Raw genomic sequence first — 60948 nt, forward strand, 5'->3', positions numbered from 1 at the left:
TCCCTACACTGATATTCTACTATTTCCCCCTGAAACTGCCAGGAAGTCAGTACTTATCCATGAAGTTGGAGTATCAATGAGTCTTGGTGTGGTATAAGCACCTGACAATTAGCTTTTTGATTGTAATGTAATTAAGCAAATTGCCAGCTACACAGCTAGAAAAAGAGCCAGGCCATTTCACCCATTAAGTTCCTTTTTTTTAGAGAGCTCTGGTTGACTTTAGATAACCAACCATTTAACCACCTGCTTTTCCCTAATTAACATCCTTTCATTTGAGCTGTAGACTCCTTTCAGCGTTTCTTATAAGGCAAGTCTAGTGGTGATGAATTCCCTCAGCTTTCGTTTACCTGAGAAAGTCTTTTCCTCTCCTTAATTTCTAAAGGAGAACTTTGCTAGGTGTTCTTGGCTGGCCTTTTTCTCTTTCAGTAATTTGAATATATCATCCCTCTTTCTCCTGTCCCATAAAGTTTCTGCTGAGAAATCCGTTGATAACATTATGGAGTTTCTCTTTTAACTTACAAGCTTCTTTTTTTTTCTTGTGATGTTTTGAAGGGTTTCTTTGTCCATGATTTTTGATTTTTGACAGTTTCATTATAATGTGCTTCTAAATAGGATTTATTTTTTTATTTTTCTTATTTATTTATTTATTTATTTATTTATTTATTTATTTATATTGTTTTGGTGATCTATAAGCTTCATGAACTTGGATATCCAAATCTCTCCTTAGATTTAGGAAATTCTCAGCCATTATTTCCTTTAATAAGCTTTCTGGCTTCTTCTCCCTCTCTCCTTCTGGAACTCAAACAATTCATAAATCATTCCTTTTCATGGCTTCCCATTGATAATATACACGTTCTTCATGGTTTTATTCTTTTTTCTCCTCTAGCTGGATAATTTCAAAGTTCCTGTCTTCCATCTCACAGATTCTGTCTTCTGCTTGATCTATTCTTCTGCTGATGATCTCTATTACATTTTTAATTTCATTCATTTCATTCTTTAGTTCCAGAACTTCTGTTTGGTTATTTTATATGATTTCCATGTAAAATCTCTCTTGACACTAAGCTGTGTCACTTTAGGGTAGGGGTGCAGATGAAGGCAAGCTGTTCTTAACTACTCCAATGTGCCCCAACTCATTTTTTATTTATTAATTTTATTTATTTGTTTATTTATGTATATATGTATGAATGTATGTATGTACAAAGTTGGACAATTAAGTTCGCAAACTCATCCTAGAAAAAGTGCTACATACCTCATTGCTGAATATCACTATGGTCACCTTCAAAATACTCCCCTTGGGAAGCTATGCACTGATGCCAGAGCCTAGTCCACCCTTCAAAGCAATTTTGGAACTCTTTCTCTGGAATGGCCATCAGAGCTGTCATCATATTACCCTTGATGTCCTGAATGTCATCAAAATGTCTTCCTTTCTATATTTACTTTATCTTCGGGTGAAGAAAGAAGTCATTGAGGGCCAGATCAGGTGAGTAGGGAGGGTGCTCCAATATAGTTATTTATTAACTGGCTAAAACTCCCTCACAGACAGTGCCGCGTGAGCTGGTTCATTGTAGTGATGCAAGAGCCATGAATTGCTGGCGAAAAGTTCACGTCGTCTAACTTTTTCACGTAGCCTTTCAGCACTTCCAAATACCGTGTTTCCCTGAAAATAAGACCTAGCCAGACAATCAGCTCTAAGGCGTCTTTTGGAGCAAAAATTAATATAAGACCCAGTCTTATTTTACTATAAGACGGGGTATGTTATGATATGATATGATATGATATGATATATGATATAATAGCAAGTCTTAATTTTTGCTCTAAAAGATGCATTAGAGCTGATCGTCCATCTAGGTCTTATTTTTGCGGAAACAGGGTAGTAAACTTGGTTAACTTTGGCCAGTTGGTACAAACTCATAATGCATAATCCCTCTGATAACAAAAAAAGGTTAGCAACATCATTGCAACAAGTTTGTGAACTTAATTATCAGAACACGTATGTATGTATCTATGTATGTATATATGTATGTATGTATGTATGTATGTATTTATTTTTGTTGCAATGGTGTGCTGGAACTCCTCTGGATACCTGTACTTCCACAAAAGTTCTCCTGTCCATCGGTTACTGTCTACGACAGTACTGTCTAATAAGTGTTTTCTGGGGGCTCCTGGACCTCAACCAAGAGAATCTGGAGCCTGTGCACACACTGGATACCACAGGGTCCAAATATAGGTCTGAGGTCTGAATGCCTGTTATCCAACACTCAGGTGGGCAAAACTCTTCCCAGGGTTCCTAGCATTTGTTGCTAGATCCCATATTTTTGAGGATGGAAGCCAAATTTTTGTTGTTGGGAGGGGTTAAAAATATGACAGAGATCTTGTGCTGCCATGATGATAATATCATTCTTTTATAAAAATTTATTTTTAATACTAATTAAAATATTTACAAACAAAATCCAGAAATGAGTTTTTAAAATTATATCCAGTTACCAAATTGGATTCATTCAAGAAATGAAAAAACAGTTCAAATTTAGAAAATTTATTCTTTTCCTATCAAAAGTAAATGAAGAAAAATTATATGATCAGCTTGATTATTGCCTAAAAGTGTTTGAAAAATATCAAACAAAAACTACTGATGAACTCTGGAGAAAAATGAAGGTAGGAATTTCCTGTGGCAGACACTATTACTTAGGTAATAGTTATCCTACACCTACCCCCTTTTTTCCAACAATCACAACTCTAATTTGGTCCAGTTCTTCACCCTTCCATGTGTTCAGAGAATGTAACCACACTCTCTCTAGTTTTGGGGAGTGAATCATGATTAATACATAATATTATATATATATATATATATATATATATATATATATATATATGCCACAGTGGTCTCTTTTCCTTTGCCATGCATGAGTTTGGATATGAACACAATATCCCGGCCAATGGAGAATAAAGAAAAATTTGCTGGAGAGATTTAGGGAAATGTTTTCCTCACTAATTAACAAGGTGCATTGAAGGAAACCTGTTTTTTCTTATTACCAGATATGCCTGTGCATATATATTATACCTGAAATTACAGTAGCCACCTTGCAACCATAAGGCATGACATCATCAACATGCTGAGGATGACAGAGCAGAAAGATGGAAGGCACATGAATACTTGATGATAGAATTGAATCACCAAATTACCTCTAGCACTCTGCCTTTTTATGTATTATGAGAGAGAAATAATGGCTTTTTCTCATTTTATGCCACTTTTAGTTGGATTGTTGTTATTTATGTCCTCTTTCATAACTAATACATTCTCTTAATATAGTTAAGTATGAAATCAAAGCAAAAGTCAAAAAAATTAAAAACACTGCTATTAAATTGGAAAGCAACAAAAAAATACCTACTCTATAATATTATTTAACATTACTTTGCAAGAATTAGCCAATAAAAATAGAAAACTATCATTATTTGCAAAATTCTGAGCTGTAAATCTACCAGGAAAAAATGAGTGTTAATATATTTAGCTGAAAAAACTGTATACAAATAATAAATAATTTGGACAATAATGTAAGACAAAATTCTATCTGCAGTGGCACAAAAATAATAACAACAATCAAAATTCCTAGAAATAAACTCAGTAATGTGCTACCTATAGAAAATTATGAAGTTGTAATAAAGGTCACAATACATTTGATTAAAGGAATATGTACTTGTTCTTAGTTTGGAAGTTCAATCTATAAGTAGTATATAATTCCAATCAAAACAACAACAATAAAAAACTTTAAATGACAAAATTATTCTAAAGTTTAGCTGAAAGAATAAGCATATGAAAATTTCTGAAGAAATCCTGGAAGAGTGATAAAGGATGGCTTACTCTACTCCATATTAAAATAGGTGATAAAACTACAGTAATTACAACAGTATGGTAGAGGTACAGAGAGTCACATATAAGTGATACAGAAAAAAATCCATAACTAGACCAAAATATTTATGGGAAACAAGTACATAATAAAATTGGCATTTAGGGAGAGGTGAATTAATCTATGAATAATTTGTGGTGAAATGATGCATCATTTTGGGAGAAAAAAACTGTATCCCAATATTGGCATATCAAAAAATACATTCTAATGAATAGATCTAATGTAAATAGTGAAAGTAATATTCCCAATTTAAGACCACAGTATTCATTTATAACACCTGAGCCCTCTTACAAACAAGAAGGGAAAAATCATTGTTCCCCAAAAGGTGTGGTCATTCTAAAAGTCACTATGGTAAATAGGGATGAATGCTGATTGGTTCACAGTGAACCAGGAATAGAATCAGACCAAATGCTTAGAGTAGAGCACGGACTTGTACTCAGCTGACAGGGATGGCACCAATTGGGTGAAGCCAAGCAAAGGGGATCTGTCACCCACCAATGAATAAATGTGAGCCAAGATCAATGGAATAAACTGATGTAGGAAAAAATATCATCTTCAAGGGTCAGAAATTTCAAGCTAAGATATTCACCAAAGCTAGTAGAAGTCATGCCCCATGTGTTAAGCACTAAGGCCTTCTTGAAACCACTGAAAACCATTGGACACAAGAAACCAGGAAGACAAACTTACAACTAAGGATCGCAAAGCAGCTGAGGAAAATTAACACTATAAAAAAGCACACAATATACTCAATATAGAAGCACTGAAAACTCAAGGAAATCAGCATAGTAGAGAACTCTAAAGTCTTCAAAATAAGTATTTTTAATATTTCTGAATTAAAGTAGGAAACGGGAACCAAAAAAAAAGCAAGACAGAAGGCTAATAAAAAAATAATAGGTGATAATGAAATGAAAATGAGTGGCTGGTTATTTTAAAAGAACCAATTTTAAAAATCTTAGAAATGGATATTTAAACAGATGTTTAAGCATTAATGAAAAGAAACACATTCAGTGAAAAGCTAATAGCAAATTCACTAATTGATGAGTCAAATTGAGGCAATCTCTCATAAAGTAGTACAAAGAGTTTTGTTTTTTGTTTTTTAATGGGTGTGGTTGAGAAATATGAAACACAAGTGAATAGGGCCAAAAGTTCTAAATATAATTAATAAGATTTCAGGAAAGAAAGAATAGAAAAATTGTGGTAAATAGGCAATATTTAAAGAAAAATGCTGAGTATCCCCGTTATTCAAGAAGCTTAAGTCCTAAATATTGAAAGAGTTGAACCAACAGGAAGGATATACTTTCAAATCCTATAGACCTCTTATGGTAAAACTTTTGAAATAAAGATAGAGGTGTAAACTAATATAAAAACAACTACAGTGTAAAAACAGATTGCTTACAAAGAAGACGAATCATATTAATATTAGTTTTGTCATCACCAACATTAGATGTCAAAAGACAGAGGGTAAATTTATCTTCAAAATGGTGAGAAAAAAGTAACTCAGAATCGTGAATTCTATGTCCATGTAAATGATCATTCAAGAATGAGGAATAAATAGAAGTATCTGAAGACTCTGAGAGATTCAGAAAGTTTATCTTCTATAAACCTCAATGAAAGAACTACAAGAGTACATTCAACAACAAAAATAAACTTAGAAGGAAGTAACATAATGCAAAATAAAAATGTGCAATAAAATCTGTATAATCGATCTCAAAATAGATAACAATAGCAATGAAATAAAAAATAACAGTAAATAACAATAACAATTTTCACAGGTGTAAATAGCAAGTTAACATAGAATTTTTAGAGTTCAATAACATGGGAACTTTGAGGAACTAGCCCAAAAGGAAGGAGAAGCAAACTAAAGACTTTGTCTTGTTCAGAAGAAAAATGATAAACTTTGGACATTGCTGAGAAACATTATTAGAGTAGCCACTGGTAAAAATCAAAATAAACATTTAATTTCCAAACTATTAGAAATGGGAAATGAAGCAAATAAATTTTTAAAAATTCAAAACATCTAACAGAAAACAGGAACACAACATAAAAGAAGAAAAAAAATCACAGAGCACAAAATAAGATGGCAGAAGGCCAAATACATCATTAGACATACCATATTTTAAAATTTTAAATGCATCCTTTAAAAGAAAATATTTTTCGTATGGATTTAAAAACCAAGAGAAACACCCAAAACAAAATAACAACAAAAAAAGTTGAAATTAAATAGATGGAAAATATTAAACTAGGAAATACTAACTAAAATAACATAATTTTAATCATAGTTGGATACCTCTTTGAAATTGAAAAATTAAACAAAATATAAGCATGATATATATAATAAGCATGATCAAACACATAGAACTCTGCACCCAACAGTGAACATACATTCTTTGAAGCAAGCAGAGAACATTTGTAAACACTGACCATGTGCTAAATTTCAGAAGCAATCTCAGAAAATCACAAAAAATTGGTATCCTGCCAACAGTATTCACCAATCACAGTATAATAAAATTTGAAATAAACCTCAAAAAGATACTCTCCAAATCCTATACATTTAGAAATCAGAAAATATAATCCTATATAATTCATGAATTTATAAAGGAAATCAGAAGAGACAATTACAAAAGACTTAGAACAGAATTACAACAAAATTACTACATGTCAAATGCTATGGGATACAGCTAAAGTGGTACCTATAGCCTTGAAGATATTTATTAGAAAGCAAGAAAGATTGAAAATAAACGAGTTAGGTTTTCTAGTAAATAAAGAAAAAAAAATAACATGAATGAGAGAGAGAGAGAGAGAGAGAGAAATATAACAAGGATAAAAGCCAAAAAAGAAAAAGAGAATAAAAAAGCAAAAAAACTGGTTCTTTAAAAAATCAAATGAAATAGGACAAATATATGGTAAAACAGATCAAGGTATAACAAGATAAAACACAAATAAACAATATTAAGAATGGGAAATGGAACATATATATAATAAATACATATATTATATATAATACATATTATATAAATACATAAAGTAGAACATTTATAATCCTAGAAAATGCTGTAAATAAGTATATGTTCGTTTTCATGAAAACATATCAAAAGGCTATTTTCAAGAAAAAATTAAATATTAAAATCAGTTTACAAAGTTTAAAAATCTGAGTAGACCAATAACTGTTTAAAAATGTAAATGATATCAGAGATCCTCTTCCTAATGAAGAGATCTCTTCCTAATGAAGAGACCAGGCCCAGATCATTTATAGACAGTTCTACCAAACCTACAAGGAACAAATAATCCATATTTTATGCAAACTGTTCAAGAGTAGAACAAAAAAAAGAAAGTTACCCAACTAATTTTATAAGGCTTGAAAAACATTGGTCCCAAAACTGGGCAGAGATAATACAAGAAAAGAAAACCATGGGTCAATCTCACTTGTAAACACTGAATCAAAAATTATACTTTTTTTAATAAATGAAATTCAGCATGTAGAAAATTTTTTTTAAAAAGAATTGTAAAGAAGAGGATGTATCCCAAAAATCTAAACTGATTCAACATTTTTTAAAATTATCAATATTAATTTAATTAATTGATTATATTATTGGATTAAATGAGAAAATCAATAATCTTTAAAATTTTAGGGAAAAAATTCAGTTTACCTCAACCATGGCACCCTTTCATGATTAAAAAAGTAAAACCCATGGCATAACAAGAACAGAAAGAACTTCCCCAAATTGGTATCTATTGAAATCTTACAGCAAATATTAAAAGCATTCCCATTAAAGTCAGAAAGAAGATAAAGATATCCATTATCACTGCTACCATTCAGCATTCTATTGGAAGCCCTAGCTAATGTGCTAAGAAATAAGAATAATGCTTAGAAAGAACAAAACGATCACTGTAGTGGCTCTCATTTTTATATGGCTAGCACCCCTTTCTATGTGTTTATTCACAAACTGCCCCCCCCACCCTCCCCATACACGTGGACAAGGTGAGATTAAAGAGGCAGGCCACTCCAGACTGGTTAAGTGGCAGGTTTAATAAGCAAAGGAATTTATTTATGAAGCTTGTGTTCAAGTGGCCATAAGACAAGAAGATCTCCGCACACACCCACCAGAATCTTAAACGTTTCCATAGAGGCCCTAACTGTATTCACACGCACATACCATCCAAGATGGTCTCAACATCACCTTACTCTCTCAAACCTATGAGATCTGACAATTAAGTTCGTGAACTCATCCTAGAAAAAGTGCTACATACCTCATTGCTGAATATCACTATGGTCTCCTTCAAAGTACTCCACTTGGGAAGCTATGTACCGACGCCAGCACCTAGTCCACCTTTTAAAGCAGTTTTGGAACTCTTTTTCTGGAATGGCCATCAGAGCTGTTATCATATTACCCTTGATGTTCTGAATGTCATCAAAATGTCTTCCGTTCAATATTTCCTTTATCTTTGGGTAAGGAAAGAAGTCATTGGGGTCCAGATCAGGTGAGTAGGGAGGGTGTTCCAATACGGTTATTTGTTTACTGGCTAAAAACTCCCTCACAGACAGTGCTGTGTGAGCTGGTGCATTGTTGTAATGCAAGAGCCATGAATTGTTGGAGAAAAGTTGAGGTTGTCTAACTTTTTCATGCAGCATTTTCAGCACTTCCAAATAGTAAACTTGGTTAACTTTTTGTCCAGTTGGTATAAATTCAAAATAAACAATCCCTCTAATATCAAAAAAGGTTAACATCATTTTGACTCTTGATTTGGACTGATGGAACTTTTTTGATTGTGGAGAATTGGCTGACTTCCATTGTGCACTTTGATGCTTTGTTTCAGGGTCGTATTGGTACACACATGTTTCATCACCAATGATAACAAGGCCCAAAACATCATCTTGCCTCTCCAGAAGGTTTTGGCAAACTTTGAGTCTCCTTTGCTTTTGTTCATTGATCAGCAACTTCGGGACCATTTTTGTATACACCTTTCTCAGGCCAAGATTTTCAGTAAAGATTTCCCTTACTGCTTCTCTATCAATGTTTATTTGGTCTACTATGCTTCTCACAGTTAGCCAACGATTTTGACACACAATTTGATGAATTTTTGCAATGTTTTCAACAGTTCTGCTCGTTACTGGACGCCCTGACCTTGCTTCATCAGTGATGCGTTCTCTCCCCTCAGAAAAATGTTTAATTCATTTGTACACTGTCGTTTTCTTCTTGGTATTATCCCCATAAACTCGAACTAACACGTCCCTTATTTCACTTCCACTCTTGCTGAGGTTTACAAGAAATTTAGCGTTTGTTAGTTGCTCTAATTAAAGCTCAGGCATTCTCACAACGGCACACAAAACACACAACAACAATAATGCACTCCACTCAGCAAGACACCGCCACCAGTTGACACAAACACAGCTGTGAGACACTGATATACCAAGGTTATAAAACCTTACCGAGCTGTTTGTACAGTGCTCCCAATCAATGTAAGCGCACGGTGGCAAGTTCGCGAACTTAATGGTCAGATCGCGTAAGTCCTTGGACGTGCTCCTAGCTCAAGAACAGTAGGAAGAGCGTGCATTCCAAGGACAGAGGAGGGGGTGAGGAGCTCAAGTAGAGCTCGAGGGTCAAAAGGTGGTCACATCCTCTCAATGATCTCCAACACTATGGTAACAGATCCCATTCCCAGTGTCCACAAGATTTGGGTCACAACTCAAATTGGGAGAGTCCTAGGACCCTATAGCCTAGCCATTACTACAAGATTGGCCATAGGAAGTAAGCCAGATCAGCTGAGTTCTTCGCCAGAAATTTTGTAATGCTAGCGCTTTCCTTTTCTCACAGACCTAGAAAGTAAATAATTTGGCTGCTAACAAACCACATCTCCTTACAAGTAAAGTCAATCTATTTACAATACAAGAGAATGAAGCCAGGCACAGATAAGCATTAAAAAAAAGAACAGGAGAAGAAGCATCGTAAAAGTACTGATTTCCTCATTCTAGTCCTTTTGAGTTAGGGTTCAAGTGGCTCCTATTTTTTTCTTCCCATTCTACAGGCTTTTATTCCTTCTCCACATCTGTCTTTATCTTTGGAAATTGGGGAATGGGCAGAACCAACTATACAAATCCCAATCTAAGCATGCTTCCACAGAGTTTCCCCAGTTCCTAGAGCGGTATTTCAATTTTGCAAACTTCCCCAATATCTTTCCATTAATACCCGTAATGTCCTGATCAGTGCTCCTTATAGCTTTCTGTATTAAGGCAAAAGAACATGTAAGTATATTTTTAGAGACTTTTCATGAGAATTAAATGACTTTAGAACTGAGAGAAGGACAGACATGTATTAATCATTTACTATGAATGACATGATAAATAATTAATATGTATTTTCTTAATATTCACAACAGTACTGACAGGTAAGAACTGCTATCTCCATTTTACCCATGAGTCAAATGAGATTCAAAGATTAAGTAACTTTCCTAAAGTCATATAATTAGTATTGAAATAAAATTCAAACCCTGGCAAGTTTGATTCTAAAGCCAATAATCTTTCCAATTTACCATGCATCTTAGAGTGAATCTGCTATAACTGTCACAAAAATAGAGTAATTAATTAGTGGTTAACCTTCATTCCCATCACCATTATTACCAAAAAAAGTGCATATTACTCTTAGATTTCAGTCTTCTTTTGCTTAAAAGTTAAAAATTTCTCCCAATAAGTGCAAAATAGAGAGAAGACTGAATTTCTTGGACATTTTAACCTGTATTCTGCCCACCCTGTGCTTGCTGTTGCACTTATCTGCTTAAGGAAGTTTTCTATTTTTACCTTTGATCAAGATAAACTCTAGTCCTTCCTGTGACTCTTTAATACTTTCCTAGATCTTTGTGTTCCTCAAATCCCTGAAATGCAACTATTGCCCAAGGTTCTTTCGGAGATCCAATTTTCTTCTTGATACATATTTTATCATTCAGCAAATATTCTCATGTCTTCAAATGTCATATTGCAACAAGTGTTTACCAAATTTTCATCACTTCCATAGATGCTCTCAAAACTGAAGCCCCACATACACAATTGAGACATATGTAATTAGGCATTACAATAATACTCTAAACTCAACATAACCACATCTGAACAGTTTTCCTACCAAACAAGCCTGTGCTTCTTCTGTGTTCGAGATTAGTTGCCTTTCCACACTCTGGCTCACAAACTAAGAGTCTTCTAGGTCATTTTCTCTTCTTTCACATAGCGAAGTTTTATTCATTTGTTTCCTTGCCTATTTCTCTTGCATCCATGATCTCCATTCCGTTACTAGTTCAGACCTTCTTACTTAGATTGTTTTTTTCAAATTTCCTAAGTTTTCTACATATATCCAGTATGCAATATTTTCATTACCAGTCTGTCCTTCAACTCCTATAATCCATTCAGTCAACAAATATTTATTGAGCACAAACTCTGTATCAAGCACTGTGCTAGGTTCTGGTGGTACATAAATGAATAGGAAATAGGTAAGTAAACCTAAAAGTACAACCACATAAATACAAACTATATATGATGTATCGTGAGAGTTCAGAGGAAGATAAATACTTTGGGGGGTTCAGAGGAGGCTTCCCAGTGGGAGAGATGTCTGAAAGATATAAATGAACCCTCAGTTTTCCTGTGACTCTTGTTTATACTTGTTACACATTTTCTCCTTCAGGTATAATATGTAACCCATATGATGGGCTCTTTTATTTCTGGCTTTCACCCATAGGGTATTTATCTAGATATCCTCAGGAAAGAGGGTAATTTGGGAAATGATTTCATAATTTTCTCAGTTGGGTCTATGTCTGTGACTAGGTGGTTTTCTCCCTTCAGTAAGCTATCCCTAATCGTGCCTCCTGTATCTTTCTCTGAATCAAATAACTGCTGGATATCAATAGTGCTTTAAGAAGCCCTTCAGAGAATGGCATCAAGTAGTGGAAGAATTAATCAAGCATCATGTCATGAATTTAGCTTCTTAGATCTCTACTACCACACGAACATGAGTCTTCTCTGCTTGTTAGGGGATGCTACCCCCATGTAAACCTACCTGCTGCCCTTTGATTTACCTGTATTTCTTTATCCTCTGTATCACAATCTCAACTAAGCATTCCTGCAGAAATAATCAAGTCTTCAATAACCCTTTGCTATGTGTTACAAATTTTTGATTCTGAGTTGTAGAATGTAAATGATTTACACCTCTGCTAGTTCCTGTTGCTCAGGAAAAAGACTGGCTCTAGTCTCTCGTGTCTAGCAGTGGGACCTGGAGGGAAGAAAGGTGAGGGATGAGCTGTGATCCTAAAGATGGAGGGAGGGTAGGAAATGGTGGGGACTTCCACTATGGAATATTGCTATTTTTCTCCCACAGAGTTTCCAAAAGCAACTAGATGTTCTAACTGAGGATTTATTTCTCTTTGATGATCCCCTACATAAACTGATTTCACACAAGGAATAACATTCCTTCTATTGACACAACTTTATATTTCTTGTGAACTAATACTTTGCTTTACTATGCTAATATTTCCCGCCCCATTCTGAGTTATATCATAAAACTGGCTTCTTGCATTGAAATACATCAGTCCAATTTCCTTTCTTCCAATTCCTAGGAAGTATGTAGGAAGAAGAGTCTGCATTGTCTTAGACTATTAACTTTTAAGCACCAGGAGCCCTGTCTGATTTTCCTTCATTTGGCCAGGATTTAGTAGAGTCTGGCGCATAGAGGTTGCTTGGTCAACCTGATGAAGAACGAGTGCAGCAGCCTGCCAAAGCCTCTCCCATAAACGCTGCTGCCCTGCTGCTCGTCTTCATTCTGTTGTATCTCAGGCCCATGGTAAGAAAATCTTTAGAACAAAATCTATATTTGTGTCTCTCCCTTGTCAACCCGCGTTGAAATCATCAAGAGCCTCAGGAGCAAAGAGATATGAAGCAGAAATTGTGTCTTGTTAAAAGGTAACAGGAAACCTAATTTAAAAGCACTATCTATGAGCATGCTTTGCCAATAAATGTTGCTACTGTTTTAGGGACTAATTTTTGTCTCAAAGCAATATCCTCTACTTGAAAAATAAAAGTATCTGGTGATCTGGCCTGAATTTTGAGGCTATCATGAAAAATCCTTAATGCTTTCAGATGCAAATCAGATGGTGAGGGATGAGCATTGATGAGCCAGAATATAGGGTACAGAATATTTTCTCACATTAACATATGTTGTAGCATTTTGAAGACGGAAATGAAAGGTGTTTCTACAAAAGGGTAGTTGTCATGGAATTTGAATCACTGAGACTCTTTAGAAGCAGAAGAAGAGGCAAGGTAATAGGAGCAGAGTGCAGCAGACCTTAATGATCTCTTCAGTGAGAACTGTCACAGCTGTGTTGCGACAGAGGCATGGGGAGTGAGTGAGGGAGCACCAGGCGGTGAGGAGTTCAATCTCATCAAGGGAATATGCTGAGTTTATACAGGGGTTGACCATTAAATTTCACTCTTACATTGGTGGTTAAAGAATCCTTGAATTTCTAACTTGAAAACACCATCGATTTCACAGCTAACCCACATAACATCCCCTTCCCCTATGTTTCAGGCTTCCAGTTTAATCTTGACTTGCAAACCTCCAGTAAGATTAATGAACATTTGGTCCTGTCCAAAACATTCGCTGAAACATTTGGTCCATGCCAAAAGGTCCTTGATATTTGGTCCTATCAAAAAACATCCATGCTTAGCTCTTTCCCTGCCCCTGCGGAATAGCACGGACGCGGAGGCTTGGGTACATTCAAGAATCGGCTCCACCCATAACCCACCGCCGTGGCCGAGGAAGGCATCGCTGCTGGAGATACAATGGACATTAACTGCTTTACAAGAGGTGCTGAAAACCGCCCTCATCCACGATGGCCTAATATGTGGAATTCGTGAAGCTGCCAAAGCCTTAGACAAGCGCTAAGCCCATTTTGTGTGCTAGCATCCAACTGCGATGAGCTTATGCACCTCAAGTTGGTGGAGACCCTCTCTGCCAAACGCCAAATCAACCTAACTAAGGTTGATGGCAACAAGAAACTGGGGGAATGGGTAGGGCTCTGTAAAACCAACAGAGTGGGAAACCCTATAAAGAGGTTGTTTGCAGTTGTGTGGTGGTTATGGACTATGGCAAAGCGTCTCAGGCCAGGGATGTCACGGAGTACTTCAAAAGCAAATAATGAATAAACTTGGCTTTTGTATTTTTTTTTTTTTTTTAGTCCATGCTTAGGAAACATCCCTGAGTTCAAATAGCTCATAACATTTATTTATAGTTTTTGTTTACAGGATTAATACATAAAAATATATGTATACTACCATGGATCAAGGACCTTTTGGTGTGGACCAAATGTCTCCATGGACATTTTGGACAGGACCAAATGTCCTGCAAGTGTCCAGTAACAGGAAACCCAGTTCTTACAGGGAAAAACATTCCACTGTTGAGTAGATCTATCTGGATTATAGAGGCAAAATCATTTTTGAACTTCTAAATTAGATTACTTTTTGGTAGGTCTCTGTGCTACCACAGTGTCCTGTGGACATTTAAAAATAGCTCTTATTGTGTTGCTATTGTTGTTCTCTTTGCTTGACTTTCCTATCAAACTTTAATCCTTCAGGGAATTTAGCATCTAATTCATCTTTGTATCTTCAGATATCTAGCAGAGTATTGACATAGGGTGCCACTTAATATATTTAACATATATTGAATTTAGAAAATTAAATTGACATACACCTACCTATTTTTGTTCTAAATTTAAGAGACAAAAACATCTTCCACATGATACCCCATTGGGGTATGGTTTCCAGAGTCTTCCATAGAAATTGAAACACCATGAATACTATTCTCAAGACAATTCAGAAGCAAAGCAGAGGCATGCATGACATGACAGGACCAAAAGAGAACAATTCATCACCCCTTTCCAATGTACAAAGAATACAGACTCCTTTGAAAACTGGAAGAGGATAGAAAAGGAAGAGCCAGAGCATAACTTCAAAACATTATTTTATTATAGAGAAACAGGAATTAAAATGTTTAAAAGGTTATAATGTGTTATCTCTCCTTTCCTCTCGCGATAGTAAAATGGGCTGTGTTTATGAAGGTGAAGCAAATAAACTGAAGCAATGAAGACTCACTCACCAACGCAGCTGGGCCTACCTAGCCAGGCTGCTCAGTCATAACCCCAACCCAGCAAACTGACTTTTCAGCACAACTAAGTTCCCTAGAATGACTGGACAGGTTGCTCCACCTGAAGAAGAAGCAGCAGTCAGTCAGTGGTGGTGACACCCTCTGAGCCCTCATCATTATTCTCCTAGCAAAAAGGTGGGAGAAAAGCCTTTGACTTGATGCGTTGTCTTCTTCATAGTCCGTCAGCAGCTGAGCTACCAGACACGTTGGCCTCTTTGGGAAACCCTCCGAGACAAGCAGCATTCACTGCTTGTGAACTGACACTCAAAAGGATTGCAAACTCCCTCATCCCCTCCACACAGAAGGTCAAGGAAAACATGCCCCCAGAGGTACTTCTATTTTTCTCAGAGAAATTCTGCCACTGTAAAACTAGTGGACAAGTCCCACAGGCTCTGTAGATATTCTGTGATTTTATCTTTAAACAACAATTTCTCCACCGTTGTTTTAGGAAATATAGATTTTTTTTAAAAATATAATGACCTATCAGTTAGTCCTGATCTGGTTTTAATATATTTGAGGAAATAACTACATGCCAGATGAATTAAATACAGTGATTATATTCATTTTATTCTATAAACAGCTCTTTAATCCACTTAACCTGCTAGAGGATCATCCAGTATTCTAAATGTTAATTTCTCCTAAGAGTCCAAATTCTGCACTGACTTATAATCTTCTTATCTTCTCTAATTCCCTGATAAACAGTAGGATGCAGAACTTGAATTGACACAGTGTCAATGACATCCAGATATTCAGAACATTTCATGAAACAAATTAGAGGTGTTTCTTCATTTCCTTTCAGAAGGACTTCCAAAAGAAGCTAATAATGAAACTACTCAATCCCAACTTATTTATAATATATTTGTTTACTCAGGATATTTTATAACTCATTTTCTTTTAACTTTACATTTCACAGGCTTTTGCTCTATTGAATCCCTTCTTTAAATGGTAGGCAAACTGGGCAGAGCCCCATCTTGCATTGTATTCATTCTTTCTTTAAATATTTTCTGGAGAACTACTCTGGGTTACATACTACGCTATGTGCTGAAAATGCCAATAATAATAATAATAATAATAATAATAATACACAACCACTGACTTCTGAAAGCTCAAAGTCCAGGGGAGATACATACATGAAAGCATAATACGTATTTCAATACAATATGAATTTGCATTTGCAAATGAGGTTCTCCCTACTCCGCCTTTGGGAAAGCTAGCAAGACTACAGAAAAGAACCAGTAGTGGTATTCTCCACCTTTCTTCTCTGTTAGAAATCAATCCCAACTTGTAGATCAAGGCAACTATTGGACACTGTTGATTTGACTGGTATTAGTTTCACAAAACTGAACTCTTCAATTTTATTTCCTTTTAATATTTCATGTTGCTCCTACTTATCTCAGAATTCATCTTTCATCTGTGCCATTGACATACTGAATTCTATATCTCCAGTCTACCCCCATTCATAATCTATCTTATGCATTGATATCAAAATTTCTGAAATACAAAACTGATCACATCCCTTCCTTATACAAAAACTTCCAATAAGCTCTGAATGTTTATAGAATGAAGAAACACAATGTTCATGTGCCAAAACCATACAAGGTACACCTATTCTGTGTTCAGTAACTATCTGTTGAATAAATAAATAAACACCCTCACTGTATCCTGTAAATAGTCTCATAGGTAAATAGAGTAATGGCCTCTAAAGATGTTTATATCCTAATCCCCAGAACCTATGAATATGTTATTAGATAGCAAGGAGAATTAAGGTTGCATGTTTATTTAAAGTTGCTAATCAACTGGCCTTAAGATAGGGGCAGTTATTCTGTATTATCTCAGTTGGCACGATGGATCCTTTTAAGTGGAAGAGAAAGACAAGAAATCAGTGTCAGAGTAATGCAGCATGGAAAACACTCAACCGGTCATTGCTGGTTTTGAAGACGGAAAGAGGCAAAGGAATTCAGATAGTCTGTAGAAACTGGAAAGGGAAGGAAACGTACCCTTAGGGGTTCCCGGGGAACACAGTTCTGCTAATATCTTGATTTTAGCCCACTGAAACTCATTTTGGATTTCTAAATTATAACATAATCAATTTGCATTGTTTTAAGCTACTAAATTTGTGATCATTTTTTACAGCAGCAATCGAAAACTAACACATCTCATCACAGAGCATGAAACCTTTTACTGTCCTGAAGTATTTATATAACTGACTTCCATCTCATATTGAGAGGAAGTTTTATTCATTGGTGTATACTCACAACTAACTTAGACATATATAGTAGTACCTTAATAAACGTTTGTCAAAAGAAATATAGGGAGGTTTTTTCCCCCTAATGTTTTTAGAATTCCTTAGGTATTTGATGTCAACTAAATTTCCACAAATATTGAACATCAATTTCTTGTAAACAATCACTGTTCTCACTTCACCGAGTTTGCCATCATATTTTCTATGTAATTTATTTTTTGAGCTCTATTTTATTTTTCTTTACACATTTGTAGACTTTCATGTTTTCCTTCTTCCAGAAAGTCCTAATTCCCAAGACAGAATATTGCTCATCCTCATTCTCTTAATTTTAAAGCCTCTTCACTTAACTCTACCCATTCCATCTTTGTCCTACATATTCCTAGTCAACTAATTCCAACTCTTTTGAGTTTTGAATCATTCACAGATTATGTGTTGCGGAGATTCCTCTTTCATTGGCATTCCCTTGGGAAAGACTGTCTCTCTCCTGCCCTGGATTTTGATCTTGACCTCTATTAAGAGCACTTATGTAACATGCACTACATGACACAGTCTCTTGATCATGGATCAATTCCCTGCAGTCCCTTAAAAAATATTTTCATTGTCTACATCATAAAGTCAATCCTCTTCTAACAAAAGATTTCCCTTGCTACTCCTCTTCTGTTTTGCCTATTATCAGCCCGGGGCCTTACACCTCCACTATGCCACCCTCTCTGCATTTTTTAAATATTTTCTTTTTGGCTTTCAAAAACGTTTTCTTTTCCGAGAGCATTCCTTTTCCACAGTAGCTCAGTTAGAGTTGTCAGAATTTGAAGTTTGCCCCTGCCTACTATTTTGTTGTAATTTTTTTTCAATCTGCTGATTATGTTAAAGATAAAAACACAAATGACAGCTAGACAGAGGGTAAAACTTACCTTATTTCCTTCTTGGGGACTGAAATGTGAGCTTCCTCCAAGTTTTCACTGATTTTCTACAGTGCCATGAAAAATTCCACCACCAATGAAATGATGTATCTATTGATGGGAGCCATGTATCACTGTTATATAGGTAAACTGCCAAAAGAATCTGATTGGTAAGCCTTGTCTATTTTCGTATGATAAATACACATCTACACATACCCATTTAATATTTTTTCCCATTTCTCAATTGCTTTGTACCTCTTGAAGTAAATACAATCACTCGTATTGGATCATTCTACACTTTTATATCTTAAATACCATTCATTTTTTCCTTTTGTCTCTGCTTTATAGGACTTTGTACTTTGTTTTATTGTTTACAATTCCAAGAATAATCTTCATATATTTCAAAGGTTGGGACTTCTTTGTTATTGCCAGAATGACATCACCTGGAAGTTGTAACAGGTCTCAGACTATTAGCATCCATTTTTATCTTTATTCTTTGCATCTCTTCAATTTAAAATTAAATTTTGTTAGGGAAAGAGTGTCTCCAAGACTACAGAGACTGGCTGTGAGCAATACTTTCTCACTTCCACTGTCTCTTTTGTTTCCCTCATTTCCACATGAAAATGTAAATTACCTTGGCTTATATGTTTTAACATACCTTGTAAGCTCATGGTGGAAAGTTCGCGAACTTATTGTCTGACCTTTCATATATTGGCAGTTTTTCTAGTACATATTATGTTTGCCTATTTGGCAGTAGGATTTAATATTAATTTGTTTTCTCTTTTCACTGTTGTAATATCATTTCTTCCCCCTATAAAGTAGCCAAGCTTTATGATGTGGGATCTGAACTGCTTGCATCTTTGAGGAGTGGTTGCAGGGAAAGGTGAGATACGAGAACTGGAGAACATTCCTAAATTTATATTGCAGGGTATGGAAGCTCAGATTCTCCACAATGCAGATATCAAGATGGATTTCAAAGGACAAGTTTATCTTATAAAGGATAAAGAAGAGAGGGAACAGAAGTAAATTGGTACAGCCTCAGACTGTGATTGATGCCAGTCTGACATATGTGAGGGGAAGAAAAATGGAATGAAGGATTAAAAAAATGGGTAAGAAGAGTCTAAGACTACAGGGCAGCTCTAAGAAAGTCTTATCTAGATCAATGGGGAGCCCCAGAACAAAGACTGTCCATTAGAGAAGCCCAGCATCGGGCAGGAATGGCCTGGCTTTAATATCCCTGCCATGCTCAATCATTAGCTGGGAGCAGACTGAGGAGAGTAAAACACTGGTGTGAACATGGGACCTGATTCTGAGGGTGCAGCAGCTGGATGCTATCCGCTAACTACATTCCTTGCATCAGGGTCTCTCTTGAAGGGAAATCTGAGTGCCCCACTCCCATGGCTGCCACACAAGGCCCAAAGCAGAAGCTACTGGCCATGTAGTTGGCAGTCATCATCCAATGTTTTGAAGGTGGAGAAAATCCTAAGCCGAAATATGAATGAACTTGAGGTGGGGAATGAAATTTTCTGGGGCTTATTCCCTTACTACCAGGTTCCAGGAAACGGTGAAAACAGAACCCATCCTGCATTTACATCCTACCTCCTAAGTAAAGAGCGACTGTAAAATAGTGCAGAGATTGGACTCTATGCCAAGAGATTAGCAGCAAGGGAATCTAGAGGTGTGCCTGCAGTCAGTGGAATGTCCCTGTGAGCAGGATATCTGAGTATTCCCAGGGTGAGGTGTTTCACTAGAACTTAAAACCCAGAGTTCGAGAGCAACATCAGGTAGCAAAAGGAGAAATCAAAAGATAGGTGACCTCAATGGAATCATTCTTGTGATGTCATATAAGCCTGAGTGTATTTGAAGAATTCATGGAAAGGAAAACTAAAGAAGTAAGTAACTGAAACTGAATTTACTATAGCCAAGTGTGGGAAGCGGGCTCAGAGCAGGTTAGTCTGTGTGTGGAGGATAAAAGCTATGTGACCTTTATTGCTTTTTAATGTTTTGGGATGAAATGAGTACCTTTGGTGTGTAGGTGAACCCAGGGTGGCTGTGTGCCACGGCATGTGCGCTCACCGCAGATCAGAGCTGCTGCCAGCTCTTCTGCAGTCTCTGCTCTGGGCTGCCATCTTTCTGCTCTATTGACTGCTACTGCTGTGTTGCGTCACAGTGATCTTCTCAAACCTCTTACAACATCTTCTAACCTGCGCATTTTCCATGCCACTGGGCTATTCCTACAGCTGCCAATCGCATATAAATCCCAATGCTCCATAGACTTTGATGGCAGAAGATCGTTCCTGCTTCATGTGACCACCTATCCCAAAAGCGTTTACTTCAGGAGAGCTTTCCAATCTTGTCACGTCACTTTTGTTTTGTATTCTTATAAGACAGTTTTCTATTTCCCAGATTGCATAAACATTCCGGGATTGAGGGTTGCAGAATTGAGTATATGCCTAGTCAGGCACAGTTTTAAACTTGAACTATGCCACTTATTAAATTATTGTCTCCCAGCTCCTACCCTTTTTTGAACTACTTTGTGATTCTGGAACTCAGACTGCAAATTACATTTCTCCTTTGCCAAGCAGGTCAATGTTAGGCCCTGCCAATGGAGATGGCTAGAAGGAGAGTGGCTGCCCGGAGGAGAAAGGAAGGGCTTTTCTTCTTGCTGGTTTTATTTTCTCTGTGGCAGTGAGTGGATCATCTTGTGCTGGTCTCCACACAAATCAAGAGAGTGGTGGTAGCTCTCACACTTCTGACCTGAGGGGCCTCCAACAAATTTCTTTTTCCATAGAGTGCAATAGCCATATCCTCTGCTGAGAGGTCTGAGTCTCAGCTTTGCAGAGCCCTCCTCTCTTTCTAAGCTCCTTCATTCCTCACTTTTCTCTCAGTCTTAGGGGTGTTAGCTACTTTCTGCTGTTGCGACCTTTATTACGCCTTTCATTTCTTTTCTACCTTTCTAAAATTAACCATCTTTTACCTAATTAGAAATTCTTTATAGTAAACTTCCCCTACTCAAGTTACTGGTATACTCTCTGTGAGCCTGACTAAGCCTGATAATTCATGGAACCACTAGTGCCTTCAGCATTCTGAACTCCGTCAGCCTACTCTGAAACTCTGACATATTTCTTCCACACTCTGTGTCCTGCTGTTCCACTCTTCAATCCAACTTCCTTGTAAGACCCACAGGGCATAAGACAGATCAGTATGTCTCTGAATTCCAACAGTGGACATAGTTCAACTACATTCCCCCAAGGCGTTAGATATCATGCAAATTGGTATAGCTGTGCAATATTTAATGTGCTATTAAACATTCCTGTAGGTAAGGAGCCTCCTAAAAGTAAATAAGATAAAAATAACCAATATGGATTAGCGAAAAAGAGAATATTATAATACATTAAGTTCTGCAAATATTGTAAAGATAGTAAGAGGATATTTTAACAACTGTATGCCAATAAAGTTGAAAAGCCAGATTAAATAGACAAATTACCAGAAAAATATGTAACTCATGAAAACCAACTCAAGAAAAAAACACTTGAATTGTCATATAACTGTTAAAGAAAGTGAGTCAGTAATACAGTCAGCCCTCCATATCTGTGAGTTTTGCATCTGCGAGTTCAAACAACCACGGATCGAAAACCATACGTATTTTCAGTCCATGGTTGGGAATCCACAGACGTGAAGGCTGAGTGTACACATTGTTCTATGCCATTTTATATAGCAGACTTGAGCATCCTCAGATTTTGATATCGATAGGGGTCCTGAAACCAATCCCCTCCGAATACCGAGGGGCACTTGCAGTTTTGGGGTTGTCAAAAGTTATATGTGCATTTTCTACTGTGTTTATTTGAGGGGATTGACACCCCTAACCCCCATATTGTTTAAGGGTCAACCACACATCTTTTCATAAGAAAGTTCCAGGTTTAACTGGCTTCAACATTGAATACTTACATATACTCAAAAATCAAACATTTTAATCTTACTAGAATAATTCCAGAGGATAGAAAAGGTAGGATGACTCCCAATTTGTTTTTGAGGCTAGCATTTTGAGGCTGTTAGTTTGAGAAGATACCTGTGAGGCAACACAGAAACAGCAGTCAATAGAGAAAAAAGACGGTACCTCAGAGCAGAGAGACTACAAAACAGCAATATCCTGTACATAGTTTCAGAGCCTGAGCTCTAGTATCACAAAGTAGAACAAAGTAGGGTCTGGGAACCAAGGGACAAAAACATGGCAAGAACAGTATACAGACTCATAGCACCTACCATGTTTCCCCAAAAATAAGACCAAGCCGGTCCATCAGCTCTAATGCGTCTTTTGGAGCAAAAACTAATATAAGACCCAGTCTTATTTTACTAAACATAATATAAGACCGCATATAATAACAATGTAATGTGATATAATATAATATAATATAATATAATATAATATAATATAATATAATATAATATAATATAATATAGTAATGTAATGTAATATAATATAATAAATATAATATAATATAAATATAACATAATACCGGGTCTTATATTAATTTTTGCTCCAAAAGACGCATTAGAGCTGATTGTCCGGCTAGGTCTTATTTTCGGGGAAACACAGTAAGAACACTGATGCAAAAACCCTAAACAAAATGTTAAATCAAAATCAATAATATGTAAAATGGATAATATTTCATGACCAAGAATTATCCCAGAAATGCATGCTTGTGTGTTAAATTTAAAAATAAATTTTTGAAAGCCTTCATACTAAAGGACTAAAGGAGAGGAAACATACTTCAACAGATGCTATAAAAGCATTTGATAAAAGTCAAGACTAATTAATAATTTTTAAAACTCTTAGCAAATGAAGAAGAGAAATACCTTTAATTGATAAAGAGTATCTACAAAACACTTACAGGAAACATACCTAATGGTGAAATAGTGAATATTTTCCCTCTGAGAACAGGAAAAAGTCAGAGAGGCCCATTATTGCGTCTACTATTCAACATTCTACTGGTGTTCCTAGCCCAGTAGCATACCGGGAGTTGTTCCTCAAAACGTGTATAATTCTTTGCTGCAAGTGGCATGGCTTTACTGCAGAGCCCTAGAGATCTGTTCTGTGATTTTTCCCACAGGGGCTTCCCACCACTGATAACTCGCAACACTAGGCTGCCTCTAAAACCCCAAAACATGCACCAGGCATTGTGCTTCCTGGAAACAGATAGAGGTAGAGAACCTAACTATGGGAGACCAAAAGACCATGTAGCAGGAATCAACTATCATGAACTGGATCCTGTCAGAATGGCCAAATCAAAAAACTGAGCAGACCCACCAAAAATCCATCTTAATATGGAAAAGGTACATCTCAGATCAAGTATAAACAGCATCAGTCATGGCACAGCACCCATGACTGTTTCTCCAGCATCCCTCTCTCTCACCCCACACAACCAGCTGAAAGAGAAACAAAAAGTCTCAGGTTAATTTACAAATATGTAGGCTTGATATACAGGTGCAAGACTAGAGCCTCACTCGTGGGTGGATGTATAAAACAATAGTAAGAAAAAATCCTCCTCCTGGGTAGAGCCTTCAGTGGTATATCTGGTCATCTGCTTTACGTGAAAAGAGAAATGGCCCAAGGTTAGAATATATACTAACTCAGTGGCAAATAGCCTGGCCTGCTGGTCAGGGACCTAAAAGGAAAAAGATTGGAAGATGTGAGACAAGAAAGTCTGGAGTAGATGCATGTTGATGGATTCACAGGACTGGGCAACAAGTGTGGAGGTTCACATGTTAATGCCTACCAGAGAGCTTGGTCATGAAAGAGGCACTAAATGACCAAGTAGACAAAATGTATCTGCCAGTTGATGTCTTCCAACCTCCATCTCTAGCAACACCAGTGATGACACAATGCCACATGTTATGGTGGCAGAGATGGAAACTACACATGGGTCCACCAGCACGAACTCCTGCTTACCCAATCTTATCGAGTTACTATTGCTGCCTAACATACACCTTGCAAGCAACAGACACTGAGTCCTGAGTATGATACCATTCCTCAAGGAGAACAATGAACCGGTTTGTGGCCACTTAGTGGCCCATTCCATACTTCAGAAAGCCATTAGTTTATTTTCATAAGAGAAAAATGAGTTTATTTAAGTTATAGGTTTGTCTTTCTTGGCTGCTAGGCCCCAGTCAGTACCACAGTCCTAAGGCTTATGGAATGGTATGGCATATGAAATAATATGACATATTACATCAAATCAGACGTAGTCACAACAAAGGAGGTGCAAGAGTGAGCTCATAATCATAGGATTCACCTGTTGTATCATATACCCTACCACCCACAAACTGGTCATCACTGAGACCTCCTGTGCAAAACATAGCTGCAAGCTGAGTATCACTCTGGCAGCAATACTCTGCAAGGATGAGAGCCATCACCCATATGCATTATATGCACTGAATCAAAGACCTTTATATCACACTATGTCTTCACTAGAAAGAATACATGGGTTCAGGAATGAAGGGATAGAAGCAAGAGTTGCCTCACTTCTCCTTACTCTCAATGGTCCACTGGAAAATATGTGCGTATAGGACTGGCTATCCTTAAAAGAAGAAAGGTCCCATGACAGTGGCAAAATTAAATTAGAGGAACAAAAATGGCCCCAAATTAAATTAAAATGACAAAGAAAATTCTATTTTTGCTGACTACTGAAGTTTTCTTTGTTACACAGTATTAGGTAAACTGAAGAATATTTTCTTTCTTCAATACTAAAAAAGAGGCAGTTAATTTATTATTTGTCAGAGTCACTAGTGATTTTCCATAGATAAAAACATGGAAATAAATTACTTATTAGCTGTTTTCCCTAACCTTCCATTTCCCATTTCTAAGCAAGCACCCTACAAGGCCACCCCAACATACTAAAGCATTCATTCATCTTGGAACCACACATGTGAGTCTATTATAGTTAGTCTGATTTTTCTCACATTTGTTCAGGAATGATAAGAATAATAACATGTTTAAGCCATCCATGTCTCACAGAAAGCTGATGATACCTATATGCATATGAGGTGAGGTCTGACAATGCGAACTCATCCTAGAAAAAGTGCTGCATACCTCGTTACTGAATATCAGTACAGTCACCTTCGAAGTACTCCCCTTGGGAAGCTATGCACTGACGCCAGCGCCTAGTCCACCCTTCAAAGCAATTTTGGAACTCTTTTTCTGGCATGGCCATCAGAGCTGTCCTCGTATTACCCTTGATGTCCTGAATGTCATCAAAATGTCTTCCTTTCAATATTTCCTTTAATCTTTGGGTGAAGAAACAAGTCATTGGGGGCCAGATCAGGTGAGTAGGGAGGGTGTTCCAATACACTGATTTGTTTACTGGCTAAAAATGCCCTCACAGACAGTGCTGTGTGAGCTGGTGCATTGTTGTGATGCAAGAGCCATGAATTGTTGGTGAAAAAGTTCAAGTCATCTACCTTTTTCACACACTGTTTTCAGCACTTCCAAGTAGTAAACTTGTCCAGTTGGTACAAATTCATAATGAATAATCCCTCTAATATCAAAAAAGTTTAGCAACATCGTTGCAACAAGTTCACAAACTTGTCAGACCTTTATATATCGTGTATGTGTGTGCATACACATAGGTATATGCACCTCTATATTCCTATCCCTTTTTCTGTGTCAAATCACTGATGCTTGCAGGGCTCTCCCACACTCTATCACTTCTATTGCATAGCTGTATTGGTTCTTTTCTTTCCCTATCTTACAATATGCACTCAAATATCCTTGTTCACTTAACCTACTTTGTGATAACCACTATCACTTTTCTGGTTGTTGAATCTGATGCTATGTAACACACTGGCTTTGGAGTCAGACAAACCTGGGTTACTGGCTCTGCCAATTTGCCTAGTCTAGAATGGATTTTTGCTCACCTATAAAATGGGACTTATACCATTTACCTTTTAGAGTTGATAAGGGTTTTGACTGATATGTTTACAGTACTAGAGGAGATAAAGTGAGATACTTATAGAAGTATGGCTTCTCCTCAGAGAATACATGGCTCCCTAGGCTGAGTTCATGTGTTTTACTCTAACGGCTCCATATTAACACTTACCTCCAGATTAATGAATGTGAAACTTGTTACAGCAGCATATGTCTATTGTGATTACCTAGTACAAACCCGTAAGACAAAAAGCATGGGACAGTCCTCAGTGTTGTTGTTTTTCTCCCTTAACCAAACACATTATTGATTTAATGTACTTAGTGAGATTTAGTGACTGAGATTTCTAAGCAGCATTAATGCTCGTCTCCTGACAGAATACACCACCACCTGAGGCGCCTAGACTTCCTTTTGCTAACTAGCCATAGCAGAGCACATATTTCTCTATTTTTACCTAGATACCAGTAGAATAAAAATATTGCTATTCATTAAGCACCATTTTAATGTTAAGCTTATACTAGGATTCGTGGAATTTTTTTGTGTCACTTCTTTTGTTGTTAGATATCTAACATGAATAGATTTGAGGCCGCAAACTCAGCTGCAAATAAGTCTTTATTTTCCCATATTGCTCAAGTTAGTATCTGCCTTGAGAGCCCATTCTCTGGAAGTAGCAGAAATATCATCTCAGGCAGTTTGAGGTTTTCTCATATGTCTGTCCTTTCCCCACCCTGGGGAAAGTTTTCCTGTATAGGAGCCTGAAGGAGAAGAGAAATCAACTCTCATTCTTGTGATATCTCCCAAATATTTCGTCTGCTGGAGTTTTGTTGTTATCCTTCCCAAGGTCACCAGCCTCTGGAGACCAGAAGTTGTCCTTTTTATTCCCTTTGTTTTCACCCTATCATGTTTCTCCCCAGAAAAGATAGGCATGTAATGACAGATGCTTGAATAGGGAATAGAGTGAGTGGGAAAAAATGGTTAATACCTCAAAAGCATTACTCTGCCACTTATATACATTGTCCTATCATCACTGTGTTGGTCAGGGCTTTTAGATACAAGAACCCTGGCTAATTTAAACAGAAAAGCAATATATTAAAGGATATAAATAGCTCACAGGATCTTCCAGGAAGGCTGGGAGAAACACACTTGGACTGTGGAGCTGTTATGACATGCAAACCCAGGAAGATACTGCCAGCACTGGACACAGACTCCTCTGAGGCTAGACACCTGATATTACGGCCCCCAGAAGTTGATGTAGCTACTCATGCTGCCTCTTCCTCACCAGAAGGGCATCTGGGTCATCCCTATCTCTTGAAATCACTAGTCCCTGAGTCAAATGTGGGTGCATCTGACAAGTACATCTCAGAATGCAGCCTTGCTGTATCCTGACAATAGCAATGGCAGGGAAAGCGTTTCCAGCTTCCATGTGGGATGGGTGCTGCTTTCCACCGTGACTCCTAAGATGGCGAAGCCCCTGAACACAGTGTACTTGACCTGGTTTGCAGCACACCAACGTGCTCAGCACTGCTTGCCCTCTAGACCCCGGCCTTCTGCCTCCTTTCCCTGCCAGAGCAGGTCAACAATGGCTCACATTTTTTCCATGAACATAAAACCAACACTTACACTGTCACCTCACCTCCTGCCATCATTATCTCTGCACTTCCCCATTCTGAGGTGTGAGCTAGGCCTTGGCATTGTCTCAAGAATGGAGAGAACGGAGAAGACTCAGCATCTCTGATATCTAGGTTCTACCCTGGGCTTCTCCAGGGGCTGCCCAGAGAGACCGTGCCCCACATCCCAGAGGTACAGCACAATTCATATCTCAGAGGGCAGATTTAATCAATAAGTAAAAGAATGTGGGAAGAATCCACCTGGCAAACTGCCGTTTGTTCATGAAAAACAAACAAACAAACAAACAAAAAAACTGATCTCAGTTTCAGTGAGTCAGGAAGGTCTCTCTGGAAATGCTCTGCGGGGATAAGCAACCGGCAGTGTGTTTTTGAGAAGCCATGGCCAGCTTGATAACACATCGTCTGTATCTGCTTTCCCTCCTTCACTCCCCTTTTACTCTCACTCTTGCATCCCTGGGGTTTCAATAAAGTATTAGCAGATAAGCTCTGACTCCGACCCTGTGTTCTAGGAAATGGATTAAGATTCATGGGGGAGAAAGGGGATCAAAATATCACAACAGATGCCATCTTCACCATAACTCTGAAAGTTACGTACATTTTATAGATGAGAAATCTGAGGCTCAGAGGGGTTAAATCATTTTTCGAAGCTGACACTGCCAGTTAGTGACAAAACCAGAATTTGAAATCAAGCCAGAATGACTGTAGCTGACATTTTTTTTTTTTCCACTGCACAGTGTTCATTGCCTATGTTCAACAGTCCTGTGGGGAAAAAAAGATCAGAAAATAGGCAGGGTGTTTACATTCTTTTATATTAAAGCATCTCAAACTGAAGTCTATGACACCCAAGTGGTTTTCTTCACACCCTGATCACTAGAGCCTCAGGTGAGTCTCTGTGCTTTATCTGACCTACTTTCCTAAACCTCTTCTGCAGAGTGGGAGGGCGGCTGGGTGGGCTTAGCTTTGAGCAAACAGCACTAGCAGAGAGATAATAGGGCAAAGCACTTAAGCTCTTAGGGAAAGATTTAAGAAAAGGAAACAATGAAGTACAGGTGGAAGAGCCTTCAGACTTGTGAGACAGCATCATATAGGGATTTCCCATCCGGAGTTTGGAGTCAGACAGACAGAAGTTACCAACCCAAGGCAAACTATTTAATCTCTTTCTGCCTCTATTTGTTCATCTGCAAAGTGGGGACATTTATAGTCTCATTAGCCCATTGCTAGGTACTTAGTAAATGTAGGTGAAAGAAAAAACAGTATTACTGTTATTAGACCTATGAAAAAGAAATATGAAAGGATCCAGCATCTTTTGATTACCCTGCCTATATTTTGGTAATACCCTCCCTAAGATCTCCAACTTCTTAAAGTAAAATCCAGAACACTTTGCTCCTCAGTGCCCTTGCAAGACGAAGGCATGAGACCTATGTTTCACCTGTCATAATATCTATGCCGGATTTCAATTTGGAAGTGAGTAACCTAAAGAGAGAGACCTTGAGTGGGACATCATTTTGCTGACACAGGTGACAGCATAGGGGAACAGCTGTGGGGAAACAGTGCAATCAATATCCTAGCCTGTCTCACAATTGCAGCAAGGTCACACCTGGAACAGGTAGGAGTAGCAATGGCAGGGAAGTTTTATCATACCTGCTCTGAAATGTGGTTCTGAGTGCTGATTCCGAAAGCTCAGCTTAGCTTAGCTTTAAACCTGTTTTTATAACCCTTCAATATATTCCATGACTACCTAATGTCCTTTCAAAATTCCCAATTCGATCAAAAAGGAGCAAGAGTGCATTCTTTGTGACAAACAATCCTCATGGAAACAGGGGAACTAACATATATCATGTTCAAGATAGTCTTACATCACTAGCTTTTCAATTTTACAGATGAGGAAACTGGGGTTTAGAAATGTTAAATGACAAAAAATCAGATTTAAATCATGTCCCATTTGTCTTCAAATCTGAGATCTTGCCCCTGACTCCATTTTCCAAGGGAGAAGCCTTCTGCAGTTGTGCATTAGGTCTTAGATAAATTTCAGGGAATGTGATAAGCCCAAGGTTTTACTGGGAATCTGTTCTTCCCTGGTAATCATAGAAAGACAGAAAGTCTGACTCCAAGAAGTTAGAAAGTGTGGGTTGGATTCATTTGTGAGCATGAAATGAGTTACTGAGAAATAGTAATTTCCTGAAAGAGAACAAGAAGCATTCGTGTGTTAGGCACTGAGCTGGTGTCGCATATGAGTCCCTGACAACTCCGATAAGTTTTGGGTGATCCAGTAAACAAAACACAGGTGTGGGAAACTCAAAGGATTTAAAATAACTTTCTTTGAATTTTCATAGCACCTCTTTCTGAATGTATTATTTTAAACTCCAGATAGCAAACTTCTCAAGCAACAGGACAATGTTAATACTTAGGATTTATTTTTGATGTGCCATGAACCTTTTTTTGTATCTTCAAAATTTGATGCAGGGCATTGTTAGCTGGTGGTCTGCTTGTAGAGTAGCCAGAATGTGTTAACAGTTTTCTGGGCAAGGCATTTAGCAAACCACTATTTATTTGGTATAATGAACTATGGTTATTTCATAAAAATACCAAATGTTCTGCCTAATGGATGACTTCATGGAGAAACTATCATTGCTGTGTGGACACCTTATGAGGATCTTTTACTAACAAAGAATTGGAGAATGAGAAAGCCATCTTTCATAGGTCTGAAACCCATAGAAAATAGCTAAGCAAATTTTTCAGAGAAAATTCATATCTCTGTCAATTTGCCTCTAGGTGGCAAATTCACAAATCAACATCCAGAATACATTGCCTCTAGCTGGAAAAAAAAAAAAAAAAAACAACAACAACAACGGAAATTCTACTAATGAACATCATACTTCTTTTATTGTCTTTCCCTTAGGTGTCCTTCAATAATTAATAAGATCTACCAAGTTTTTATTCAAGTTTGGTGTTTGCTTTCTTCTTATTACTCTTTCATTAGCTCCATTTAGGCCAAGTATCATAACATAATAAGATTATAATATTTTTTGTGCCCTTACTATGTATCAGGTACTCATCTAAGCACTTCACATGTATTCATATTTAATCCTCACAAACATTCTGTAAAGTAGGTACCGTTATATAAATGAGCCAAATATGGCCCCTGGGTCATTTATTTCTTCACTGCAGCCTGAAAGCTGTTAGCTCAAAAGCCCACTGGCAACAAACTAAAATGTTTGCACATCCAATTATTTTAGTAATATCCCAAACAAGCATATTTTTAGCCATTTAGATCCTGCCTGTTTTACATACCTGCAAAATCTCACCCAACATCTACTGACAATAGAAAGCTAAATCCAGGCCATGAAGACCCCAGACTGCTGCTCCCCTTCCAAGTCCTCTGACCCAGAGACTCCTTGCTGTACTGCTGAAGGACATGACCTGGACACACAAGCCGCCTCTCTGACTGCCCTCTGCCCTGGCGGTTTCCTCGCCCATCTCCCCTTCTGGATAGCCACCCTACTCTCCATAGCCTCTTGATATAGGCTTTTGCTATGAGGTACTTTCCCCCAAAGGCAAACCTGTCAAAGCAGACCCAGTAGAGCTGGTATGTGCTACTGTCACCTCATGGTCATAATTTTTTTCCTTGGTCAGGCCCCAAATCCCTTAAACTCATTCCCTATAATTGGCAAACAGGATGGAATTTTTGGTGATCACAAAATAAGATATGGGGACACTCAGTGAGAACATGATCCTGAACAGCCTCTGTGGTTGGGAATCAAATTTGAAATGCCTCTGCATGCGTTCGGCGTGGCATTACTCTGCTGCATTCCACTCTATATTTCCCATGGTCTCCCCTTTACCTCATTAGTCCGGCCAGGTGGTAGGGCCAGTATTTGAGTGAACTCACTTCAACAGAACTGACTTTTGGGGTCGCGGCAATGAGATAACTGAGAAAGGAGGTCAGCCCGCCTGCCCAGGTGCCCCACTAGGCAGGCGTGTGGGCCTGAATAGGAACAAAGCAGGAGTGCATGTTAATAAACCGAGGGTGAGCTGTGATGGGAGGAGCTGATCTCAGCTGGGCCAGTAATCTGGGTACTATGAAGACAGAGTAAGGCCTTGGCCTTGGAGATTGCTATGGCAGGTAAATGCACCTACAAAGCAGAGACAGAAGGCTGAAGCCAGTTCCTTAAATGCAGTTGGGGGAAGTACCTTTGTAAACAGCTGGCATGCAGCTGCTGCTTCTCAATTGGATCTACTGTTGAGATTGGTGTCATTCTGGCTCCCCCACAGAGGAATACTGAGACCTCAACCCTTGGTCAGAGCCAGCTAAAGCATTACTTAAAATGACTAAAGGCCAGGAAGTTTATATTCCTGACCCTCTCAAGACTCCAGAGGAGGTTGCTATCCTGCTACTGCTGGAGGGCTCAAAACCAGCAGGAGACTAGTGTTAGACCCAGGTCAGGCAGCTTCTCACCAGGACACCACTCAGAAGCAGGGTATGAGTCCAAACTCCTGGGTAAGCACAAGATGGAAGGGAGAACCCTGGGGAAGAGGACTGGTGCCCTCTAGAGAAAAAAGGCACACATTATCACCATGGTAAATAAAGAGTGGAATCATTTACTGTCTGTCCCCTTTGCCAGTAATTACCCACAAAGTCACACAAATGGACAAAAGGGAAAGGCCCTGAGGGGGGACTGGTTTGCTTGAAGGACGTGCATGTTATCTCTCCATCCAAGGCCCAGTCTGTCCTTAAGGATCTCGCCCAAGAACCAAATGAAACGGGGGTCTGTGCACTTAACACATCTTGGTGTATGGAGATAAATAACACTCACCAAGGGAGTAACATCCCCAAGATGGGAGGCTTCTGCCTTTCCCTCCTTCTCAGGGCACACAAAATCTGCACCTACACATGGAGCAATTCCTTCTAAGAAAAATCCAGGTCTAGCTGACAGACTCTTACACAGTAGGTAAATGAGAAAATACCCATAATGAAATGGGTAGGAAAGGCCAAGACACTCTCACCATAAACCCCACGCCTGGCAGAGCCTTACAATGGGGAGGGAACAAACTCCCAGCTTCTTCGCAAGGAGCGAAGGGTTTGGACCACGCATGTAGTACTCCAACTTTTCAGGCTCACACCTGAGGGACAGGCCCCTAAATCACCTAGCTCTGAGAACCACAGAAAACAAAAAAGCAGTCATTAAATAGAGCCCCTCTCCCATGCCTATCCCCTTCTGGGCTTAGCACAGAAGGAGCCAGCAAAAACACCCATCTTCCAGTTTTTTCCTGGAAGGGGTTTGATTGTAGACTCTCAGCTACTGCCTAAGGGTCCAGCTTCTATTCAGTCTGCATTTTAGAGCTGACTAGGATCCTCTGGGAACCTGCAAGAGCTGGCGAGCACATCCCCAGCTTCTCCCTCCATATTGCGCCAAAATAAACCAAGTCGCCAGTGTCTCCCTGGAAGTAGCTTGTCCACATACTACCTGGCACCCAAACTTTTATGGCTGCCACCAGAGGGATGAGACCTCAAACCATTTAGCTCTAATAGCCAATGGGGCTTAGCACTCGGGAGTCCCCGACCACATTAAACAATAACAACAGTATTCAGATGGCTGCACAAGCACTTCCTGCGGCTCTCCTAACACACCAAGCTCCTGTTAGCCTTTCTGATCCCAAATTTATATTCTTCTCACAAAGAAGATAGATCAACATAGGACAGGAAAGGAACTGACTAGATCTGTACAACAATCACAACAGATTACGTAACAAACTTAAATTGTCAATGCTTTTATCTCTATTATCTTATTTTATCCTCATTTCATTCTACTTCTCAGACTCCCTATACTTATTTGACCAGAGATGTTTCCCAGGTCTTCAATCAATGGGAAACAATGCATCGCATTGATTACACTTTTAACTCTGTTTCAACAGCAGAAGGAAAAGAGTTTTACTATACCTGAAACTCTCAAGTTTTGCCTATCAGGGAAGTGTGTGTGTGTGTGTGTGTGTGTGTGTGTGTGTGTGTACAGAGAGAACACCTACAAAATTCTAAGCCATATGTCATTAAAGGAACAAATAATTTCTACACAGGACTAAGTTTTATGTTTTTCAATCTCTTTTTTCCTCATTTCTGAGAACTAGGCCTATTTTGATAATAGAGCTAGAAAAGCTCATCTCTCTAAACAGCCCTTTATTCTTTCAGACCCCTTCCTTTATTTCTAGTCTTCACTAGAGTTCTCTTAGCCAGAAGTGAAGCCCAAATAGTGTGTGTGTGTGTGTGTGTTGTAGCGTGTGTGTGTGTACACGCATAGATAGATAGATGATAGACACTTATTAGAACACTATATAATTGATCGCTTAGGTAACAACTTCTGAGATTGCCATCTGAGATTGAACACACAACTGAATTCAAGAACGCTCAGTAGGAACTGTAATCCAGGAATCAGAGAGCCACAATAAAAAAGTCCCCGATGTAGCACCCGCCACCACAAATGCCTCTCAGCACCCAGACATCGAAGATTAAACACTGGAACAATTTATGGGTCTGTCAAGTTGATTCCCAGTAGAAAACAGCCAACAGGGATAGAAGATGGCCTTTGCCTTACTTCTTTTCAACCCCGTGTGGTTGCCTCTAAAACCTAGTTGTAAAAGTGTCTAGGATATGTAGATTGTTACCTTGACAGTTTCTGCAGGTCAAGAAGTCACTCTTAAAGGAGGAGGGAATGGACCTGAGTGAGCAAATCACCCTCAACGTATGCCATTATCAAAGGGAATTGCTACACGTAAAACAGAACTTGAGCAGGTCCTGAAGGTAAATTTAAATTGCATGAGCAAATAGTGTACACTGCCAGTTTCATATTCTTGCAGCACTGCTGGCTCTCTGACAAACCCACACCTATGGCTTCAGATGTAGACCCTAACTTGTAGTGCTTATTATGCACCTGGATGGGTTAAAGTAACGGGCCTGTGTGAATTCACTACATTTCAGAAGTTGGGCTACACTTGAGATATATATGGCTGCACTGAGATGAACAACCTGTACCTTTTGCTTCACTGACAGATTAATACAATCTTTTGTTTCACTGATATTTGCTATAAGCCTTTTACTATTGGTATGTAGGTCCACTCTTAATGGTGTCTCTCAGCCTGATTTTATTATGCACAGGAGATACATATATAATACACACACACACACACACACACACACACACACACACACACACACACGGTACCAAAAAATGCATACACAGTTTAAGAAAGGAAAAAACTGTATGAAAATTGTAATACAATGAATGATGCCAGCATTCATTTGATTAACGCCATCTTTCGAGCGAACATCATACTACACATTGCTACTATAACTAAATTCAACTTCGAAAAGTAATACATAGAAAACATCTAAGTGCACATTTTTTGGCAACCCTGAGGTGTGTGTGTGTGTGTGTGTGTGTGTGTGTGTGTGTGTATTTCTGTTTCTCTGGGGAACCATGACTGAGAAACTATCACATTCTCTAAGAATTAAATTCTTATTACTGTGGGCTGTCCTCGTCCCTGTAGTTGCTGACCACTATGTTAACACTCTAACTAAAGCTAATATCACACTGTATCATAATTATCTGCATGCATGCCTATCTTATTAGAATTTGAGATCCTTCAGAGCAAGATTAGGGTTTTACTTATTTTCTATTAAAGTATTATGGAAAGTTTCAAACATTTGCATAAGTAGAGAGAATAGTATAATAAACCCCTACTCACCCATCACCCACATTAAACCATTATCAACTCAAGGCCAATCTTGCTTCATCTATTTTCCTATCCACTTTCCCCTCCTCTAGATTATTTTGAAACAACTTCTGGACATCAGTATCATTTCATCCCTATGTTTCAACACATACCTTTAAAAGATAATTATCTTTGTAAAATATAATCACAATTCTATTATCCCTGCCAGCAATTGTATAATGCATTAAGATCACTAAATGTCCAGAAAGTATTCACATTTCTTTGACTATTTCAGAAATATTTTTTACTGTATATTTATCTGAGTCAGGATTATAATAAAGCCCATAAATTGTAATTGGTAGATATGTTTCTTTTAATCATAGAGTTCCTCTTCCCTCACATTTTTTCTTTCTCCTTGACAGTTTATGTGTTGAAAAAACTGACTTATCTGTCTTGTAAAGTTTCCTACAACCAGGCTATTGCTGACTATACCACCATGTTGTCATATAAAACATTCCTTGATCCCTTGTATTTACCATAAAGTGATAGTTAGGCCTAAAAGCCTAATAGATTCAGGTTTGAATTTTTGACAATACTACTTCAAAGGTAGTAATAGCTATCTCTATTATGACATATGTATTTTCAGGTTCTCTTTCTGTGATTTCAGCAGTCATAGACAATCATTGCTTAGAACCATTATTTCATTAGACAATCGTGTTTGTCTACTAGGGCTGACATAACAAAATATCACAGAGTGGGTGGCTTCAACAACAGAAATTTTTCTCACAGTTCTAGAGGCTGAGAAGTCCAAAATCAAAGTTTGAGCCAATTCAGTTCTTGGCAAGAACTCTCTTAGTGGCTTACAGATGGCCGCCTTCTCATTGTATACTTATACTGGGGAGAGAGAGTGCGAGCTCTGGTGTCTCTTTCTCTTTTAATAACTGCACCAGACCTATGACCTCATTTAGCCTTAATTACCTCCTTATATGCCCGATTGACAAATATAGTCACATGAAGGACTAAGGCTTCAACATATGAATCGAGGGAGTGGGGCACAATTCTGTCCATAGCAGCATTGTAAAATATGATCTTCTAATTCTATCATTTACTCTTCATTCATTAGCCCAAATACTCCCATAAAGAAAAACCTTTTTTCATCAACTATTTGGATATCCTGAGGAATAGTTAATATACGAAAGATGAGGCTATTTTCCCTATGTTATTGTTTTTTGACATAATGATTTTGGGTATCATTCATCTTTGTTTTCCAATGCTTTTAAGATGTCTGACATATAGCAGTTACTTAAATGTTTATTGAATTGAGTTGCTTTCATTATTGCCTTAATGGATAGTACTAAACTTTTTTTAAATCTCAATTTTCTTACAAATAACATTTTCTCTCTAACTAGTCCTGACAGTTCTCAAGTTCAGAGATTGGTTACTCTCTGGAAAAGATCTACTTTTAAACCCTTTAAACCAAAGTTGTCAGTACATGACGATACATGATGAAGAATTCTCAGGTCTCAATCCTTTATTATTCTTTCAGAATTTACACACAAGATCTCAAGAAATCCCTCCAAAATACAGCCAGCCAACATATCTACATAAATCGTTCAGCCCTTTATCTGGTCTATAATACAATTCAACATTCAGATTTTCATAATGTAACATAATATTTGCCAGTTGCACATTGTAGAAACTAGAGCCGTCTTGTTTGTATGTCTTGCTGGGGCTTTAGCATAGAAGAACCAGTGAGAACAAAAACAAAACAAGGACCACCTTTACAATGGCTCTAGCTTCAATTAAGGAAAATTAACCCTGTAAAGAGGCTTTTCCCAGTGAAGACAATGAGGAGGTCCAAGTGTAAGGGTGAAATTTGGTAGATCAATAATGTAATTAAACTTAGCTAGTTTGATCCATCCTGATATTCATGTCTTTCCTCTTTGTTTCTCCTCCCACTGATTAACTAAAGAACTCTGTTCCCTTTGTCAAGGCTGCCCATACTTTGTTATTTAACAAATATCCTAACCTGAAAAGATTAGGTTCTTTAATCCTCAGGCACCTGGACATCAGGGACCCATGATCATAACTCCCTAGCAGTTTTCCTTTCGCAGATGGCTATAGAAAATAAGATATAAGATAACACTCAGGCAGACCTGAGGCCTCAGAAGACACCAGGAGACGACTTCTCAAGTATTAGCCCTGAGGCCTCCTTTCCTTTGTTCTTTCCCATTTACCTGCCTATAAAACCTCTTCACCATTTTGGCTAGATGAAAGTGGTTTTCTAGACATGAGTCTGCCATCTTTCCTAGCTGCCGGCATCTAGAATAAAAGATGTTTTTCTTCTCACCAATTCTTGTCACTCTAGTTTTTTGGAATCTTCGGGTGGCAACCGGCACCCGAATTCGATAACACAAGATCTAGTTGGAAATGAGGCTACCACTGGATCCTAGGTCTAAGAATCAGCTGTTGATCAAATCTTCATTTTCTACTCCCCAAATTTAAACACAGGCACATACAAACATATGAATCTTCCATGTAGTTAGAGGATACAAACAGATTTTCCACCTTTGTCAGGATTTACAACCAGAAGTCAAACCTAGGCCTGTTTCACTCCAGAGGCAAACTCTTTACTATTACATTGGACTGTGTCACTATTTGCTTTTGTTTTCTAGTATTTTTGTCAACTACAGTTGACATTCAGTATTAGTATCAAGTGTTTTGCTTTTTAATTTCAGCTTCGGCACACTACCACAAATCCTCCAAATACGTAGGACATATGAATATATATATATATGTGTATATATATGTGTATATATATATGTATATATATATATATTTGAATCTATATATTTGAATATATATTTGAATATATATTTGAATATATATATTTGAATATACATATTTGAATATATATATATTTGAATATACATATGTTTGAACATATACAATATATATTCTGGGGGTGCCAAAAAAATGTATACAAGTGGACACTTTGGTCAACATTGCTCAAGCAGTAGTTCGCTGTAATCAAAAGTGTCTGAACACTGATGGTAACCACTTTGAGCACCTCTTGTAATTGCAGAAGTCAAACGTGACTTGTATTCATCTTTTGTTATTGGTATATATTGAGTGTTACAATTTTAATAGTTTTTTCCTTTCTTAAAATGTGTGTACATATTTTTGGCACCCTGTGTACATTTGAATGTGCATGTATGTATGTATAATTTTCTAGTCTTCTTTGCCATTGTAGCCTGCGATTAGCACATGATAGGTGTACAATAAACATTTATTAAATGAATAAATTAAACAAATAGGCCTGAATGAATGAAAGAACAAATAAGTGTGAGTATAAAATGAAAGTGTATTACTCAATCTGCTTTTTAGAATTACTCACCTAAGTTCTATTTGTTTCAACATTCTGTTCACGCAATAAATATTTTCAATAATATATGGTGAATTAGTGATTGCATCATATAGCTAAAATGGCTCACTATAGCTAATATATCCCCTGAATATAAAACGATTCAAACTAGAAAGTAAACTGATACAGGAAGTTACAAACAGAGCAGACATTACAAAAAGTGTGATGTCCTCCTGAAGAATAATACGAACAATCTTGACACCTGTCAAATTATGAGTCTTTGTACAGATTTTTTTTTCTGTTATGAAAGCAAATGCAACATTAATTCAAAAATTTTCTTAATAGCATTGAGAAGCCAGTAGCAAGATCTGAATATCCATGTAAGGACATTTCATTTAGTTTTGGTTTGGTTTGGTTTGGTTTTATTTAAGAATATGTATGTTGTTTTGGTTTTATTTTCTATTCAAAAAGATGAAGAGAAAAGGAATGTAGATAATAGATATCTGCTATGAGCCAAACACAGTACCAGGTGGTTCCTTCCAAAATAACTCTGTCATGGGTTGCTTAACTTTGGAGAGTAACAAGAGTGGCGGAGTCAAGTTTTGAATCCAGGTCTGTGGCCTGCAAACACTGGCCTTTCTAAACACAGCTCTGTCTGTAGTTCCCTCCAGGCACAACCACTTTCCTTTCTTTTTTTTTACCAAAAACCAAAACCAAGTTACATTTATTGATGGGGCCCACTCCCTGCTGTCCAGGGGAAAGGAGGTCCCCAAAGAGCCTTCTGCCCCAGGACAAAACAGAAATGGTGGGAAGGACCCATAAAAGAAAGAATGTCTCTGAGGGCCTTCCTTTTTTTTTTTTTTTTTTTTTCCAGTAAAATGAGAGTCCTTCGTGTGGAGCCTCCCAGCCACCCAAGCGTTAACCGGAAGTCCAGCTGCCCGAGGTGTGACCTCAGACCCCCAGCCTGCAGACCAACCCAACCGATGGAACTTGGCCTTGAGCAAGGGTACTGGGCAGAAGCTGGGGCCAGCAGTGGGCAAGCGGCTTCTGCCCCATCACACGTGTATGGCCATTCCGGGTGAGTAGTGGCCCTCCACGGTGGTCTTATTCTGGCCCCCAGGCAGCCGCATGAGGGCCTGCCAGCCACTCCCACTAGCCCGACACCGCCGCTGCCACAGGAGTCAGTCGACAGTCAATTACACTTTCGCTCGCGAACTGGTGCAGGAAGGTCCCAGCAGCCATCTCGCCATTTTTCCCGGGTGTGCCCAGGGCATTGCCTGGGTGTGGCCACGGCGCCAGCCAACTCTACAGCAACCCATCCATGTTGCCTGAGCCCAGGGATCTGGTCATGTGGCAAGGCTCCACCGGACTCATGGAGGCCACGGGGCCCTTTCAGCACCGGCAGAACAGGAAGGTAGCCCTGTAGGCGCCCACACCATAGGGTTCATGATGGTGTACATGTTCTCACTGGAGTTGATGGAGTCTCCAGCGCTGGGCATGATGGTTGTTCCAGGGAGCCCACCTTCTCCTAGGGGTCCCGTGCAGATGTTCATGGTGGGCAGGCCACATGCCATCTCAGTAGCTCTGGGGCCCCATACTGGCCATACTTTCTGGAGGCGTCACCCTCTGCATCGGATGCCCCTGAGCACACAGGAAAGGGTCCATGGTGCCAGGGAGGAGGAACTGGGAGCTGGTGAGGCCCAGGGGAGGCTGACTTGGCATCCACAGAGTGTGCCAAGCGCCTACTGGGAACAGCGATGACATGAAGCGGTGGAAGAGGGCCAGGGTGAGCACGTCCCCCTTCCACTCATCCGGAAAGCTGCCCTGTTCCTTTGGCCTCCAAGCCCCTAATCGCCCTCTCCTCTAGGCCCCACCAGCGGGCGCTGGGTGCATGTGCGTGCGTGTGCAAGAGCAGGGGGTGGAGCTCCAGGGGCTCTCAGGCCCAACCACTTCATATTTCCCATTTGAGGAGCCCATCGATGTACTCAGCAGTAGCAATTATCTCATAAGTGCCCCAATAGAGTTCAAATGGTACTGTGAAAAGGGTTATAAAATAGATATGCAGCTCTGCTCTTTCTGTGCACCCCCTTTTTAACAATACATAGGGGAGTAATGAGTATGAAAATAGGAATAGAAATAATAGGATACAGTGTAAAACTTAGGGATGAGGAAATACAATAGAATGAGAGGAGTTTAGAAGAAAATGATGTATTGTCGTGTGGGAGACCCTGCTCTCTGAGCCATATGTCGTGCAGGGCGGCAGACGGGGTCTCAGCTACCACTCCCCACATGAGAATGCAGGATGTGGCTAGGCCAAACACGAACACCCACAGAGCCATAGACAGGGGAGTCATACCACTATAGTCTCACTGGAGGCGGGATCCACACTACCTAGTCTCAGTGGAGGCGGGATCCACACTACCTGCAACCTGCTGTCCGCTTCTCTGCCTGCCAACCCACCGACTGACTCCACTCGACTCACTGACTCTCGACTCTCAAACCAGCGCAGCCCAGGCAATTATATCAGTGACTAATTGGCTAACTGGTAACAGCTGAGGGTCAATTAGCCACAGCTGACTGCCATCTACTACCCGAGCCAGCACCTATCTAGGTGAGGCAGAGAGCCTGGAAACTGCTCGCTGGGACTCTGTCCCCACATGTATGTTCAAAGATCATTGTTATTTTAAGGTGCACAGATTTTTATACATGTATTAAGGACTTTTTCTGATCACTTTAAGAGTTCTAGTTCTAAGTAATCAACATGTGAATAGTAATGCTTTAGCAAAAATCAGCATGCTAACCAATTACAGAGCAAAATTGTTGTTACCAGTGAAATTCCTTTAGAAATAACTCATTTTTACTGAAGGAGCTTACTACCATTTCTGTTTCCAAAAATATCTCAATATAACATAATTACCCCCAAAATCATTTTTCCCCGGCTGAAGTATATTTTGTTTGTGCTCCACAAGTATTTGGATGATAGTCATGAAGTAGGAATATTTCTCTGTGAGTCCCCAAATGATATAGGGGACTTTTGAGTGAGTGCCGGGATTGTACCTCATGAGACCGAAGAATGGAAACATGGACCCAGGAGAGGCAAAGAGTTTTAAAAAGAGGATAGTTTTGTTGAAAGCAAAGGGTCAGAGCTTCCGAGCAGGAGGGAGTCCCAAATGGGAGTGCCCAGTGACTAAGGCAAAAGCTCTTACTGTTATACCTTCCCTTGCCTGTCTGGGGAAGCGGAGCTGGTGCCTTTTAATGAAATTCATCTACCAAGTTTGTTCTGCTTGCCCATCCTGAAGGAATTAGCAAAATAACCCACTCTTATCTGTCAGATTTGCTCTGTTTGTCAGGCCCAAAGGAATTTTATGATTAACCTCAAGGCATTGTTACATTTTGTCCTGGAGAGGAGTGATGTCAAAACCTGGAGTTTTAGGATATGGCTGTCTTTGTTTATTCCACCAGGGACCTCCCTGTCTACCTAGCAACATACTGACTAACTTGTCTCAGTCAGGCGTTAACCTATGTTAACTTTCAGTATTGAATATTGAAATGTAGGTGTCTTTATTTTCAAAACATTCAGCTCTATTAAGTCAAAGGAAATATTTATCATTTATCTACCTCTAGAGAACCTAGAGAATGCAACATTTATGCAACAATTGTATTAAGGAAATTTATTTACGTTATTTCTGGCTCTCACCAAAACCTGCAGAGTAGGTATGACAAATTCCATTTAGTGGCTTCCAGGCTTCAACAAATCTGTCTGAATAGCAAACTATTACACTACATCAAGAAAACTGATTTTATCTCCAAAGCAAACACAAGCCAATTAATAGCTGCCCAGAATGCTATCCTAGAGAGAAGTCTGAGCTTTATTGGAGTTCAATAAACAATTAGCAAGGTCTGCCATGGGCCTATATAGAAGAATGACTACAACTTTGCTATGTATAGTGTGGGCTGAATGGTGGCCTCCCCAAACATATGTCCACTTACTAATCCTGAGAACCTGTAAAATTACATTATATAATAGTGACAGAGTGAAATTACCTTAGACAGCAAAATATGTGATTAAGTTAAAGATTTAAAGAGGAGTTTATCTGGATTATATGAGTGTGCCCTAAACCCAATGGCAGGCGTCCCTGTAAGACTGAGGCAGAGGGAAATACAAAGAGGAGACAATATAACCAGGGAGGCAGAGACTGGACTGACAGCCACAAGTCAAGGAATGCTAACAGCCACCAGAAGCTGGGAGAGACCGAGAATGGATTTTCCCTTTGAGCCTCTAGAGGAATTCAGCTCTCCTGACACCTTGATTTCAGACTTGGTAAGTGTGAAAGAATAAATTTCTATTGTTTTAAGCCACACAGTTTGTGATAATTTGTTACAGCAGCCATAGGTAACTGATAGACCATGCGTCTGCTATCTCTATAACTCAAAGCTCTGAATGCTAAAGATAGGAAAAGAGCTGGGACTTGCCCATGGGCACTCTGAATCTCATGAGGTGATGTGCTGGCTTTCTATGGGTTTCTTTATCCATAGACCATATCTTTACCCCTTAATAATGGAACTTCAGCTACCTCCTGAGACAAGAGAGAAAAGTGAAGAGGGAGGCCCAGGACTGGCAGATGCCCACATATAGCAGTGCACAGGTGTGTTGATCAAAAGGGCAGTGTGACAAAGGAAAAAAGCAGGCTACAGGCAACAAACAAAAATTGGTAACTGGGTCAAACCTAAGCACAGGAGCCAAGAAACTAAGTGATGCCAACCGAATAACCTAGAGTCATTCAGAGTGAAAGATTAGCATAGTGATTAATTGACTTGACTCTGGATGGATGACTCAGTCCAAATCCTACTTACCAGAAGCTTGACCTTGTATAAATTGCTCAATCTCTCTGTTTTTGTTTCCTCATCTCTAAAATAGGCCTGAAATATCTATTTCATAGGACTATTTTAAGAATTAACTGAGATAATTCTTATAAAGTAATCAGAATGCCTGGCATTTAGTTCATATTCCATAAGCTTTCGTAGTTATGATCATTGGTATTGTTATGAGGAGCATTTATAGAAGCATGAGCCAGGAAACCAGAGAGATCAAGTAATAAATACAAAAACTATACGTAAGAATCTGCTGTATGTGCCTCCAGCTGTCTTTTATTCCTATTCATTTTATTTCTGCCTACCAGGGCGTTAAAGGAGACAAACAGCTGCTGAATATTTTGGTAAGCCATTGGGTGAAAATCTTGTGTGGACATTTCAAAAAACACCTCTGGTTGTTTTCTGTCAACCTGGAGATTGGATGTTTCTATCCAAAGCTAGCTATGTGCCCAGCCCTGCACATAAGTAGAAAGGCAGTGTGAGATACGTATATGGATTCTTTGCTTCATGTTCCCAGACAACCTCTTTGTTGCCATCTCCTTGTGGAGCTCAGCTTTTCCTGCTGCCTCAAAACTCATAAAATGTTGAAGCTTAAAAATGATCAATCCCATCTTCCTGAATGCAGAGATGAGGACACTCAGGCCCAGGTAAGAATATGACTTGAGCAAATTCCACTAGTTATAACTACAGTCATATTCTTTAATGATCACAAAATAACAAAGTTTGTTTTAGTAGGGGATTGGAGAATATTTTCTCTGAAGGATTCATTCTATCAATTTCTCTCTCAAGATGGAAATATGATAGTGGGCTCACCTATATGCTCTGATGCCCAACTGCATCCCAACAAAGCAGCACAATGAGTCATCCAGGGTGAAAATTCTTTCTAGGGCAAAAACTCTATCAAGTTACTTTAACTTATATCCCTTAAGTGTAATACTCACAAAATATCTGAACGCTAATTGGTTCTGGTACATTTTGGAATCAATGGGTATCCAGTACCATACTGTCATGCAGGGTCTCAGCTCTTGCTCCCCGCACAAGAACGCAGGATATGGTGAGGCCAAAAAGGAACACCCACGGAGCCATAGATAGGGGAGTCACACCACTACATTCTCAGTGGCGGCTGGGTTGGAGACATAGGAAACAGAAGCCACACGATCCGCAATCTGCCGTCTACTTCTCTGCCAACCAACCTCACTTGCTAACTGCAATCTGCTGTGCTAACTGCAATCCACACTTGCCAGCCACCATCCGCTTGCTAGCCCTCCATCGGCTGCTAGCATAGCCACAGCAGTTATATTAGTGGCCAATGGCTCACTGGTTACAGCTGATGGCCAACTAGCCACAGCTGATGGCCATCCAATCACAGTTGATGGCCATTTAGTACCTGAGTGAGCACCTTTCCACGTGAGGGCGAGAACCTGGAAACTGCACTCCCAGCACTGTCCCCACACATACTGTTTTAATTATTGTAGCATTGTAATATATTTTGAAATCAGGAAGTGTGATGCCTTCACCTTTGTTCTTTTTTCTCAAGATTGCTTTGGCTACTCTGGATCTTTTGTGGTTCCCTGTGAATTTTAGGATTGTTTCTTCTATTTTTGTAAAAAAAAAAAAACCACTGGGATGTTGATGGGAATAACATTAAATCTTTAGATCATTTGGGGTATTATGGACATTTCAACAATAATAAGTCTTCTAATGCATGAACATGCGATATCTTTCCATTTCTTTTTGTCTTATTTAATTTCTACCATCAATGTATTTGTATAAAGACAGATATGTAGACCAATAGAACGGAATGAAAAGCCCAGAAATAAACTCACACTGTGGGGACAGAGCCAGGAGTGCAGTTTCCAGACTCTCACCCTCACATGCAAAGGTGCTCACTCGGGTAGTAAATGGCCATCAACTGAGAATGAATGGCCATCAGCTGTGGCTAGTTGGCCATCAACTGTAACCAGTGAGCTATTGGCCACTAATATAACTGCCGTGGCTATGCTAGCAGCAAATGGGGTCTAGCAAGAAGATGGTGGCTGAGCTATCAAGGGCGGATTGCAGCTAGCAAGTGAGGTTGGTTGGCAGAGAAGAGGACGGCAGATTGCGGATCGTGTGGCTCCTATTTCCTGTGTATCCAACCCAGTCACCAGCGAAACTATAGTGGTATGACTCCCCTCTCTATGGCTCCATGGGTGTTCCTTTTTGGCCTCACCATTTCCTGCATTCTTATGTGGAGAGCAGGACCAGAGACCTCGCTTGACACCCTGCATGACACACACATATATGGTCAACTGATCTTCAGTGAGGGTACCAAGAATACACAATGGAGAAAGAACAGTCTTTACAACACATGGTATTGGAAAAATTGCATATCCACATACGTAAGAATAAAAATAGTCCTTTATCATACATTATACACAAAAATCAACTCAAAATAGATCAAAGACTTAAACAGAAGTCCTGAAACTGTACAACTCCTAGAAAAAAACATAGGTGGAAATTTTCATGGCATTGGTTTTGGCAGTAATTTAATGGATATGACACCAAAAGCATAGCCAACAAAAACAAAAATAGACAAGTGGGACTATATCAAAATAAAAAGTTTCTGCACAGCAAAATCAACCATCAACCGAGGGAAAGAACAATTTCTGGAATGGGAGAAAATATTTGCAAACCATACATCTAACAAAGGGGCAGTTTCAAAAATATGTAAGGGACTCATACAACTTTGGAATAGACATTTATCCAAAGAAGACATACAAATGGCCAACAGGTATATGAAAAGGTGCTCAACACCATTAATCATCAGGGAAATGCAAATCATAACCACAATGAGATATCATCTTACTCCTTTTAGGATGGTGTGGGGACAGAGCAAGGAGTGCAGTTTCCAGGCTCTCGGCCTCATGTGGAAAGGTGCTGGTTCAGGTAGTAAATGGCCATCAAGTATGATTGGATGGCCATCAGCTGTGGCTAGTTGGCCGTCAGCTGTAACCAGTGAGCCATTGGCCACTAATATAATTGCTGTGGCTATGCTAGCAGAAAATGGGGGCTAGCAAGAAGATGGTGGCTGAGCTAGCAAGCATCGGAGTGTGGATTGCGGATTCTGTGGCTCCTGCTTCCTGTGTCTCCAACCCAGCGGCCACCGAGAATATAATGGTATGACTCCCCTACCTATGGCTCCATGGGTGTTCCTTTTTGGCCCCACCATGTCCTGCTTTCTTATGTGGGGAGCAGCACAGGAGACTCCACATGATACCCTGCATTACAGATGGCTATTACCAAAAATACAAGAGATAACAAATGTTGGTGAGGGTATAGAGAAACCAGGACCCTTGTAAAATATTGGTGGAAATATTAAATTATGTAGTCACTATAGAAAACAGCATATTGTTAAATTTAAAGTTTAATTTAAAAAGATAGAAATATCATATGATGTAGCAATCCCACTTCTGCATATATATCCAAAAGAATTGAAATCAGGTCACAAATGCCATGTTCATTGCAGCCATGTTCAGTGCACTGCCATGTTCATTGCAGCATTATTCTAATAGCCAAAATATGGGGGGAAAAACCCAAATGTCTATTGACAGATGAATGGATAAAGAAAGTATGGCATATACATATAATGAAATATTACTCAGCCTTAAACGAAAGGAAATCCTACCATTTGGGATAACATGGATCGACCTGGAAAAAAAATCCTACCATTTAGGACAATATAGCAATCCTACATTTTGGGAAAATATGGTGAAATAAGTTAGTCATGGAAGGACAAATACTGCATGATTTTACTTATATGAGTTAATGAAATAGTCAAACTTATAGAAGCAGAAAATAAAATGGTAGATGTTAGGGGATTAGGGGAGTTGTAAGGGGGGAGTTGTTCAATGGGTATAAAGTTAGTATGTAAGAGTGAAACTCGGTAGATCAATAATGTAATTAAACTTAGCTAGTTTGCATTTTAATCCATCCTGATATTCAGCTGTTTCTTCTTTGTTTCTCCTCCCACTGATTAACTGAAGAACTCTGTTCTTTTTCAAGGGTTCCCATATCTCATTAATTAACATCCTAACCTGAAAAAAGCAGCATCTTTAATCCTCAGCCGCCCAGACATTGGGACCCAAGATCACAACTGCCTAGCAGTTTTTCTTTCACAGATGGCTATGGACAATAAGATTTCAGATAACACTGAAGCAGTGTCGTGCGAGGTAGCCTGCAGGGTCTCTGGTCCCGCTCCCCACATAAGAACGCAGGATATGGTAAGGCCAAAAAGGAACACCCATGGAGCCATAGATAGGGGAGTCATACCACCATATTCTCGCTGGCAGCTGGACACAGGAAGCAGGAGCCACACTATCCGCAACCTGCTGTCCACTTCTCTTTGCCAACCAACCTCACTTGCTAGGTGCAATCCGCCGTGCTAACTGCGATTGCTCTTGCTAGCTTAGCCACCATCTTCTTGCTACCCCCCCCCCCCCATTTTGCTGCTAGGGTAGCCATGGCAGTTATATTAGTGGTCAATGGCTCACTGGTTACAGCTGACGGCCAACTAGCCACAGGTGATGGCCATCCAATCACAGTTGATGGCCATTTACTACCCAAGCCAGCACCTTTCCACGTGAGGGCGAGAGCCTGGAAACTGCACTCCTGGATCTGCCCCCACGCCAACCCTTGCCACTCTAGTTTTGGGCTCTTCGGAGGGCAAGCGGCACCGAATCTGAGTTCGGTAATAGTTATACAAAATGAGTAAGTTCGAGAGATCTGCTGTACAACACAGGCCTACTTAACAACGTGGTATCGTTCACTTAAAAATTTGTTAAGATGACAGTTCTCATGTTAAGTGTTGTTAACACACACACACACACACACACACACACACACACACAAGACACAAGGAAACATTTGGAGGTGATATGTTTATTAACTTAATTATGGTGATGGTAACACAGGTGTATGCATATGTCCAAACTCATAGATTATAGCCATTAAATGTGTGCCATATTTGTAAATTATACCTCAATACAGTTACAATAAGAATCAATGAGTATCAATATAAAGAAGATTATTGTATTACATTTTTACTAGGAAATTCTGAGGAAGCTTTTACTTGCTGGAGGCTTTTTAGTAGTTTAGTTAAGCTCGTTTTCACAATAACTTTGGGAAATGGGTTGCTGGATCTTTATTTACATAAAATAAATGAAAGGGGCCTAGCAATTCACTGAAAGTTCCATGTCAGTCATCCACAGAAAAGATTAAAATTAAGGCAGCTTTACTTTCATCACTAAACCATATTGCTTTTCTTGTTATTGTACTGCCTGGAATTCTTTCAGCGCTCACCATGTAATGTTCAATAATTTCTCAAATAGTTAAAAGACTCTCTGTGTGACTCAGATACCACTAAAAAAGTGGAAACCAAAGTGACTGGGTAAACCACTATCCAGAGTTAAAATAACAAAATGTCCAAGCTAGCCAGATTTCCTACAAAACTATTTTGAAAAATACACATGCCTAGTGTCATGCGGGGAGTCATGCGGGGTCTCTGCTCCCGCTCCGCACATAAGAACGCAGGACATGGTGAGGCCAAAAAGGAACACCCACGGAGCCATAGGTAGGGGAGTCAAACCAGTATATTCTCTCTGGCGGCACTATACTCTCACTGGAGGCTGGATCCACACTGTCCGCAACCAGCCGTCCTAACTGCAATCCGCGCTTGCCAGCCCAGCCGCCATCTTCTTGCTAGCCCCATTCTTTTTCTCTCCTCCACTCTCCTCGGCTCTCCTTCGTAGCCGCAGCAGTTATATTAGTGGCTAATGGCTCAATGGCTACAGCTGACGGCCAATCAGCCACAGCTGACGGCCATCTACTACCCGAGCCAGCACCCCTCCACGTGAGGCCGAGAGCCTGTAAACTACTTTCTGGGGCTCTGCCCCCACACCTAGAATATTAGGGACATGAATGAGTGGAACCAAAAAGAGAAGAGGAAACTGAAGTCCTGTTCTACAGACATGTATTGCATACCCAGTATGGATCAGGACCGTTCCTAGGAGTATGATGCAAGATAATGAAATATGATCCCTGCCCCAGGAAGTTTGCTTGTGTTGGGGAGAGACAGGAACAGAAAGATGATATCACTACATGTGGGAAGTGTCTGAAGCATGAAGAGGTTACCATGAGAACATGGAGGTAGTGTTACCGAAGTCTTGGTGCAGTGCCTGGGCTTAGTTCCCTCACCGGGGTTCGAACCCAGGCCTCCTAGGGGAGAGGCGGAAATCCTAGCCGCTACATTACTAGAGAATGAGCCATCCTCTGCACCACGTCCATGTTCTTGATGTCTAGAGCAAAGATATTGAACGAGACACAGAGGTAAAGTGGTGAAAGAGAAGTTTATTAGGATAGTACACTCCAAAGAGTTAGGAGCATGCCAAGCGCAAAGAAAGGCAGCTCAAGGGCCTTTTGTCAGCCAGAGTCTGGCAGTTTTATTCTTTTTCTCTGGGATGGATTGTTCCCCTCTGGGCGCAGGACCGCTTGATTGACACCTGTGATTGATAAGGGGCTATTACCTCATCCTCTTAGACAGTGCCTGTCCTGTCCCAGAGTTCAGTCTATTATAATGGTATTAATGAACTTTCTGGGCGTATGTACAACATTATAATGATGGTATAATGAGGCTAGTGTGAGAAGGAGGTCATGTAACCTCTATTGTGCAGGTGTGAGTGACCAATTTAATCTAGTTAGGTCCTCACAGTGATTAATGGTTAGGGCAGATAAGGGAAGAATATAAGAGGACTCCAGGCGATGCTCCTTGTAGATTGTGTTGGACGTGCAGGAATGCAGAGACCCAATTACCTGTCTCTAACTGCCTGCGTTGATTTCCCTGAGAGACGTGATCCCCATCAATCTCTATGGGGAGTTGAGGGATGGGGGTCTCTTCTTCTGTATTTGCTTCAAGCTGAGCAGCAGGGTAGAGCTATCCCTACATATAGGGGATTCACAGAACTCTCACCCTATATAATCTTTAAAAAAGGGGGGTCTCATATCTGCCTTGGTCGGGGTGCACTGGAAGCCTTGCTGGGACATAAGTCATATCCCAACAGCCCCTAGATGAGGAGAGACAGATGTTAGTTAATAAAGTAAAAGCTCTGGCTCCAGGAATAGGACTCAAAGCCCAATTATCTATTTTTAGGGGTTAAGTCTGGAATGGCCTAGAGGAGTGCTGGGCTACAGTGATTACAGTTAACAAGCTTAAGTTACAGGCTTTTAAGTAGTTATTTGAAGCAGGGGTGAGAGACCTTTTGTGATTTAGGCTAGGAGCAATCTTTAGTTTAGGATTAAGAAACTAGTTTAAAAATTGATTAAGACGGGGGTGGGGGGGAACTAAGAAACTAGGAAAAAGAAGACTTAAAATTCCTATCTAACCATCAGAGAAGTGCAAATAAAAACCACAATGAGACATCACCTCACCCCAGTCAGAATGGCTATCATCAACAAGACAAATAGTAACAAGTGTTGGAGAGGCTGTGGAGAAAAAGGAACCCTCATACATTGTTGGTGGGAATGCAGACTGGTGCAGCTGCTATGGAAGGCAGTGTGGAGGTTCCTCAAAAAATTAAAAATAGAATTACCATATGACCCAGCAATCCCTCTCCTGGGTATCTACCCAAAAAATCTGAAAACATTTATACATAAAGGCATGTATGCTCCAATGTTCATTGCAGCTTTGTTTACAGTGGCCAAGACATGGAAACAACCAAAATGTCCTTTGATAGATGAATGGATAAAGAAGTTGTGGTATATATACACAATGGAATACTATTCGGGGGTAAGAAAAGATGATATAGGACCATTTGTGACAACATGGGTGGGTCTTGAGAGTGTAATGCTAAGCAAAATAAGTCAGACAGAAAAAGCAGAGAACCATGTGATTTCACTGATATGTGGTATATAAACCAAAAACAACAAAAGAACAAGACAAACAAATGAGAAACAAAAACTCATAGACACAGACAATAGTTTAGTGGTTACCAGAGGGTAAGGGGGATGGGGCGGTGGGAGATGAGGGTAAGGGGGATCAAATTTATGGTGATGGAAGAAGAACTGACTCTGGGTGATGAACACACAATGGGATTTATAGATGATGTAACACAGAATTGTACACCTGAAATCTATGTAATTTTACTAACAATTGTCACCCCAATAAATTTTAAAAAAAAATTCCTATAGTGACAGGGCTTAAAATTTCTATAGTGAGGGGGCTTAAAACTTCTGTAGTGAGGGGGCTCTCCTGTATCAGTAGGACTCCTATCCTGAATCAGGGAATCATGGAAGGCTTCAGGAAGGAGGAAACCACTGAACTAAGGTTTGAAAAATGATTTGGAGTTAGTTGAAGAAAATAGAACAGATGGGTAAGGAGTGGGGCGGGACTAAAAGAGGGGACTATGAAGCTACTATCATTAACAAAGCATAAAACAGTAAAATGATATGAGAAGACATGAGCAATTCTGTGTTATCAGAATATAAAGTACTCAGCGGGGAATGGCTGGAAGTGAGACCTGAGAAATAGGCAGTGGTCATTGTTGATGAGGCAGTAAAGGGTTAATAAAGGTGAGCCTGAAGGGGGACTGCCCAGGCCTACATCCCCTCCCCAGGAACCGCCCAGGCTCATCCCCTACTGTGTTTCCCCAAAAATATGACCTAGCTGGACCATCAGCTCTAATGCATCATTTGGAGCGAAAATTAATATAAGACCCAGTATTATATTATATTATATTTTATATTATAAAGACCCGGTCTTATATTAAAACAAGACCGGGTCTTATATTAATTTTTGCTCCAAAAGATGCATTAGAGTTGATGGTCCAGCTAGGTCTTATTTTTGGGGAAATACGGTAGACATAAATCTAAGATGTCCAAACCCTCACAAAAAAAGGAGATAAGACCCAACTGGTATTAGCTGGTTCTTCACACATACGCAAACTTAAAATCTGCCCGTTAGTTGAACTCTAGCCTAATTATAATGCAATTAGAATGGAATGAACATTAAGGCTTGCCCCTCCTCCCCCATGGGTGTTTCTGTATGCATTCTGGGTAAGAGCATGAGCAGAGAGAAACTAGTTATATAACAAACATATGTCATTCAAATGACCTCAATCTATACATCACATCTCCTGCTGTAAGGAAATTTCCTACCCTTTCCTATGTAAGAAAAAGCTAACCTAAAGTTAGGTGCAGTTTTCTGCCCCAGCAACTTCTATGCTGGCACCTTGAATAAACTTACTTCCTTGTTCTCCTCATTTCAGTGAGTCTGTGAATTCTTTTCACCTAAAGACCAGGGATTAATTCCAATGACACAATTGCCATGGATATTTATGTAAGTCATTTAAAATGCAGGATCATACCTAATAGGCAATAAATTTCAGAAAGGTTCAAAAAGACAAGGGTGATGAGAATCTAAATAAAAGACAGCACATAACATCCTAAAGAATCGTACAAGTGATAATGGAAGAAATACTGAGAGAGAGCAGGAGCTAGGGAAATAATTCTTAAATAATTAAGAATATCAATAAAACAAAATGTCATAGGAAGGAAACTCCTGCTGTTAGATAAATGAGATTAAATTAGAGCATTTATCTTCATAGTAGGAAAATGTGTGCTTAAGTGATAATACGATTTGTCTCACCGAGAGCCATTTGAAGATTCTTCATTACAAATATTTTCATAGGACAATATTTTACTATTAAGTACCAAAGCTGACAAGACCTTTTATACCCACCCTTTGTGGTCATAGGAGTTAATGCCCATCATTTGATAAATCAATTCCCATTAGTAAATTAGAATAGCATATGGGTAAAAATATACGAGTAGATTAGAAAGGCTTTTTTTTTGTTTTGTTTTTTGCCCCTTGCAAGCTGATAGTACTTTTTCAATAGGTAGGGAAAAGAACAAATCATACAATATAAATCACTGAGACAGTTATTAACAAGTGTAAGTAAGACAAAAACTCTGAAAATACTCATGCAATTCTAGGTGTGTAAACTTGGTCTTGCTTATTTCTTGGAAATTTAGTCCATTGTTTGCCTTCTTTCTTTCATACATACAGAGCTTTGGAATCAGTCGATCTTTACTTATCTGGCCAAATTAACAAAATGAATTCTGAGATTTTTCCATAAAATTCATAATGAGGCACACTGAGAGGCAGAAAGAATAAACGTTAAAATGAATTGGATCCTTCTGTGTTCTGTCTTCTTTTCGAAGATTCCCAATTGAAATGCAAAGAATAAAAAGCCTTGAAGTGACCTTATTTGAAACCTATTTTTGGTGGTAGCTATGAAGGAATTCCTGCCACTGCAGAAGATACCTTTCCTGAGGCAGGCAATTATATTTTAAAAATATCTTTAGTTTTTATTATTTTATACTTTCAAAACAGAAAAAGTAAAGAAGGGTGTTTTTATAAACCACACACATTTTTTCTGTTTTAAAAACTCACCCTTTCCAGACTACAGACTCTATTCTTAAGAGTCTTACAAAGAGAACACTCATATACACAAGCCCCTTTGTTCTGTGAAAGGTGAAATAAAATGGAGCCACTTATGTTAAGGTTTTCAAAATGAAGCCAGAAGGCTACTAAGGAGATAGAGTATATGCATGTCCTCACCGGATGGAAACATGAACTTTTGAACTGGACCAAACCACAAATATTCCAAGGATTCTGCAAAGAAAACCTGCAACTTGCTATAGTAAAGGATTTTTGCTTAGGGGTAGCCTTAGCAACCACTCATGTTTAACCAAGACTAACTTTCTGTTTCCAACAACAATCAAAACTCTTTGTAAACAACTTATGCAAACATTACTTTTTTTTTTCTTCCCTTAAAAACTCCTGATTTTGCTCCCTAGTGGGACACTCTTTGGGTTGCTACCCAAATCTGTGTATCCTAAATTGCACTTCTTCGATACCAAATAAACACTTTTGTATGATTATTGACTCCTACCAAATTTTAGGTTGACAGTCCCAAGTTCACAATATATATTAAGGGCAACTGACTGAGTGCAAAAAAAGAAGCAGGAGTCAAAGTCCCTACCAGCTGAAGATGCCTCATCTCTCAAATATCAGAGGGAATTTTGCCCTCTGCTCTCTATTTCTTCTCTAGACTGGAGAGCTGGGCCAGTGTGTTCCTGAAAATTAAATGGAGTCACTTGATTTTGTTTCCTGAACACACACACACACACACACACACACACACACACACACACACTGACATCTTTGCCCAAGTTCCTGAACTTAAGTCTAATTGTTTGCTTTGAATTAGTCCAGTTTGGTTAAATAGGACAAGATGGAGTTCTCTTTTATTCCTTTATTTTACTCTTAGTCTATTTCTATGAGTGCATCTTTGCCAAAAGGGACTAAAGGGGCATGACAGCCACTGAGATATGCAGTCAGATTATCTTCAAAAGAGCCTGTTGAAAGAAGCATAGTTAACTGATTGCCCAGAGCTTCTTCCTGTAAACCCTACAGCCATGTTTCTGCCAGTCTTCTTGCAGGCAAAGACTGAGCATTACAGGGAAACTAGTTCTGTCCCATTCGTACACAATGTAGAATTGTTCCAAATAATTTTGACTGGAGGACCCCTATCAGCCTGACTGAAACTTTCTAGAATGGCACCGCAAACTGAGATTTTCCCTACCCAATCATTTCTTCTCTCTCCTTTTACAAGTTTCAGATCTGGGTCATGTCCTGAAGGCTCTCTGTGCTTAGGTTCCTCCTATTTATACTTCACAGGAATTTCCCCATATATCTGCATATCTAATTCCATTTAAGCATCTGCTTCTCCGAAGGATCTGAATAAACAGTGACTTTTCTAGCACAATAGCCCATCAACATTGTATTCTAATAAGGGGTCAATATCCACAAGAGAAAACTTTGCCTCACAGACGTTTCTTTTCTAAGATAGTAGAGGACCACAGCTCCACAAAGTACTTAAGAATGTGACCTTAACCTCTTCAAGGAACTAGAAAGCTGAAAGCGATCAGAGGGAGAGGAGAAAAAGGAGAGGCCTAGGAAAAAGGAGAAAGGGAGACCAGAGAGTATGTGGTCCATGGAAAGGGGGATTAGACAGGAATTTGCAAAGCCATATTACTGTAAAAAAAAAAAAAAAAAAAAAAAGGAGGTCCTCAGTATAGGATATACATAGGTAGGAGCAGTAATTTTTCCATTGACATAAACACAAACCAAGCAATGCTTTCAATCATAAAGTTGTTTTAAAGGCTAAGGAAAAGAAACCAATAAAAGCACAAAGGAGCAAGGATGATTTTATTTTTAAAAGAGGAACCATAGTTAATTTCTCAGTAATTCTCAAAGCAAGCAGCATGACATAGACATTAAGAAAAGAGATTGATAGCACAGGTCACAGCAGCAGCAGATCTGGGAGTGACACCTGTTGTTGCCATTCATCTCCGGTGAGTTATTTAACTTTCTGATCCTCAGAGTCCTCAGTCAATAATAGGAACAATGACAGGCTATTGCAAGTAGTCACTGGGTGACAAACACAAAGAACACAGCAAATAAAGCTAACACTTACTGAACACTAACAGTTCACCAGGGCTTATGGTAAAGGCTTTACATAGAATATTTAAATTAATTAAAAATGATTATTACCCTAAGGTATGAGATGTCATAAAGGAGTCACTGATGATGTAAGTTATAGAAAGAAATCTAGAGATTTTCAAAACTAATAAAAATCAATGCACAAGATAGGCTTTGTCACTGTTTAAGGAAATTTTTTTATCTTGCAGTTCAAAATAGTACCCTTTACAAGAATATCTAAATTAATTTATAAGAAGCCTTTCCAGATCAGATTCTTCCAGACAGCAAATAACTTATAACTTGTGATATGGTAGGTAGATAGATAGAAATGAGCAGGAGAAGGAGAAATTTAGCCTCAATAAGAAAAGCCCCTACTGTAGTTCTTAACTTGGGTCAAGATCCCTTGCAACTGCCCAGCAAGATCCCAGTCTTACACAGACCTCTGAATCAAAGATACACTTGTATGTTGTTACAAGTCAGAGAAGTGGGGAACACATCGTTTGTCAGGACCACCAATACCCTACTAGACCAACAGGATTTCAGGTTTTCACATACTCCAAAGGGATGTGTTTACACATGTCCCTCAATCAAAGGGGTGTGTTTACACATGCCCCTCAATCAAAGAAATGCACTGCTAAATGCCAGAAGACTAGGCACTTTGGGAAGAAAGAGGGAGAAGGGAGACGGTAAGCAATTCTACTCACAGAAATAAAAGCCTTCACGCAATGTAAGGCGAGACTGCTTCCCAATCTTGGGTCAGCCTGCTCCATGTTTCGGAGTGTACTCGCATTTTCTAATAAACTGCTGGCTGTTTGAGGCTGCTTCCCTCTCTTGGGTCAGCCTGCTCCATATTTCGAAGTGTGCTCTCTTTTACTAATAAACTTCTGCTGTTCATGCTGCACAAAATTCTGTCTCTTGATTGAAGTCTTTCCTTCAAGAAGATAAGAACCAAGATTTCAACATTATTTCCGGTAACACTTGTATTGCAACAGCCACCCTAATAGAACCTGACGTGTAGAAGACATTCATAAATAATGAAATAACTACAAGTTTGAAGACAGTAACTTAAAGTCTGCATTTTCCCTTTTTTCTCTTGGCAATCATCCAAAATCAACAAGGAGAACAATAAACAAAATCATTAATCCAATTTTTGTGAGAACAGGAAAAAGCTAAAACTCTAAACCACAAAATAGGTGGTTATACAAGCCGTCAAAAACAGTGAAGATAGAGCAGAACTGTTAATGGGAAGAAGTAGACAGGGAAACCCATAGTGGAACAGAAACAACAAGCAAAATAAGCTTCTCAAAAGAAAGGAAAGCAGCGTACCCTGAAGTGTAAAGTCTAACCTCTTCACCTGTGATGAGAGAAACAAGAGGAACAACTGACAGCAGATGCTTCCCTAGATCTACTTAGTTCTAAGGAGCACAGGAGGTAAGACTACAGGAAGAATCATATACAGTGGTACCACGGTTTCCAAATGTCTCCACTGACGAACATTTTGGTTTATGAATGCCGTAAACCTGGAAGTAAATGCTTCTGTTTTCAAACACGACTCAGAAGTCAAACATGTCACACGGCTTCCGCTGAGTGCAAGATCCTGAAGCATAGCTGTCAGCTGTTTTTGAACGGTTTAGAACTTGTGGGTTACGTTCGAAAACCGAGGTACCACTGTATAAACAAGTCATACTTGTAGTAACCCATTTGTTTCCAGGACAGAAGGGGAGAAAGACATCACAGATCCTACTTATATCCACTGACAGGGAAGAAGTAAAGGCCAACCAAATTCACATACACAAAATCAAAAACATTTCAACTAACCTGGAACATAGCTGTGGCTCTCCCAAGTATGAGTTTCAGGCAAATGTACAAAAGTTCACTTATTTAAAAAATGGATAATCAAAAAGGAACCAGTACTGGAGCTACACAAACCCACCACAAGAAAAGGGGATAGAAATAAGAGGAAAAACAAAAGACAGATAAAGGACGAAAAAGCAGGGGGAAAAAGTTATCACAAGCAGTTGGAAATTTGACCGCATCTTTAACAATACATTTTTAAATTTAACAAAATGTTACCCCTTGTAAAGAAGAAGTAAAGCCATGATTCAAGAGCTAAGAGAAATAGGAAGAAAGGCAGAGGGAAAGCAAAGAGAAAGGAATAGAAGCTAAAATATGAACTGACAAAGATCAGGGGGAAAAATGGAAGAAAAAGTAAAACCATCAAAGAAATGAAGACAAAATGGGGAGAGAAACAATGAAGTATAGCATGTGGAGGAGAAGACACTTTCTTCTACCCTCAAGGTTCTTTCAGCTGGTCAAATAAACATGAGGCAGATTAGCCAGAGAAAATGATAAAAGAAAAAGATAAAAGCAAGTATAAATTTAAAATGTTTTTTGAAAAGAAGTAGGAGATTCACTTCCACCTAGGATGTAAAAGATTTAAAAAGACTATCAGCCCTGTGAAAAACAATGAGAGAATACCAGATAAATGTGGGAAAAATACATACTTTTCTTTAGTCATTGAAGATCTGTAGAGATAAAACCTAAGTAAATTAAATTATACAAAGGAACAAGGCCTTTGTAGGCAAGCAGAGATCCGTGGTCACAGTCATCTCTATGGAGGTATTTGCTAGGGCTGGAAGCATGGACAAGTGCACCTTTGTGGAGACAAGTAGAAACCAACTTAACCCTTAATGGCTATACGAGGTATGATCAAAACATACAGTGAATGTTAAAATTATTACAGTAAAAACACATTGCCATTAATCCCCCTCCAAATGCTTCCCCTTGCTTCAAACACAATTATCCTATCATTTTTGCCACTTTCTGAAGTAGTTCTGGAAGTCCTCTTTCGTGTCTTTAGTTGTGCTGTCATGGCTGCCTGATGTCCTGAATCATTCAAATTGTTTTCCTTTCATTGTCATTTTGACTTTGGGGAAGAGCCAGAAGTCACACGATGCCAGATCCGGTGAATAAGGTGGATGGGGATACACTGTAATGTTTTTATTTGACAGAAATTGCCATACCAGAAGCAATGTGTGACACAGAGCCTTTCCATTGTGATCACAAAATACAGTGAATGCTGCTGCTGAGTGCCACCCAACAGAAAGGCAGGGGATCTTCAATACAGGAAGCAGAGCATTGAACCTTAGTAACAGTGTGTGTCAAGTTTTAACTTGTTCAGTGCAGTCAGTAGGGTATGAGCTATGGGTAACAGAAAATGTGTTTTAAAGTGTGCCATAAATCATGGATCACAAACAACATATGAAATTTTGTTTTAAACTGCAAAACAGTGCTAAAGAAACACACGAAATGTTAAAATTAGTTTATGGTGATGTTGCAGTGACCATGATCTAGTACTGTGAGACTTCTGGCTATTCCCCAAAGTCAAAATGACCATGAAAGGTCAATGTTTTGAATTGATTCAGGACATCAAGGCAGCCATGACAGCACAACTAAAGACATTCACAAAAGAGGACTTCTAGATCTGCTTCAGAAAGTGGCAAGAATGATGGGATACGTGTGTTTGAAGCGAGGGGGAGTATTTTGAGGGGGATTAATGGCAATATGTATTTTACTGTAATATTTTTTTTTTTTAATTTAAACATTCACCATATGTTTTGATCATACCTCATATATTGTTTGGCATGGTGGGAGTAGAATGTGAAGGAGGCCCAAATTCAGGGCTACTGTTTCCTGTATACCAGTTTTCTTCCACAAGACTTGCTGAGTAAATAGTAGCATGGGGACTTGTCTTGAAGACACAGAAAGATATTGTATGTACACTTGCAATGTTTAGATTCAAAAGAAACATGAAGAAATAATGAAAAAATGATAAAAGATATTAACCACACATTCAAGCTCAGCAAACTGTAAGCAGGCAAAATGAAGAAATTCACTCCTAGGTACATCAGAGTGAAAATTAAACATAAAAAGAAAATCTTATAAGCAACCAGGAAAAAAACAAAAAACAAAAAACACACACATTAAACTCAGGGCTAAAAAAAAAAAAAGAAAATTACAGCTGACTTCTCATTAAATAATGGAAACCATAATAAAAGAGAAGGCATTTTTAAATACTGAAATGAAAAAACTATCAATTTTAAATTGCACTAAATATACCCTTCAAAAATAGACAAAAATAAAGATGTGTTTAAACAGATGTGAAGTGAATTTGTTTTTACTAGATCCACACTACAAGAAATATTAAAGGAAATTCTTCAGGCTGAAGAGATAAGATCTCAACTAGAAGTCACATCTGCAGGAAAGAACTAAGGACATTACAAGGAATAAGTATATAGGTAACTAGAAAAGACATTTATGTATATATTTATAAAAAGAATATTGACCATTTGAAGCAAAAGTGGCATTTAATAAGAGAAAGATGAATTATTTAATAAATAGTGTCAGAACAGCTAAGTAGTAATCTGGAAAAACAATAAGTTGCATTTGTTCTTAATATTTTATAGTAATATAAATTTAAAGTGGATAAAATATTACAATGGAACCATAAGGAACTGGAATAATCTATGGAGAACACAATTGTTAGTCTGAATATAAGGAAGACCTTTGTAAAAATGACTGTAATTTCAGAAAAATAAAGTTTTAAAGTTTGATTTGTTCACTTGTAAAAGTCAAACTTTTACACTTAGCAAATACATAAA

The 60948-nt window shown here is 38.8% G+C and overlaps 2 pseudogenes; one reads left to right on the plus strand and one right to left on the minus strand.

The window, feature by feature from the left end:
* The first annotated feature begins 13674 nt into the window (after nucleotides 1-13674).
* Nucleotides 13675-14072, plus strand: LOC109455901 (small ribosomal subunit protein eS12 pseudogene; annotated as a pseudogene).
* A 25487-nt stretch (nucleotides 14073-39559) lies between these two features.
* Nucleotides 39560-40696, minus strand: LOC148755803 (single-stranded DNA-binding protein 4-like; annotated as a pseudogene).
* Between the last annotated feature and the right edge of the window lie 20252 nt (nucleotides 40697-60948).

This window comes from Rhinolophus sinicus, chromosome 14, assembly GCF_057876585.1.
Source record: "Rhinolophus sinicus isolate RSI-liver-muscle chromosome 14, RSI-T2T, whole genome shotgun sequence".
In the NCBI taxonomy this organism is placed as follows: domain Eukaryota; kingdom Metazoa; phylum Chordata; class Mammalia; order Chiroptera; family Rhinolophidae; genus Rhinolophus; species Rhinolophus sinicus.